The sequence below is a fragment of the Natator depressus genome, unplaced genomic scaffold (genome assembly GCF_965152275.1).
Source record: "Natator depressus isolate rNatDep1 unplaced genomic scaffold, rNatDep2.hap1 scaffold_35, whole genome shotgun sequence".
Lineage (NCBI taxonomy): Eukaryota > Metazoa > Chordata > Testudines > Cheloniidae > Natator > Natator depressus.
The window spans coordinates 93803-154750 of NW_027439787.1; the positions used below are offsets into that span (position 1 = coordinate 93803).

Here is a 60948-nt window from a genome sequence, read left to right on the forward strand (position 1 = left end):
TAAAACGTCCCCAAGGTACAAATTAATTTTACCCTTTGCCCTTGGAATTTCCACTGCCACCACCAAACTTTAACTGGGTTTACTGGGAAACGTAGTTTGGACACGTCTTTCCCCCCAAAATCCTCCCAACCCTTGCACCCCACTTCCTGGGGAAGGTTTGGTAAAAATCCTCACCAATTTGCATAGGTGACCACAGACCCAAACCCTTGATCTTAGAACAATGAAAAAGCATTCAGTTTTCTTACAAGAAGACTTTTAATAGAAGTAAAGGAATCACCTCTGTAAAATCAGGATGGTAGATACCTTACAGGGTGATTAGATTCAAAACAGAGAGAATCCCTCTAGGCAAAACCTTAAGTTACAAAAAAGACACACAGACAGGAATAGTCATTCTATTCAGCACAGTTCTTTTCTCAGCCATTTAAAGAAATCAGAATCTAACACATACCTAGCTAGATTACTTACTAAAAGTTCTAAGACTCCATTCCTGTTCTGTCCCTGGCAAAAGCAGCATACAGACAGAAACAGACCCTTTGTTTTTTCCCCCTCCTCCCAGCTTTTGAAAGTCTCTTGTCTCCTCATTGGTCATTTTGGTCAGGTGCCAGCGAGGTTACCTTTAGCTTCTTAACCCTTTACAGGTGAGAGGATTATTCCTCTGGCCAGGAGGGATTTTAAAGGAGTTTTACCCTTCCCTTTATTTTTATGACATCCCCTATTTGGGTAGTGACTGCTGGTGGCTAAGTGAGGCAGTGGCCTTTGATTTCCTCTTCTCTCCCCGCACTCCCACATCTGAGGTAGTGCCCCCTGTTGGCCAGTTGAGGCACTACTAATTGGAGCAGTGACCTCCCGGTGGTGGCCTGGTGTGGCAGTGCCCTCTTGGTATCTCCCTCCCACAACAGACAGACACACACTGTTGTGGTAGTGGCCACTTCAGGCCGTGGCCTGTTTATCATTCCCCCACCACCATTGCAGCAGTGACTCCTGGTGGCCACGTGAGGCAGGGCCCTGCATGTGTCCCCCCGGCCAGTGCTGCAGTGACCCCTGGGGCCCAGTTTGAGAACTGGTTTTGTGTACCTCACGTGTAGCCCGCGTGTACCTCACGTCTTGGGGCAGTGAAGTGTGGTAGCCAGCTAACACAGGGCACAGTCTGACGTCTGGTGGCCACGTGGGGCAGTGGCCTGTGTGTACCCTCTCCACTGGCGCCGTGACCCCTGCTGTCTTGGTACTAAGATGCAGCCACATCTGGGTTACACAGTGGGGCTGTATATAGGCCAATGGGGATAGGCCCCCACTGTTCCAGGAAGTAGACAAGGTCTAAGATACCAGAGCAACTCCTGCTGCTATTTCAACAGGAAGAGAAGGAGGAGGCTGCAGGATGGTGAAGGAGAGAAAATCAACACTGCAGGAGCAGGAGAAGGTAAAGACCAGGAGAATCCAGAAGCCAAGTCACCAGAGAGGCACAGGGAACCTCTCTGCAACCTCCCCAAAACTCTCATTTGAAGAGGGGTGTGGACTGTGGAATATGTAGCTTTCTCCCCCCAAAAATAAAGAAATAGCTTTGCGCTCTGATGCGCTATGTAAGGTCAGTTCTTTGATGGGGTTAGTGAGGGGTTCGATGCCATTTAACTAACCCACTTTCAAGTCACGTCTTCTACTAATCAAAATTCATTTTGCTGAGTGTCCCCCTGTTGGCAAGTCCTGAATTCTCCGCGCTGACCCGTCCCTTCAAGGCCCTGGGTTTGTGGTACAGGAAGGGCTTGATCACTTTTTATAGTGGGGGAGCTGAAAGCCGGTTAGCTGGACCCCCGTGTGTTCACAAGCAGTGTGAAAAAACACAATTCCCGCTCACACTACTCAGGGGCAGCACAGCTCCGGGGTTCTCAAGGATCACACAATAATGCTCGCTTCAGAGGCGTGCGCACGGGGTGGGCCCAGGCACACCTGAATCAGGGTCGCCCCAAGCGCAAAAAAAAAGGGGGGGGGCGGCCGGACTGCTGGAGATGGGGGGAGAGGGAGTCTGGGGTAGGGGGGCCCCAGCCCAGCCACTCTTCTCCGCCCCCGCTCTCTCCTGCGGGGGAGAAGCTTGGTGGGGCTGCGCCCCGGGCTCGGTCCTGCTGGTCCGAGGCCGCCGGCAGCCAAGCTCCCGCCTCGCCCCGCAGCTCGCTCTGGACTCGCCCCACCTCCGCCCCTGCTCCCGGTCCGGCAGAGAGAGGGGGACGTGGAGAAGAGGCGGGGACAGGGCCTTGAGGAAGGGGGTGGAATCGGGGTATACCTTACAGCTCCCTCCTGTGAAACACTCAGGGCAGGGGGCTGGAAGCACCCCCACGACTCCAGCACACCTCCCCAGCCCTGACCCCTGCAGCCCTCTCCCACACACGCAGCCCGCTGCCCTGACTCCTACAAGCCCCAGCCCTGACTCCTGCACCCTCCTCACACGCCCTGCCCTGACTCCTGCACCCCCCTTCACACACCCAGTCCCCAGTTCTGACTCCTGCACCCCCCTCACATCCCCACCCCCACCCTGAGCACCAGATTGGAGCTCTTGCACCCTCCCCCCACACATATCAACCTGCACCCCTTGCACCGAATGGGAGCTCCCCCAGGTAAGCGCTCCACACCCCCAACCTCCTGCCCCAACCCTGAGCCCCCTCCCTCATTCTACCTCCTGTTCAGACCCTGCACCCCAACCCCCAGCCTTCTCCTTCACACCCAGCCCTGTGCTCAGTGCACCCCACACCCTCAGCTCAGTGCAGAGTGAGACGAAGAGAATGGGCTAGACTAGGGAGAAGGTAGGTACCCACTCTATGTGGGCAGGAGTGGGGGGGATCCTGTTTACCCCCTCCCCAGACCTGCTCTGCTTGCAGTTCACCCCTGGCCCCTTTCTTGCTTCAAGGATCAATCCTAGCTCCTGCCCCACTGTGCTTTTGCCCTCAGCCCCTGCCTTGCTCCAGTCAACAGGGACTAATCCTCCTCCCATGTCCCGCTGTGCTCATCTTGCCCCTGTCCCTTGCCTCACTCCAGCTGCAGACCAATCCTTCCCCCCACACCACATGCCCAACTTTGAGGGTGGATAAAAATAAATGACTTTTTTTAAAAAATCAAATAATCGGATTTTTTTTATTTAAATTGGATTTTTGAGGAAAAAATATCTAAAGATTGTTTTAATTAAGGTACATCAGAGATGCTTAGTTTTGCAGTTCTCAAACTGTGGATTTGCGTCTCCAGAGGTAACGTGCTTATTAACAGCAAAAATGTTTTAAATAAATAAATAATATAGAGAGGTGAGAAATAACAGACCTCAACTCTATTGTCCCTCTGCAAATATGTGGACACAGGGTCAACCCCTTACCTCTCTTTAAAAGTGAAAAGTTTCAAAAAGTTCAATAAATAGAAGATTGTTGGGGGCAGAATAGATCTGGACAAGGAAAAGAAGTCTGGAGATAAACGTGAGAAGTGAGGGACATATGCTTTTTTTAAAACTATTATGTTTGCTGTCGAAGAAAAATATCCAGAATACTTCACGTGGTTGTTTTAGTTAAATAAAGCAATTTAAATATCTGTCTGGGGATGTTCTCTTCCTAATACAGCCTGGCAAGAAAATCCTCCAAATATTAATGATTAACCTGTTGAATTGGAGAGAGTTCACCTCCCAATAACTTCATAAATCTCTGCTTCAGTTACCTTTGGTAAATGAAATAACCAAACACTCATTCATTTTGTGACATAGCTGTAAAACTCATCTGAAAAGTTTTCAAAATAAATCACGGTATAAAAATGTATAGTGTTTCCTTTCTAAAAGTGAAACCTACATCGAACTCTGAGTTGTGAAGAATATGTATTAAGGATATAACAAGCAACAAGAATGCGCTTTTATGTAGAAAACCATGATTAAATGGCGTCTTCCTGACAAGTGATTTAAATCAAATCCACCCTGCCCGCTGTACTCTTGCCCCGGCCTCTTCATTCCCCAGGGGGCCCACAAATATGTTTGGTGCCAGGCCCACAGAAAGTCAATCCTGCCCTGTTCCTAGAATGAACCCTCATTGAGTGGGGCGATCCCCAGGGAGCAGCTCCAACCTCCAACGTGTCTGGCCAGTGGCAGGACATGAGCAGGGCAAGGGAGGGGGGTGGCAGTGACATCACACAGGCCTTTTGCAGGAGCTCAGCCGATTGATCAAAGGTGGTGGGGAGGTGGTGACCTCACAGACAGATGCTGACATCAGCCAGGCAGGACGGGGAGGGGCCAGAGAAACCTCGGCGACCCCTGTGGCTTCACTTCAGCGAGTCTCCTTCTCGAGGTCTCTCCGTGAGGACTGAGAGGGGATCGGGGTCACGTACGTGAGCATCAGGGGGAACCTCTGTAGAGTTTTCTCCTTTCCTTTCATTGATTTATTGATAGAAAACAGACGTCCCTGTTGAGAAGGTAAGAGCCTCCTCAGGTCTGAAACCTCTTCAGTCGGATCCATCTGGTGACAGTTGAATTCTAGGCGTGGAAAACACAAGCTTAAGGAAGCAGAATTTTATTCCGCACCTAAATTCTGTCCCTTAGAATCACTGGGGACATGAGGGTTTGTCCTTTTTATTTCACCTTTTCCTCCATTCCTCCCTCCTTTCTCTTCTTCTCTTGCATCTTTTGTCCTTTCTCCTCTTCCCCTCCCAACACCAGGAGGTTTGTGTGTGTTTGTGAATCCACTGATCTTCCTTCACGTGGGAACAGATGATACCGATAGATTCTCATTGGAACGTATCAAGGAAGACTATGCCAGGCTTGGGAAGAAGCTTTAGGAAATTGAGGCTCAGGTGATCTTCAGTGGGTTTCTGCCTGTTCCTAGAGGTGGGCAACAAAGGTGTGACAAGATTATGACTATCAACAGATGGCTCAGGCAGTGGTGCTGTAAGGAGGGTTTTGGGATGTATGGCCACTGGGAGGCATTCATGGACAGAGGACTGTTCTCTCTGGATGGACTTCATCTGAGTAGGGAAGAAAATAGACTTCTCGGATGGAGACTGGCACAACTGATTAAGAGAGCTTTAAACGAGGAATTTGGGGGAGATGGTTGGAAGATGTCCAGGTAATGTCCACACTGGATTTTAATATTGAGAGGGAAGAAAACAAAGTAATGAAGGATACAGCTGTGAGTAGGAGAATGGACATAAGGAGGAACTGCAGTGTGGATACCAGTCTAATAGGTCATACTGGCGGTAGAATGTCAATGCCTAATCGGGTAAAGAATGTGATTGAGGGCAAACAGCAAAAATTAAGATGTTTGTACACCAATGCGAGGAGCCTAGGTAACAAAATGGAGGAACTAGAGCTACTGGTGCAGGAAGTGAAACCAGATATTGTAGGGATAACAGAAACAGGGTGGAATAGTCGTCATGACTGGACTACGGGTATTGAAGGGTATGTGCTGTTTAGGAAAGACCAAAATAAAGGCAAAGGTGGTGGAGTAGCATTGTCTATCAATGATGAGGTCGATTGTATAGAAATAAGAAGCGATGGAATGGATAAGACAGAGTCTGGGCAAAACTCACATTGGGGAAGAAAACTACTAAAGCCTCCCCTGGGATAGTGCTTGGGGTGGGCTATAGACCGCCGGGATCTAATTTGGATATGGAGAGAGACCTCTTTAATGTTTCTAATGAAGTAAATACTAATGGCAACTGTGTGATAATGGGAAATCTTAACTTCCCAGATCTAGACTGGAGGACGAGTGCTAGTAATAATAATAGGGCTCAGATTTTCCTAGATGCGATAGCTGATGGATTCCTTCATCAAGTAGTTGCTGAACTAACGAGAGGGGATGCCATTTTAGATTTGGTTTTGGTGAGTAGTGAGGACCTCACAGAAGAAATGGTTGTCGGGGACAACCTTGGTTCGAGCAATCCTGAGCTAATTAAGTTCAAACTGAATGGAAGGATAAACAAAAATAGATCTGTGACCAGGGTTTTTGATTTCAAAAGGGCTGACTTTCAAAAATTAAGGAAATTAGTTAGGAAAGTGGATTGGACTGAAGAATTTATGGATCGATAGGCGGAGGAGGCCTGGGATTATTTTAAATCAAAGCAGCAGAAACTATCAGAAGCCTGCATCCCAAGAAAGGGGAAAAAATTCATAGGCAGGAGTTGCAGACCAAGCTGGATGAGCAAGCATCTCAGAGAGGTGATGAAGAAAAAGCAGAAAGCATACAGGGAGTGGAAGATGGGAGGGATCAGCAAGGAAAGCTACCTTATTGAGGTCAGAAGACGTAGGGATAAAGTGAGACAGGCTAAAAGTCAAGGAGAGTTGGTCCTTGCAAAGGGAATTAAAACCAATAGTAAAAGGTTCTATAGCCATATAAATAAGAAGAAAACAAAGAAAGAAGAAGTGGGACCGTTAAACACTGAGGATGGAGTGCAGGTCAAGGATAATCTAGGCATGGCCCAATATCTAAACAAATACTTTGCCTCAGTCTTTAATGAGGCTAATGAGGAGCTTAGGGATAACGGTAGCATGAGAAATGGGAATGAGGCTATGGAGATAGATATTACCGTATCCGAGGTAGAAGCCAAAAACTCAAACAGCTTAATGGGACTAAATCGGGGGCCCAGCTAATCTTCCTCCAAGAATATTAAAGGAATTGGCACAAGAAATTGCAAGCCCATTAGCAAGAATTTTTAATGAATTGGTAAACTCAGGGGTTGTACCATATGACTAGAGAATTGCTAATACAGTTCCTATTTTTAAGAAAGGAAAAAAAGTGATCCGGGTAACTACAGGCCTGTTAGTTTGATATCTGTAGTATGCAAGGTCTTGGAAAAATTTTGAAGGAGAAAGTAGTTAAGGACATTGAGGTCAATGGTAAATGGGACAAAATACAACATGGTTTTACAAAAGGTAGATCATGCCAAACCAACCTGATCGCCCTCTTTGAGACAGAAACAGATTTTTTAGACAAAGGAAACGCAGTGGATCTAATTTACCTAGATTTCAATAAGACATTTGATACGGTGCCACATGGGGAATTATTGGTTAAATTGGAAAAGATGGGGATCAATATGAAAATTGGAAGGTGGATAAGGAAGTGGTTAAAGGGGAGACTACAGTGGGTCATAGTGAAAGGCAAACTGTCAGGCTGGAGGGAGGTTACCAGTGGAGTTCCTCAGGGATCGGTTTTGGGACCAATCTTTTTTAATCTTTTTATTACTGACCTTGGCACAAAAAGTGGGAGTGTACTAATAAAGTTTGTGGATGACACAAAGCTGGGACATATTGCTAATTCAGAGAAGGACCAGGATATCATACAGGAAGATCTGGATGACCTTGTAACCTGGAGTAATAGCAATAGGATGAAATTTAATCGTGAGAAGTGTAAGGTCATGCATTTAGGGATTAATAAGAAGAATTTTAGTTATAAGCTGGGGACACATCAATTGGAAGTAAGAGAGGAGGAGAAGGACCTTGGAGTATTGGTTGACCGCAGGATGACTATGAGCCGCCAATGTGATATGGCCGTGAAAAAGCTAATGCGGTCTTGGGATGCATCAGGCAAGGTATTTCCAGTAGAGATAAGGGGGTGTTAGTACCATTATAAAAGGCATTTTTCACCTGGAATACTGTGTGCAGTTCTGGTCTCCCATGGTGAAGAAGGAAGAAATGAAACTGGAAAAGGTACAGAGAAGGGCTACTAGGATGATCCGAGGAATGGAAAACCTGTCTTATGAAAGGAGACTCAAGGAGCTAGACTTGTTTAGCCTAACCAAAAGAAGGCTGAGGGGAGATAGGATTGCTCTCTATAAATATATCAGAGGGATAAATACCATGGAGGGAGAGGAATTATTTAAGCTCAGTAGCAATGTGGACACAAGAACAAATGGATATAAACTGGCCAGCAGGAAGTTTAGACTTGAAATTAGACAAAGGTTTCGAACCATTATCAGAGGAGTGAAGTTCTGCAACAGCCTTCCAAGGGAAGCAGTGAGGGCAAAAAACCTATCTAGTTTCAAGATTAAGCTCGATAAATTTATGGAGGAGATGGTATGATGGGACAGCATGATTTTGGCAATTAATTGATCTTTGATTCTTCGTGGTAGATGGGGCCTAGTGGCCTTTCATGGGATGTTGCATGGGATGGGATCTGAGTTACTACAGAGAATTCTTTTCTGGGTATCTGGCTGGTGAGTCTTGCCCACATGCTCAGAGTTCAGCTGATCCTCATATTTGGGGTCGGGATGGAAATTTCCCCCAGGGCAGATTGGCAGAAGCCCTGGGGGTTTTTCACCTTCCTCTGCAGCATGGAGCATGGGTCACTTGCTGGAGGATTCTCAGCACCTTGAAGTCTTTAAACCATGATTTGAGGACTTCAATACCTCAGAGAAAGGTGAGAGGTTTATTGCAGGAGTGAGTGTGTGAGATTCTGTGGCCTGCATTGTGCAGGCCAGACTAGATGATCATAATGATCCCTTCTGACCTTCAAGTCTATGAGTCTATGACTGTCATGGCTGGGTCAAGGACAGCCAGACCTACTGGTCAGAGCCAGAGTCCACACTCACAGGACAGGAGTCATGAGTCAGCTGGGTCAGGATACTGGAAGATCAGAAGCAAAAAACAAACTTGCGATCACAACCACAAATCAGATGCCAGGAAATCAAGTCAGGGGAGCGGCAGCAGAAAGAGGCAGCACATGGTCCAGAACAGGGAGCAGCCCTGGTGTTCAGACAGCTTCCTCTTCCTGCTGCTGTCTTAAGCAGGGCCAGGGGGCCAATTAGCTGCTCTCCGACTCCTCCAACAGGACCTCAGGAGTGGAGCCTCAAACTGGGGCTGAACGTCGTGGGTCCTAGGTAAGCAATTTTCAGCAGGCTTCCAGGTGGAGGGTTGGAGCATGGCTGCTTCTGTGAACCCTGCAGACCCGTGGGTCATGACAGTGAGTGATCTCTGCCCACTCAAACTTCCTGCAGGAAACAGTCTCCAGGATCCTGGACACATCCTCTAGGAATAACATGAGGATATCATGATGAGAAATAGGTCTCTGTACCTGGGCTGGGATCCAGGGACAGGGAAACGTCCCAACAAGGATATGTAGCAGGAGCCCCCTGTTTGTAGCAAGAGCCCCAAGTGGCAGGACGAGTGAACGGTTCTTACCTCCAGGAGATGTATGGGATCTTCCATCTGAGTCTCAATGGGACCCATGTTGCTTGGTTTCACAGGATGAGATAACCTGTCCGCACTGCTCCCTGAGTTGGGCTGGCTGCAGGATATATCTGAGAGGCTGGGACAGAGCCTGAAAGACAGATCTGACAATCAGGGTTCTGTCACCCCAGGGGGAGAACAGAGGGTCTGAACCCCAGAGAATAAGCAACTGAACCAACCAATTCCTGTTCTGGATCTAGAGGCGGCTTCAGTTTCCTAGCAGGAGACTGTACAGGAGACCTTGCAGCTGGGGGGCGACGCAGGCACTAACATGGGCATGGAAGTTTGAGGAACAGGGCAGAGGCCTGTGTGGGGCTAGGAGGGCAGGAATTGGAGAAACAAGAGCAGAGGATCAAACATGTTCTTAAGGTGGGTGAGGATGGTCCCCATTTCAAAGCTAGAGAAAGTGAGGCACCAGGTGGGAGAGTGACGTGGCCAGGATCACGTTACCACTCAGTGGCAGGGCTGCACTACAACCTGTTCCCTGCTCTCATCCCTGGACCCTGCTGCCCCTGCTGTATGACCACTCCAGCCATCCTCTCCCAGAGGCCATCCCCACCACTCTCCATTACCGGCTGTTTCCACAATGGAAGCAGGCTTGTAACAGAGTTCACTCACCGATAGGTTCCCCTTCCTGGCAAGGCCTGGTGCCACAGCTTTCTTGCTGGCCTAGCACCCCGGCCAAGAGTTGGTGGGGCACTCTGGCAGTTTTTTGCCTGGGAACTCAGCCCTTCAGCCAGGTGACCATCTTTTAGCCCACTCCTTCCTGGGTCGTGCTCATCCTAAACTAAAAGTCCAAAAATGTCTTTGTCATAAATATAAAGGGAAGGGTAAACCCCTTTAAAATCCCTCCTGGCCAGAGGAAAAATCATCTCACCTGTAAAGGGTTAAGAAGCTAAAGGTAACCTCGCTGGCACCTGACCAAAATGACCAATGAGGAGACAAGAGACTTTCAAAAGCTGGGAGGAGGGAGAGAAACAAAGGGTCTGTGTCTGTCTGTGTGATGCTTTTGCCGGAGACAGAACAGGAGTGGAGTCTTAGAACTTAGTAAGTAATCTAGCTAGGTATGTGTTAGATTATGATTTCTTTATATGGTTGAGAAAATAGCTGTGCTGAATAGAATGACTATTCCTGTCTGTGTGTCTTTTTTCATTGTTCTAAGATCCAAGGGTTTGAGTCTGTGGTCACCTATGCAAATTGGTGAGGATTTTTATCAAACCTGCCCCAGGAAGTGGGGTGTAAGGGTTGGGAGGATTCTGGGGGGAAAGACGTGTCCAAACTCTGTTTTTTCAGGAACCCGGATAAAGTTTGGTGGTGGCAGTGGAAATCCAAGGGCAAAGGGTAAAATTAATTTGTACCTTGGGGAAGTTTTAACCTAAGCTGGTAAAAGTAAGCTTAGGAGGTTTTCATGCAGGTCCCCACATCTGTACCCTAGAGTTCAGAGTGAGGAAGGAACCTTGACATGGTGGCAGAGTGGTGGGATTAACCTGAAATCATTTTGAGATCAATTTGAGATTTTTTGAATGAGAAAAACAGATTTTAAAAAGAAATATTTTTTTCCTTTGGGGCTGCTGGAAAGGAGGTCCCACTGAAAGCAGCTAGTTTTTTCTCTGCTTTGGGGCCAGATCAGAGACAAAAGGGGATTATCTTTGTGAATTGCAGGTTTTCTTTGCCTGGAGGCAGCGTAGTTAACCTCCTGCAGGGAAATTCACAGTCTTCACAAACCTGAGGTTTTTTTCCCCTAAAAGTAAATAGTGGGGTGTTCTATACCCATTTGCCTGGAGACAAATGTGGTAGGCGGTTTTTTTTTTTAGGATTTTGATTTTTTTTACAAGGAGCACAGATTTGAAAAGGATTTTTTTTCCCTTTGGGGCTGCTGGAAAGGAGGTTTCCAATTAGTGGAGGTTTTTTGCCTTGATTTGGGGCCAGAGCAGAGACAAAGGGAATTGTCTTTTTCTGTAGGCTGACAATCACTATTAGAGAATAGGTATCATATTCCAGCACAGCAAAATTTTATCAGCCAAGTTTTGTTTGTTTATTTCTAAATCTCGGGTGTAAAGTTAGTTAAAAACAGAGAGGTTAGGATGACAGACTCCACGGCTCAACAAAAGCTGGAATTAGCCAGATTTCAGGCTGAGGAAAAACAAAAGGAACATGAAAGACAGATAAAACTCATGCGGCTGGAGAAGGAGGTACAGGAGGCTGCCCACAGGAGGGAAATGGAGGCAAGGAAGCATGTGGAGGAGGAGAAGGAGAAAGAGAGGAAGCATGAACTGGAGATGGAGAAGGTAAAGGCTCAGCAGAATATACCAACAAACCCTAGCAATCCTTCTCCAGGTACCACTTCCCATCCCAGAAAGTTCCCCACCAACAAGGCAGGTGATGATACTGAGGCCTTCTTAGAAAACTTCGAAAGGGCCTGCCTTAGGTACAGCATCTCTACCGACCAATACATGGTAGAGCTGAGGCCACAGCTCAGTGGACCCTTAGCTCAGGTGGCGGCTGAAATGCCCAAAGAACCCATGAACAAGTATGAACTGTTTAAATCCAAGGCGAGAGTCAGAATGGGGATAACACCCGAGCATTCTCATTGGAGGTTCAGAGCCCTAAGGTGGAAACCAGATGTGTCATTTACCTGACATGCCGACCACCTTGTGAAACATTGGGATGCCTGGATATCAGGAGCAAGTGTTGAATCTCCAATAAATTTGCCCTTCCTAATGCAAATGGAACAATTCTTAGAGGGTGTTCCTGAGGAAATAGAAAGATCCATCCTAGATGGGAAGACCAAAACTGTAATCGAGGCAGGAGAGATTGGAGCCAGATGGGTGGAGGGGGCAGAGAAGAAGAAAACTGGTTGCAGTTGGAGTGGAGACCAGAAGGGACAACCCCAGACCACACCCTATTACCGGGGGCTGCCCAAGGCCCCACCTACCTCCCAAAGAACCCTCCAGACACCCTATCGTCCCACCACCCCATTCTCCAGCAACCCGCCTCGCCCCAGTGACCTGTCAGCTCTTGTTAAACCCTGGATTTGTGCTGGAAATGGCCCACCTTGATTATCATACACATTGTAAGGAGAGTGGTCTCTTTAGATAAGCTATTACCAGCAGGAGAGTGGGTTTGTGTGGGGGGGGGGCGGGGGTTGAGAAAACCTTGATTTGTGCTGGAAATGGCCCAACTTGATTATCATACATATTGTAAGGAGAGTGATCACTTTAGATAAGCTATTACCAGCAGGAGAGTGGGGTGGGGGGAGGTATTTTTTCATGCTTTGTGTGTATAAAAAGATCTTCTACACTTTCCACAGTATGCATCCGATGAAGTGAGCTGTAGCTCACGAAAGCTTATGCTCAGATAAATTGGTTAGTCTCTAAGGTGCCACAAGTCCTCCTTTTCCTTTTTGCGAATACAGACTAACACGGCTGTTACTCTGAAACCTGTCATTACGCAAGGCACTGCATTTAGCAGTATGGAGTGGAAATCTATCAACTGCATGAAAAAACTTGTACAGATACAGACAGACATCATCTTCCTTTCCAAATGCAAACAAATGGACATCATACCAAAAGGACTGAAGATAAAAAATTCATTACAATCTACATACCACACAGACTATGGTGATAGCTTGTGCCACATGCTCTCAAAGAAACTGCGGAATCACCTGATCAACATCCTCTACAGCAAACAGGGAAAGATTAAGAATGAGCTCTCAAAACTGGATACTCTCATAAAAAACCAACCTTCCACACAAACTTCCTCATGGCTGGACTTTACTAAAACTAGACAAGCCATTTACAACGCACACTTTGCTTCTCTACAAAAGAAAAAGGACACTAAATTTTCTAAACTACTACATGCCACAAGGGGCCACAGCAACGGTTCCCTCAACCCACCCAGCAATATTGTTAACCTATCCAACTATACTCTTAGCCCAGCAGAAGCAGCTGTCCTATCTCGGGGCCTCTCCTTCTGCCCCTCCACCCCCACGAACATGATACAGTTCTGTGGTGACCTAGAATCCTACTTTTGACGTCTCCGACTCAAGGAATATTTCCAACATATCTCTGAACGACATACTAATCCACAGAGACCTCCCCACCAACACTACAAAAAGAAGGATTCTAGGTGGACTCCTCCTGAAGGTCGAAACAGCAGACTGGACTTCTACATAGAGGGCTTCCGCCGACGTGCACGGGCTGAAATTGTGGAAAAGCAGCATCACTTGCCCCAGAACCTCAGCCGTGCGGAACACAATGCCATTCACAGCCTCAGAAACAACTCTGACATCATAATCAAAAAGGCTGACAAAGGAGGTGCTGTTGTCATCATGAATAGGTCGGAATATGAACAAGAGGCTGCTCGGCAGCTCTCCAACACCACTTTCTACAAGCCATTACCCTCTGATCCCACTGAGAGTTACCAAAAGAAACTACAGCATTTGCTCAAGAAACTCCCTGAAAAAGCACAAGATCAAATCCGCACAGACACACCCCTGGAACCCTGACCTGGGATATTCTATCTACTACCCAAGATCCATAAACCTGGAAATCCTGGGCACCACATTATCTCAGGCATTGGCACCCTGACAGCAGGATTGTCTGGCTATGTAGACTCCCTTCTCAGGCCCTACGCTACCAGCACTCCCAGCTACCTTCGAGACACCACTGACTTCCTGAGGAAACTACAATCCATCGGTGATCTTCCTGATAACACCATCCTGGCCACTATGGATGTAGAAGCCCTCTACACTAACATTCCACACAAAGATGGACTACAAGCCATCAAGAACACTATCCCCGATAATGTCACGCCTAACCTGGTGGCTGAACTTTGTGACTTTGTCCTTACCCATAACTATTTTACATTTGGGGACAATGTATACCTTCAGATCAGCGGCACTGCTATGGGTACCCGCATGGCTCCACAGTATGCCAACATTTTTATGGCTGACTCAGAACAACGCTTCCTCAGCTCTCGTCCCCTAACGCCCCTACTCTACTTGCGCTATATTGATGACATCTTCATCATCTGGACCCATGGAAAAGAAGCCCTTGAGGAATTCCACCATGATTTCAACAATTTCCATCCCACCATCAACCTCAGCCTGGTCCAGTCCACACAAGAGATCCACTTCCTGGACACTACAGTGCTAATAAACGATGCTCACATAAACACCTCCCTATACCGGAAACCTACTGACCGCTATTCCTACCTACATGCCTCCAGCTTTCACCCTGACCACACCACACGATCCATTGTCTACAGCCAAGCTCTGCGATACAACCGCATTTGCTCCAACCCCTCAGACAGAGACAAACACCTACAAGATCTCTATCAAGCATTCTTACAACTACAGTACCCACCTACGGAAGGGAAGAAACAGATTGATAGAGCCAGAAGAGTTCCCAGAAGTCACCTACTACAGGACAGGCCTAACAAAGAAAATAACAGAACGCCACTAGCCGTCACCTTCAGCCCCCAACTAAAACCCCTCCAAACCATTATTAAGGATCTACAACCTATCCTGAAGGATGACCCAACACTCTCACAAATCTTGGGAGACAGGCCAGTCCTTGCCTACAGACAGCCCCCCAACCTGAAGCAAATACTCACCAGCAACCACATACCACACAACAGAACCACTAACCCAGGAACCTATCCTTGCAACAAAGCCTGTTGCCAACGGTGCCCACATATCTATTCAGGGGACACCATCACAGGGCCTAATAACATCAGCTACACTATCAGAGGCTCGTTCACCTGCACATCCACCAATGTGATATATGCCATCATGTGCCAGCAATGCCCCTCTGCCATGTACATTGGTCAAACTGGACAGTCTCTACGTAAAAGAATAAATGGACACAAATCAGATGTCAAGAATTAAAACATTCATAAACCAGTTGGAGAACACGTCAATCTCTCTGGTCACGCGATTACAGATATGAAAGTTGCTATATTACAACAAAAAATCTTCAAATCCAGACTCCAGCGAGAAACTGTTGAATTGGAATTCATTTGCAAATTGGATAAAATTAACTTAGGCTTGAATAGAGACTGGGAGTGGCGAAGTCATTATGCAAGGTAATCTATTTCCCCTTGTTTTTTCCTACCCCCCCCCCCCCGACGTTCTTGTTAAACCCTGGATTTGTGCTGGAAATGGCCCATCATGATTATCATACACATTGTAAGGAGAGTGATCACTTTAGATGAGCTATTACCAGCAGGAGAGTGGGGTGGGGGAAGGTATTTTTTCATGCTTTGTGTGTATAAAAAGATCTTCTACACTTTCCACAGTATGCATCCGATGAAGTGAGCTGTAGCTCACGAAAGCTTATGCTCAAATAAATTGGTTAGTCTTTAAGGTGCCACAAGTACTCCTTTTCTTTTTGCGAATACAGACTAACACGGCTGTTACTCTGAATCCCGAGAGAACTGTCCTCTATCCATGAATGCCTCCCAGTGGCCATACATCCCAAAGCCCTCCTTGTAGCACCACTGCCTAAGCCATCTGTTGATAGTCATAATCTTGTCACACCTTTGTTGCCCTTCTCTAGGAACAGGCAGAATCCCACCAAAGATCCCACTGAGCCTCAATTTCCTTAAGCGTCTTCCCCAGCCCAGCATAATCTCCCTTAATACTTTCCAGCGAGAATCTAGCCATATCATTTGTTCCCACATGAAGGATAATTAGGGGATTCTTTCCCGCTCCCTTTAGAATCCTTTTCAACCTCAGGTCTACATCCCGTATCTTAGCACCTGGAAGACAGCACACCCTCCTATTCTCCGGATCAGCTCTGGTTACAGGCCTATCTATTCTTCTCAGTAAAGAGTCCCCAATCACATAGACCTGTCTTTTCCTAGTGACGGTGCTATTCTCCAGTCTATCCCCTGTTCCCTCTGGCTGCAAGTTCTTTCCATTCCTATTCTCCCTTGGAATCCTCTTTAACCCATCCTGTATCCTCCTGGGGCTCATATTTGGTGTAATCTCCATTAACTCTTCCCCTTTTCCTATAGGACTAGCCACTCTTCTCTTCTTCCTTGCCCCTCCACCTTCAGTGAATACCTGCTGAGCCCCTTCTTCATTTTCCAACTCTGCATACCTATTCTTAAGCTCTATTTCTCCTTCACTAGCCTGTCTTTTCCTCTGCCTGGTTCTTTTAGTCACATGCTTCCACTGACCACTTTCCTCACCCAGTCTCCCCTCAGAATTCCCCAGTCCTGCTTCCATCTGCAAGTCTGAGCTTTTCCCTTCAGATACCTCATGTCTTTGCTCCATCATCTGCTCAAACCCCTTCCTAAACTCTACCAGACTTTCCACCTGCATCTCCAAACCTCGGAGCTTTTCCTCCATCAGCTCTAGCAGACGGCACTTCATACAGACAAAGCTCTTACTAGGTGCCCCCTCCAGGATCATGGACATACGGCAGCTTCCACATCCAGTCATCCTCCTTGTGTCTTCCGCTACATGGGTCACTCCCACTGCTGCCTCTGTGTCTGTCATACCCTTCCCACCTAAGTCCTGTTAATCTGGGAAACACAAACCCCACCAAAACCGACCCCCCACAGCAAAACACAAGCCCCACAAGACAAACTCCCCTGACAAACTCCCCCTCAAACCCCCCTGTCTACAGCTCTGTTCGCTAGCTCCTGTGCCACTGCCTGACTCGCCAGACCTGCTCCAGCCCACCTACGCCTGGAGCCAGGAGCCTGGGTCAGTGGCCACTGTCGTCGAACGCAAGGAGGGTGATGGTGGATCTGAGCAGGGCCATGCTGCTCCTAATGGCCCTGGCTCTCTCTCGCGACACCCTGGACACGATCCAGTAGTTAATGTGCTGTGGGAAAAGGAGGCAGCTCAGGATCAATGGGTCGGTGCATGTGTTGTGCTAATGAGCCCCTCCCCATCCCCAGGGGGCTGAGACATTGTGTGTGGGGTGGAATATCTAATTCATTGATTGCAGAGCTTCCGAAGGGGATTGTTGCCCCAGGATGATGGTTGTATCCTGCAGGTCACAACTTGTCACTGTCTCTCTAGATTGGGACAATGCTCGGTGTTGGGGCTGCTCCCATCCTCCCTGAACTCCTGATTCCTGAACAGCTTACCAGGAAAGAGACAGACCCCTTCCCCCTCCCTGGCTCTCAAGTCCTTGGTTGGGTGAAGGGACTGAGTGTGAGCACAATCCCCCCAGGAATCTCAGGGCTGATTGTGTGGGGTCCTCCTGTTTCTCTAGGACCGAGCCTGTGACTCTTCTCTGAGGACCGTCTTCTGGATCTCACAGGAGGGGTTCAGACTCTCGCTCCCCAAGCCAGCCAGGGGCCCTGTGGTTAGTGCTGAACAGAACCAGGCAGACCTCTGGCTTGAAATCCCAGCTCCTTCCTCTGTCCTTTCAGGAGGAAGGGCCTGACACTGCATTGCACTAACTGCCCTGACCAAGGATGGCCCACTGCGGGCCCAGCTAGGAGGACAGACTGGAAAATGGATCTAAGAGTTAAGGTAAAATTGCCCCCACCCCTCTCATCACACTCACCTCCAAGATGTAGTGGAGCCTGTTGGTGCCTGGGGACTCTGCCAGCAGATTCCCCAGCATGGCATCCAGGATGTCTGGCAAGACCCTATGCAGATCCTGCAAAGCAAGGGAGAGTCATGGGTCAGAGTTAGGGAAACTGGGGCTACACCTGCCACAGGATAGGAAGAGAGGTCTGTGGGAAGCAGTGGTGAGACCCCCCAAACACATATCCTGGCCTCTCTCATTCACATCCCACTGCAGGCAATTAGCAAGGATTCGTGGCAGGATGACAACTAGCTCTTCAAGCCATGACTTTAGCATGATCTACCTGGACTTGGGTGGGGTCCTTCTCCATGCTCAGGGTGAACACGGCATGAAGGGCAGCACGAAGGAGGTGGGTCTCCAGCTCTGGCTCCAGGGCGGGTGTCACGGTGCTGGCAAGAGAGAGAGGAGCCGGGATTAGACTGTGCAGTGCAGGGGTGGGACTGGCTCCAGCACGGACGTGAAACTGCAGGGAAATAGGCAGAGGCTGGCGAGAATGCAAACTGAGGCACCAAGCCAGGGAATGATAAGGCCAAGGTGTCCCAGACAGACAGTGGCAGGGCAGGAATAGCGCCTGTTCCCTGGACCCTGTTGCCCCTCCTGTATCTGATCCTGGGAGTCAGACTCTCCCAAAAGCCATTGCACTGTTACTGGAATGAAAAGAACAGCCCAGCCAGGAGCGTGTGAACCTTCCCGCCACCTCTGCCAGAGGACTCACCCTCTGGAGGTGACCTGGGCGTGGGAGGGACAGCGACTCCCAGCCATGGACTTGAGCAGCACTGGGGTGAGGGGAACTGGGCAAGAGAGTCTCGGTACCTGAGGTTGCCCACAGCAATCAGGCAGTTGGCCAGGATGGCGCCGGGTGGAGAGTCATCAGGAAACTCCTCAATGAGCTCCTGTGAAACCCAAAGGAGACAAAGGAGCGTGTGAGATTCGGGCCTCACTGACACTTTCCAATGAGAAGATTACACAGCCAGCACCCCACCCAGCCACCAGGATCCCCCCTCCTGCCTCCCACTCCTCCAATTCCTGCCCACTATTTCTCCCGTCTCTTCTCCCCTATCTTCACCCCAGCAATCCCTGCCCTCAGCTGCCCCTCCAGCACCAGCCATCCCCCAGCTGGCTCCAGCTGCCGGGCGCCGTGTCTTGCTCACCACAATCCTCTCCACCACAGCCACCTTGCAGCAGTGCGGCTCCAGTGTGTCCTGCTCTCTCTGGTGTGCAGCGAGACACATGGGGTAGATGGCATGCAGGAATGTGAGCTGCTGGGCCTCATCCTGAGCCCACCAGGAGTGCGGTTAGGCAGGAGAGAGACAGTTAGCCAGGGACCTCCCTGCCCACACTCCCCCTTCTCAATGATGCCTTCAGCCCCCAGCTCCTTCTAGACTCCATAGCAAAGAGACCCCCCCCAACCACTGTCTTGGGCTCCCTGGGAGGTGCCTCCCCCCCCCCCGCCCTGCCCAATGGAGCACCATGGATCCAAGTGGCAGCATCTTGTGTCAGTGGGGTTCACGTGGCTCAGACCAGACACCTGGGCTGGGGACCTGCCCCCCATAGCGTTGGTCGAGGGCCAGGGCGCAGAGTGTTCACAGCCCCCTCTTCACCCCTCCCTGAGCCCAGCCTGGCTCCTCACCTGGAACAAAGCAGAAGCGTCCATCGGCCTGGCTGCTGCTCGAGTCCCAGGCACTGCTGCTGTGCCATGGGGAGTGGGCCAAGCTGCTGGTGCTGGGACTGGGATCCTCCACCTCCTGCCCTGGGGAGGCTGGAAGGTCCTCAGTGACCAGGCAGGGCGATGCCTCGTGCTGGAAATCAGGGCTGGGCTCCTGGGGCCGATGCTGCCCACACAACAAGCCCCAGAGCCACCCTGCCCGGCTCCGCTCCTGGGCTGGGTCCAGCCTGCCCAGCCACATCCTGGGCCAGCTCCATTTTGGCCTGCCCACTGCCTCTTCCACCTCAGCATCTGCGCCGGGAGCGGGTTTCCTCTGCCAGAAGGCTGGGCACTTCCACCTCCTGGCCCGGCCGGGAGCTCCTTCCCCGCCAGCGGGGACGGAGGGGCCACTCTGCTCCTGGGGAAGATGGCAGCTGCTTCCCTCAGGCTCTGGGGCCACCTGCAGAGCCTTCTTCCTGAACACCCTCAGGAGCCGGGCCACCCTGGACCCGAGCGGGGAGCAGTCGTGAGTCTGGGCTCAAGGCAGCCTCTCACTAACCAGCCTTTTTGGTCCCTCCCCATCCCTGCCCCAGCCAGAGCAGCTCCTTCCCCCCTCCCCCCAAAGGGGTACAGGGAGTGCAAGCTACACACACTGGCAGAAGTTCATTGCATGGTCTGCTCCCAACTTTCCCCCTCGTCATCCCTGGTGCTGCAAGAACTGGGGAGTCTCCTCCTCTCGAGCACTGGGGTCAGTCACAAAGACCATCAGTTACTTTGGACAAGCAGCTCCCTCCTGCCATCACAGGCCACACTCCCATCTCCCCCCTCTGCCCCCATCCAGGCTAGAGCAGGAACAGAACCCAGGAGTCCGGACTTCTCCTGGGAAACCACTTCCCACTTCAAACCATTCCCCACTTCCCTCGGCATAGCAAGGTCAGGGTCTCGTTGTTTCCCCCCATTGGTTTCCATGCTCAGCAGCTCACAGTGTCAGGCCCAGCTCAGAGACTCTCAGCCTGGGGAACAGTCTCCCACAAGGGAAGGGCTGGGAGCCCCATTGCTGGGACCTTTCCAAACACACTGGAGATGGCTCTGGAGAATTCCCTCCCTGGTCTGAGAGCCAGGGACTCCTGGGGGCTGTTTGCAAATCCAATCTCCTTTGGGAGAGATTCTCTCCCCCTCTTTCTGCCTCTCCCCAGACAGACAGGGAACGCCACAGAGGAACCCTAATGCCACTCACTTGCTCTGGTGATGGAGCGATGGATGGAGGATGTTCAGTGTCGTCCCTCACCCATCTCCTCACTCTCCAAGCCCAAGGCAGGCTGGAGAGGGTGGTGGTGACCTGAGGAGTTACCCCGCCCAGCCAGCAGGCAGGGTGATGACACTGGGCAATCGACTGGCTGTGAAAACAAGAGTCTGTCTTATTGCCAAGGGACAGAGAAACTCGGCCTGCAGCAGGGGGTGCAGTACACCGCGCTAGTGTGGAGGTGACAGAGCCGCCAGGATCCTGACATCCCAGCACTTTACACACCTTCCTGGAGCCTCCCAGCCCCCCTGGGCTGTAGGAACTGCGACCCCAACCTGACTGATGAGAAACAGGCCTGGGGAGGGGAAGCTATTGGCTCAGGGTCACACCAAGTGTCAGATCCTGGGATGGGACCCAGCAGTCCTTATTTCCAGGCCCCTTCACGAACCACTGCTGCACACTCTCTCCCACAGCTGGCAATTACCACCAGGCCCTCGTGTCTGCTCCCCCCGCCTTTGAGAGGGAGTGTGCTCTGCTGGAGTGACTGGACCAGGGATTGGGAGCCAGGACTCCTGAGTTCCATTGCTGGGTTTCCTATTGCTTCCATTGCTGGTTGTTTTCCTTTTCCTGTGGGACTTTGGGCACGTTGCTCCCCCTCTATGGCTCTGTCCCCAGCAGTCAAATGGGGTTGAATACTTTCCACGATTGGACAGTGCTGGGAGAATCCCCCAGCAAAAGCTGCTCTGACAGCGCCAAGCAGCATCTGCCCATTAAAGGTCGGAGCGCACTGCCCGGGAGGAGGAGTGTTCGGCTCTGGGGTTTCACTTCAGCCCAGTCCATAGAGAGGGGCCCAGTCATGGAGTTTGGCTCAAGAAGACCAAGTCTCCAATTTCCTAAGGCCTTTTTGAATTCCAGTCCTGTGCTCCAAAGTGCTTGGTGTCATTTGCATATTTTAGAAGCATAACTTTCCACTCCATTTTCCAAATCATTAATGAAAATATTGAATCGTACCAGACCCCGGACTGATCCCTGCCAGACCCACTAGGTGCACCCTCTCCATTGGACAGCCAAACATGGAGAAGGGCTCTTGGAGGATGGCCTTTCAACCAGCTCTGCACCCACATTACACTAATTGCATCTAGACCACATTTCCCTAGTTTGCTTGTGAGAATGTCCTATGGGACTGTGTCAAAAGCCTTAGTAACACCAAGATCGATCACATCTACTCTTTACCCACCTCCACTAGGCCCGTAACCCTACTAAAGGAGGAAATAGGATTGGTTTGGAATGATGTGTTCTTGACAAATCTATGCTCACTAGTCCTAAGAACCGAATTATCCAGCAGGTGCTGACAAACTGATTGTTTAAGAATGTATTCCAAGATCTTTCCAGCTATGGAAGTGAAGCTAGCTAGTCTGTAAGTCCCAGGGTTCTCTTTGTTCCCCTTTTAAAGATAGGTCCTGTCTTGTGACTGGACGGGAAGATGTTCTTTTTCAGGGATCTCAGACGAGAACTGGGGCACAGCACCTGGTTCGTTAAGGCCACAAAACTAGAGGCAGGAACCTCTTCTCTCCTACTGGCAAAGAACCCCAGGTACCTAAAAGGCAGGGACTCACATCCCTGAATGGGCTTTAAAAAAGGCAGTGGTTAAAAAATTTGGCCCTGACCATTTCTTGTTTCCACAGACTAGACATTTTAGCAAACTTTAGAATTCCTTGGTGTTAAACACCGCGAAACTCCCCTTTCTCCTTCCCAGAGGTCTTTAACGCCCTTTAGCTCACTCAGGATCACGACTGCCCAGAGTTGGAGAATTGTCCCTGTTCTCATTGAACAGATGGGGAGGAGCTTGAGGTACAGAGAAGGGAAGTGACCTACCCAAGGGCCTACACAGCAAGGCGGTGGCAGAGCCAGAAAGAGAAGCCACCAGTCCTGACTCCTAACGGACAACAAACCCCCAAGAGGCAGGGATAGAGCCCAGGAATTAAGATGGCGGGAAATTTAATTGAAACCGTTTCTGTCAGAAAATCCCATTCAGACTAAACCAGTTTGTTCCTGGAAATCATAACAAGTGGGATGAGAGTTCTTTGCAAAAAGATTTTGTTGCCAAACAAAAGCATCTCCTCTTCGTCACAGTGTGTTAAATTGTCTCATCGCACACAAAGAGGAAATACTTAGATCTCAAAACTTAGATAAGAAAATACAAAGAAAATAGACTATTTCAGCTATTCTATTCTGTCATAATCTGATCTGAGTAAACGTGATAGGACACCTCATATTATGCACTACTCCTAGCGACACTCTCCAATGGATCCGCATCCTCCACCCACCCTGAGGTAGGTAGGAGTGGACCGTTATTATCCCTACTTGGAAGAGGGAGAAGTTAAGACTGAGAAAGGAGAATTGACTTGTCTTAGGTCATACAGCCAGTCAGTGGCAGAGTTGGGAATAGGACCCAAGTGCCCTGATTTTCAAACTAACCATCGGATCTTCAATTTCATACACTGAATGACCTGAATAAAGTGCTCTCAAATGAGCTCCAGACCAACAAGAGTGCACAGGAATTATTCAGCAAGTATCTGAGGAGAAGTGGAATGTTCAAGAGAATCATGAACTGCTCAGAGACAATTAATGCAGAGAAGCAGCAAAATTCGTCAACCATATGACTGGTTGTGACTTGCTAACTTACTTGGTCTTAAAAGAGAACAACAAGGACCTGAGTCTCCTCCCTGTCAATAACCCCCTGCTCAGCCAATCGGGGTAGAGGCTGAGGACTGGAGGCTGAGAGTTCTCACCAGAGAGCCCAAAGGATGGCCCAGGTCACTGGTGGGGATCACTGCCCGAGCACTATTTCAGCCCCACATTTTTGGGCGGACCTCCCACGACATGAGCTGCAGAGCACTCTCCCGTCACACACACACACATACCCCTTCTGGTGTTGGGAGGGGAAGAGGAGAAAGGACAAAAGATGCAAGAGAAGAAGAGAAAGGAGGGAGGGATGGAGGAAAAGGTGAAATAAAACGGACAAACCCTCATGTCCCCAGTGATTCTAAGGGACAAAATTCTAGGTGCGGAATAAAATTCTGCCTCCTTAAGCTTGTGTTTTCCACGCCTAGAATTCAACTGTCACCAGACGGATCCGACTGAAGAGGTTTCAGCCCTGAGCAGGCTCTTATCTTCTCAACAGGGACATCTGTATTCTCGTCAAATCAATGAAAGGAAAGGAGAAAAGTCGACAGAGGTTCCTCCTGGCGCTCACGGACGTGACCCCTGATCCCCTCTCAGTCCTCACGGAGAGACCTCGAGAAGGAGACTTCCCTGGCCCCTCCCCATCCTGCCTGGCTGATGTCAGCATCTGTCTGTGAGGTCACCACCTCCCCACCACCTTTGACCAATCGGCTGAGCTCCTGCAAAAGGCCTGTGTGATGTCACTGCCACCCCCTCCCTTGCCGTGCTCATGTCCTGTCGCTGGTCAGACACTCTGGAGGTTGGAGCTGCTCCCTGGGGATCGCCCCACTCAATGAGGGTTCATTCTAGGAACAGGGCAGGATTGACTTTCTGTGGGCCTGGCGCCAAACATATTTGTGGGCCCCCCTGGGGAATGAAGAGGCCAGGGCAAGAGTACAGCGGGCAGGGTGGATTTGATTCAAATCACTCATCAGGAAGACTCCATTTAATCATGGTTTTCTACATAAAAGTGCATTCTTGTTGCTTGTTATAACCTTAGTACACATTCTTCACAACTCAGAGTTTGATGTAGGTTTCACTTTTAGAAGGGAAACACTATACATTTTTAAACCGTGATTTATTTGGAAAACTTTTCAGATGAGTTTTACAGCTATGTCACAACATGAATGAGTGTTTGGTTATTTCATTTACCAAAGGTAACTGAAGCAGAGATTTATGAAGTTATTGGGAGGTGAACTCTCTCCAATTCAACAGGTTAATCATTAATATTTGGAGGATTTTCTTGCCAGGCTGTATTAGGAAGAGAACATCCCCAGACAGCTATTTAAATTGCTTTATTTAACTAAAACAACCACGTGAAGTATTCTGGATATTTTTCTTCAACAGCAAACATAATAGTTTAACAAAAAGCATATGTCCCTCATTCTCACATTTATCTCCAGACTTCTTTTCCTTGTCCAGATCTCTTCCGCCCCCAACAATCTTCTATTCATTGAACTCTTTGAAACTTTTCACTTTTAAAGAGAGGTAAGGGGTTGACCCTGTGTCCACATATTTACAGAGGGACAATAGAGTTGAGGTCTGTTATTTCTCACCTCTCTATATTATTTATTTATTTAAAACATTTTTGCTGTTAACAAGCACGTTACCTCTGGAGACACAAATCCACAGTTTGAGAACTGCAAAACTAAGCATCTCTGATGTACCTTAATTAAAACAATCTTTAGATATTTTTTCCTCAAAAATCCAATTTAAATTAAAAGAATCAGATTATTTGATTTTTTAAAAATAGTCATTGATTTTTATCCACCCTCAAAGTTGGGCATGGGGGCGGGGGGAAGGATTGGTCCCCAGCTGGAGTGAGGCAAGGGACAGGGGCAAGATGAGCACAGCAGGACATGGGAGGAGGATTAGTCCCTGTTGACTGGAGCAAGGCAGGGGCTGAGGGCAAAAGCACAGTGGGGCAGGAGCTAGGGTTGGTCCCTGAAGCAAGAAAGGGGCCGGGGGTAAACTGCAAGGACAGCAAGGATGGGAAGGGGGTAAACAGGCTCCCCCGCACTCCTGCCCACATAGGGTGGTTACATACCTTAGCCCTGGTTCTAGCCCATTCCTTTCATCTCGCTCTGCACTGAGCTGAGGGTGGGGGTGCACTGAGCACAGGGCTGGGTGTGAAGGAGAAGGCTGGGGGTTGGGGTGCAGGGTCTGAACAGGAGGTAGAATGAGGGAGGGGGCTCAGGGTTGGGGCAGGAGGTTGGGGTGTGGAGCGCTTACCTGGGGCAGCTCCCCTTCGGTGCCAGGGGTGCAGGTTGATATGTGGGGGGGGAGGGTGCAAGAGCTCCAGTTTGGTGCTGAAGTGGGGGCGGGGATGTGTGGGAGGTGCAGGTGTCAGGACTGGGTGTGTGTGAGGGGGGTGCAGGAGTCAGGGCTGGGTGTGTGAGGGGGGTGCAGGAGTCAGGGCAGAGGGCTGCGTGTGTGGGAGAGGGCTGCAGGGGTCAGGGCTGGAGAGGTGCGCTGGAGTCGTGGGGGTGCTCCCAGGCCCCTGCCCTGAGCAGCTCACAGGAGGGGGCTGGAGAGGGTATACCCCGATTCCACCCCCTTCCTCAAGGCCCTGTCCCCGCCTCTTCTCCACGTCCCCCTCTCTCTGCCCGGCACACCACGGACCGGGGGCAGGGGGCGAAGGTGGGGCGAGTCCGCAGCGAGCTTAGGGGCGAGGCGGGAGTTTGGCTGCCGGTGGCCTCGGAGCAGGGGAGAGCGGGGGCGGAGAAGAGTGGCTGGGCCGGGACCCTCCACCCCAGACTCAAATGCCTTTTGGCCAGAGCTGAGCACCCTTCTTTGCTCCTCCACCCCCAGCAAGGAACTGAGCAGCTGAGGTCCTGCAGCTCCTTTTTCTAGGAGGCTGCTGGGCTCTGACTGGCTGCTTCCATGAGGCTTCTCTAGGCAAGCCTAGAGGAGCCCCCTCTGCTGCTCCTTCCTGGGGCAAGGAGTAGGACTGCAGGGCCACCAGGAGGAGGCCACAAGGGGCCAGGTACACCCCATCACAAACAGGCCTCCAGATTTTGGATGCCAAAGTCCTGGGTTTGTTTGGGTGTCAAAGCCAAACTCCTGGGGTTTGATCTGATAGGCCCTAGAAACACTCCGGGGAGTGAGGGGAGACATTGGGGATCGGTGGAGGGAATGAGGGGAGAAGAGCAAGGATCACTATCATTCCACCCAGCAGAAATGGGGCTTGGGGTGAAGAGAACTGGGCTGTGTGAGAAGAGACAAAAGGCAGGAAAGCTACCGAGCATGTTATGAGAACCTGTCTAGACCAGAAAGTTGATTCACCTCACCCCACTGAGCCTTCTACAGAAATAGTCTTGTCTTTTAATGCTGGGCTGGGGGTCTGCTCTTCCCCAGGGTCCCCCTTCATGTAAGGGGCACTCTTTGCTGTTTGATTCCTGAGCCTTTCGGGTGGAATGAGGTCACATTTTCAATTCTCTGCATCCACTAGGGCTAGAAACTTAACTTTATTTTTCTTAAATGAAAGCCAAAGTTCTCATCTAGCGATTGGACGCCAGGAGCTGGGCTCTTGGAAACCCCAAATACCATGAGACCCATGAAAAAATCACGTGGTGGCAATACGGAGGCTGAGACTTTCAGAGCAGTCATGGGGATTTAGATCCATAATTACCTGAATTGAAGAAATGCTTAGATGAGCAGTTCTCCAATGGATTTTTGCTCTGTCTGCCCATGCAGTCATAGCAATTTCACAGTGGCCACAGCATGAGCAGTTACAATATTGCTCTGACAGCATTGCAGCAGATTGATGAGGGCAGAGGCAGCACAGACCAGATGTCACTCATTGCATGACATTGGTACCCTGCTAGCAAGAAAAGCTACCTGGAGAGGAAATACGCAGGAGGAGCAAGCCTCCAATGCAGTTAATGGGCTGTCCTGGCCAGCTGTAGTCCCTGGGAGGGGAGCTAGGGTTGCAGATACCTTGTAGAGCTCCACTTCTTCTTCAGGCAAGCCCAGCTGGCTCCGTATTGCCCATGAGCTCATCCTACAGACCAATCCAATGGAGACAGCAAGAAAGGAGTAAAATGGGACCAAGGGCTACAGAATGGGGCAGCAGCAACAGGGACCAGAGCTACAGAATTCTGCAGTTTACAATATTTTATTTGGTTGCTTAAGTCTATAAAGAGAAAAATTGTAAATGACTGTCTAACAGTCCCCCCTCCCCCAATAAAATCAATTAATGCATCTAACAGTGTTCAGGGAAGGTCCCATAATCCTGAGGAAATGCCAAATCCTGGGGCAGGTTGCTGGGCCTCTCCTCTGGCCCTGCCCTTCCAGCAGTAGACTTGCTGCATGTTTTCAAGTGTCACAGGAGCCTCTTACCCTGTGAGCAGCTTCTTCTGAGAGGGGTCCAAGGCATTAAACCAGCCAGGGATTTTAAGGCCACTAGGCCGTTATCATCCAGTCCCGTGATTCCCAAACACATTTTTGCTTTAGTTGAACTTATGGCCACAGCAAACTCAACGCGGTGGCTGCTGCTGTGACAGTTAAATTGTCCTGCGAGGGCTGGGGGGAGGGGGGGTCAATGAGCGTTGGGGCTCCTGGGGCTCCTGCTCTGATCGGGGGCAGGCTCCAGTCTAGAGTTTCTGTTGATGTATTTTTTAGAACCGCTTGTGAAGGGCTGCCCAGAGCTTCAGCTGGGTGCGCTTTGGTTGTCGACTGTAAGACCATTTCTTGAGAGTTGATCCTGGGAACCACACGGATACATTTCAGGTCTTACGCTCAGCATCCCCCTGCTAACCTTTGTCCTTTCAATCTCACTTTCCTACTTGTAAATCCTTTTCTTGTCACTGCGGCCCCTAGGGTTGGCTGCAGGAGAAAGTGGCACTTATGTCATTTCAATCAGTGTTTACACGTGCGTTCTCTTCCTCCCAACACACTACTTTGCACCAGAGCCAACCTCACCTCCAGGCTGCTCCCCCTCCCCACCCAAACTCTCTGCTACCTCCCCTGGGGCAGCTGCTTCTGCCTCCCTACCTCTCCTATATGTCCCCTCCTGTCAGCTTCTCAGTGGGGATGGCACAAGTCTCACACGCACCCCCAGTCCCCGCTACTGGCCAAAGGAACCCCTGGCCCACACTTGCTACAACCTCCACACCCCTTTACCCCCCTCCCTACGGACCCAGCTCCCTCCAGGTCCCTCCTCCCCCAATGGCTGCAGTGCCCTCCCCACCACACTGCCCCCACCTGCCTTGCTCCAATCCCTACAGCCCCAGCCCCTCCCGGCTCCAATCACCTCAGCACAAACCTGCTCCCTGTGGTCCCCCATAAGCTCCCCAGCAATGGCTGTGGAAGGTGGGGGGTCCCTCTTGGCAACCGCACACCCACAGCATCTCCCTAAGCAACAACCCCCTCAGACTCTCCAATGCCCCCCCAACCTCCCTTGCAATGGCCATGGTGCTGTCCGGGCTCCCCTCCCCCACCATAGCCTTCAGTGTCCTCATTCCCAGCCCCTCCTCAAGGAGCCTGGTGCTGCTGCCCAGCCCCCTGCCAGTCACTATAGCCCTGGGGCACCTCACAGGAGCCACTGGATCCCAGACCTTGACCCCCCAGAACCTGGCCGTGGCCCTCTGGGCCCCACTAGCTATGGAGTCCTCCCCCAAAGCCCACCAGACAATTCTGTGACCCCCCACACCACAGCCTCCGCATCCCACTTAGTCAGGCTCCTCGATCCCCCCACCGCAAATAGCCTCAGCCCCCCAACTGCTACCACATACTCCCCTTCACTGCAGCCCCCCCTTAACCGCCAGTCTCCTCTCCCCCATTTCCTCCCTCATCACACACCCCTGGGGTGTCCCTTCAGCCCCACCCCCCAGAATTATGCATGGAGCACACCCCTTCTCCCGCCCCCAAAGGCCAGGCCCAGCCTTCTGTCCACAGCCACCCCCCACTCCACTTTGGCTCCCCCGTGTCGGAACCGGACCGTCGCCCCAGGTCCAGGGGGGAGGGCAGCCGGGAGAGGGCTGCCGCAGCCACTTCCGGTGCCTCGGACCCCGTCCCCCGTCCCTTTGATTTCTTCATGACAACATGTTATTAACGTTTCTTGGGAATGTTTTCTGAGTCTAAAGATGTGAGTTTCTTTGTCTTGCAGGAGGATTGTTTTAAAAGCTGATCCTCTTTCTACTGTGAGTCTTTTCATCAGTGTGAGGGATGAATGCTTTCCAGATGGAGAGTCTGTTGGGGAGATGGTTGGTTGGGTTTGGGGGGTTTTTTGGTGAGGGGGGCAGATTGGTAATATTTGAGGTCACACATATATCGATAACTGCATGAGTTACAGACTTCTCCCCCCCCCAGCCCACATTCCATGGATCTTGCCTGAGCCCCCCCTGCCCCCCATCCCAGGGCAGAAGCCTGAAGCCCGAGCCCCACCGCACCTGGGAAGGTTGGAACTCCCACCGCTTGCCTGCTCCTACAGGGCTGATGACTCCGGAAGTGGGAAGGGACCAACCCCTGCAGGCAGCCCCCGGGGAAGAGCCATTGCTTTGCTGCCCCCGACTCCCCCCCAATTCCAGCACAGCAGGGCCGGCTCCAGGCACCAGCGTTCCAAGCAGGTGCTGCGGCGGCCCTGGGAAAAGGGCCATTCCGTGTGCCGTCAGGGCGGCCCTCGTCTTTCCGCGGCAGCGGTAATTCGGCCGCACATTTACTCTGCAGGCTGGTCACAACGGTAGTGGTGGGGTCACAGAGGCAGTTGCCCTCAGCGACCACCAGAGGTCGCTGCAGCAATGAGAGGGGGGATACATGCCAGGCATTGCCGCACCTGGCCACCAGGAGTCACTGCTCCAACAAGAAGGCACCTACAGGGCACTCCCGTGCCTGGTCAGCAGGGGTCACTATCACAGTGCTGGGGGGGAGATACACATAGGGCACTATCCCACCTGGCCAGCAGGGGTCAGTGCCCCAACAGGAGCGATATTCACTATGCACTGCCTCACCTGGGCACCAGGGGGCCCAGCACCCTGACACCGACCCACACATATCCCTGGCGAGCAGGCGTGTGCCTGTGTGTTACTCTGCACTTTAAGGAATGAGGCAAAGGCTAATTTTATTTAAATTTCTGATGAAGAAAGCTCTGAGTTACAACCCTCACCTTGCTGAGCACCTGCCCATAGCCAGAGCAGTGTCCCCGATGACAGCAGAGACCCCAGAACACAGAGACCCAAAGGGGAAGCAGCTTTTAGGGGAAGCAATGACAGACTCTGGGGAGGGGTTCTGGGGAAGCAGAGAAAGACCAACTAACTGCAGAGGGGAAAATCATAATCTATCAGGGAGAAAGAACTGACTCCGCGAGGACAACAAACGAACTCCAGCCAGGCTGGGAGACCAGCAATTCGGGGCTGGAGCAGCTCCAGCTAGAGGCTGGGCGGAGGCAGGGGACCTCAGTCTCTCTGCTGAGCAGGCTGCTTTGGGTGCAAGGAGGGACAAGGAGTCCCCCCGGCCAGGGTCGTGCTGCCCAAGGAGGGGGAGATCTGGGGCAGTCTTTGGAGGAGCTAGTTCAGCAGCCGTGAGCCCGCTGGCTTGTCCAGGCCTGAGCTCTCCAGGAGCACCCTGTGCACAGGTGTACGCACGGGATGGAGGCACCAGTGTAACGCTACAGGGCCTGAGTCTGCTGAGTGCTGCCTGCAAGAGACGGGGCAGAGTCCAGGGCAGATGGGGGCAGGAGATGACAGGGCCAGCACCCATGAGCTGAACCCATCACACCTCTGGCCCGTGACATCACCACCCGTCCCTGCAGCTCTCCACCTGTCCCGCTGTCCATCCAACCCTAAAGCCCCCCATCCGCCCCCACTGTATGCAACATACAGTCCTTCACCCATCTCCTCATGCATCCTGCCGGCCCTCTGGGTGTCCGTGCAGTGCCCAGCACAAGGAGGTGTGGACAGGGCCCGATTAATCTTCTGTGAGCCTGGCACCAAACATATATGTGGGTCCCCATGGTCTACAGACCCCTAATGCCCAGCACTCCCTTTCACAGCTCCCCCCACACAACTGCCCAGCACCCCATATTCCTGAGGAAATTCAGCACCAAACAATTAAAAATTCTGTGCACTATTTGAAAATTCTGCAAATGTTATTTGTCAATAAATGAATGTGGAAGCTCCGGCCTGGCAGTGGGGAGCAGAGGCCACTGGCTGCGTGGAGGTGGGAGATCACCCTGCAGCCTTCCCCCTCCCCTCCCGGGATAGGGACTCGGCCGTGAGGCTGCACCCGACCCTGACACAGCGGAAGGGATAAACCTGCCCCAGAAACACTCTTGGCCACTGCCCCTGCGCCAGGTGTGGGCAGACAGGCTCAGCCTGGCAGGATCGAAGTGTGGAGGGGCTCAGTGTGAGGGGATCTGGGTGGGGTAAGAGGGTTCTGTGTGGAGCAGTCGGGCTGAGGTGGCTCACTGCGGGATCTGGATGCACAGGGGCTTGTTGGGGGGCTCCAGGTGCAAGCGCAGTGGGACTCTGCAGAGGGCTCCAAGTGAAGGTGGTTGGGGCTCAGCAGGAGGTGTGTTGGTGTGGGGAGCTCAGCGCAGGACGGGTCCGGGTGCAGGGGAGGTAGGGCTCATTGGAGTGCGGGTCCAAGTGCAGCAGGCTGGGGCTCTGTGGGGTGGGTGTCCGGGGGGCTTATCGGGGTAGTCCAGGTGCAAGGGAGGTGGGGGCTTGTCAGGGTGAGGGTTTGATGGGCCTGCTTAATGGGGAGCCTCAGCTGCTGCCAAGGGGATGCTGCATGCCGGGCCCCCGCTTCCCCCTGCCCCCGCTTCCTCTGTCCCCTTCTCTTCCCCACCCCGTGCTCCTTCCCTATTGCCCCAGCCCTCCTCATCCCACCCGCTTCCTTCCCTATGGCTTATTTCCCCCCGCTCCCCCCACCCCGCCCTGCCCCAGCACACGCACTCACTGCTGTACAGAGAACAGGATGGCTCCTCCCAGCACGCAGACGGGGAGCCCGACAGGCACTAGAACCCAAAAGGCAGCGTCCACCTGCAAAGTCAGCAGAACTGAGAGCTGGGGGTGTGTCAAGGTTCCTCCCCCACTCTGAACTCTAGGGTACAGATGTGGGGACCTGCATGAAAACCTCCTAAGTTTACTTTCACCAGCTTAGGTTAAAACTTCCCCAAGGTACAAATTAATTTTATCCTTTGACCCTGGATCTCCACTGCCACCACCAAACTCTAACTGGGTTTACTGGGAAACGTAGTTTGGACACGGCTTTACCCCCAAAATCCTCCCAACCCTTGCACCCCACTTCCTCGGGAAGGTTTGGTAAAAATCCTCACCAATTTGCATAGGTGACCACAGACCCAAACCCTTGGATCTGAGAACAATGAAAAAGCAGTCAGTTTTCTTACAAGAAGACTTTTAATAGAAATAAAGGAATCACCTCTGTAAAATCAGGATGGTAGATACCTTACAGGGTGATTAGATTCAAAACATAGAGAATCCCTCTAGGCAAAACCTTAAGTTACAAAAAAGACACACAGACAGGAATAGTCATTCTATTCAGCACAGTTCTTTTCTCAGCCATTTAAAGAAATCAGAATCTAACACATACCTAGCTAGATTACTTACTAAAAGTTCTAAAAAGAAAAGGAGTACACACACACACTTACACACTTCTTTTCCCTTGGTGCCAAACACAACACAAGAAGGAAAAACAAAAGTTATCGTCACACACTGCCGTGATGGCGGGGCTCTTCTTTTCGCATCTCCCACACCCCAGGGCTCTACCCTGAACTCCCTTCCCATGATGTTCTGGGAGTTACAATTAGAAGCACCCCAGTGCACCTGCACCCAAAATCGTCACTCTGCACAGGAGACTCTTGTCCCTTCCACTGGTCTTAACCCCGCAGAGCCCCGGGCCCAGCTAGGATGCACCTTATTATTCTTGAGTACTGGGGCGCTTGTCCTCTCCTTCCTATCCCTCTTGGACTCCATCTGTGAGAGAGGACAGGGAAGTGTTACAGACACAGACACCCTCCCCCAGCTCTCTTTGCGCCCTGGGTTCACACCTGGTTGTCTCCCCAATCCTTGGCATTGTCCAGCATGTCTCCCTCCACAGAAGGCACCTGGCCTCATCTTAGACGCCATCTTCATATCGCTCTTCTCCTTCCCACGCCCCATTCCAGACACTCCATCGCATCCACAGGGCTCCCAAACGGTGTCACCTTCAGCCAAAAACCACACCCCACCCTGAGGGAGCAAAGAGTCTTTGTGACCCCAGCACACACCAGACAGGAAAAGATTCACACTCACACCCAGCCCAGCCAGATTGGGAGCTTGCCCCCCCTTCCCGGCCACGGGGCCACGGGGCTCATGGATGGAGAAGTTTGGGGGGCTGTGGGGGCCCCTGAAGGACTAGCTCAGCGTGCGAATGAGTGACCAGGATATCTGTGGGGGGCGGACTGTGGGGTTGAGGTGTCCGGGGGACCCAAGGGAAGGGAATGGGGGGATTCGAGGTAGAGGAGGGAAGGGTTACCAAGGTGCACTGTGGGAATAGGGGATTCAGAGACCCCAGAGGGGCGGGTGGGGGCGTGTTTGAGGGCCCCACGGTGGCTGGAAAGGGGAACCCGGCAGGTTGGGGGGTAGCCGAGACGGGCGATGAGGAACCTGGCACGCTGGGGGTGGATGGGGGGAGGGGGACGGGAAAGGGGGACCAGCAGTGGGGAAAGGGGGGGGAGTCCGTGGGGCGGGGTGCTGAGGACGGGGGAGGAGCGGGGGGCGGCAGCACATTTCGGGGGACGCTGGGGGCCGAGGGATGAGGAAAAGGGTTGGGGTGACCTGGGGGGAGTTTGGGGAGCGGGGTCTGAGGGATCCCCGGATGGAGGGCGGGGCTGGGGGGGCCCGCGGGGGGCTGGAGGGGTGTCGGGCCAATGGCTGAGGGGGGGGCTGTGGGAGGCGTTGGGGGGCTGAGGGAGCGCGCGGGGGGGGGGGTCGGGGGCGCAGACTCGGGCCGGGGGCGGGGCCGGGCTGATTGTGACGCGGGCGACACGCGGCTGAGGACGGGGGAGGGACCCGCTCCGCCCACGTCACCCTCCGCCCCCCCTTGGGGGCCTCTGACCTTCTCCTCATGGCGTCCTGAGAGCCGCCCTCACTTCCTGTGGCCGCGACTTCCGCTCTGAGCGGGGAGGTCTGACGCCGGAAGCCCGGGCAGACCGTGGCCGGCCCCGCCCCCCTTCCTGCCCCGGCCGCAGCCGGTGTCTGACCCCCAGTGGGGGGGCTGGGGGCGCTCCGAGGCCTCGCCCCCGGTGGCTCCCCCTCCCCCTCCCCGTCCCTGGGGCAGGGGTTTGGGGGCTAGGGGGAGCCGGCTCCGGGGGGGGGTTGTGGGGCGCCGGCTCTGGGTGCTCTGGGGCGGCAGCACCGGGGGAAGAAGAGGGGTGCTCAGCACCCACCAGGGCGACCAGCCATCAGGGGACCGAGGGAGCCCAGCTCGCCCAGGGCGGGTGGGGGCGGGGCAGGGCAGTTTCGGGGGGGGGGAGCCCCGACCCCAGCAGGAGATGCGGCGCTGAAGCCCCGACGCCCCCCTGTGCAGAGCTGGCCTGAGCCCCCTCTCCCGTTCCCCCCCGTGCGTTCCCCCTGTGCGGGGCTGGCCTGAGCCCCCCTCTCCCGTTCCCCCCGTGCGTTCCCCCTGTGCGGGGCTGGCCTGAGCCCCCTCTCCCGTTCCCCCCCGTGCGTTCCCCTGTGCGGGGCTGGCCTGAGCCCCCTCTCTCGTTCCCCCCTGTGCGTTCCCCCTGTGCGGGGCTGGCCTGAGCCCCCTCTCCCGTTCCCCCCCGTGCGTTCCCCCTGTGTGGGGCTGGCCTGAGCCCCTCTCCCGTTCCCCCCTGTTCGTTCCCCCTGTGTGGGGCTGGCTCTCACTCTCAGGCCCTGGAGAAATTCAGCCCCAATCTCCCCACCTTGGTGTCTCCGTTTCCCCCTCGTCACACAGCCCTGACTGGATTGTGCCCAGGAGGCAGGGTCAGTATTAGCCCCAGGCGGGATCTAGGGTACACGGAGGTGAAGTGACTTTCCCAAGGCTAAGCAGGGAGTCTGTGGCAGAGCAGAGACCCAAACCCAGCACCCCGAGCCCCCAGGGCTGTGACTGAACCACTGGGCGACCTTCCTACCCGGAGCCTCCGCTGCGCTTTGAGTGTGTGGGTGGGCCAGGCCCTAGACCGAGACACCAGGCGGGGGCATGGGGAAAGGCACATGGGTGGGAAGCAAGAAGGGGAAACATCAGGAAGGGGAGCAAAAACTTGGAGAAGAAAGAAGAGAGGGGCAGGGGGAGGAGAAAGACTCCCCATGGCTTGTCCCTCCCAGCTGCCACCTTCCCACAGCCATCACTGGCCCACAGCTGCCAAAGAGGCCCCAGGCAGGTACAAAGTGGAGCGAACCTCAGGTCTTTCCACGGGGCTGTTAGTAAAGACACCTGGAGCTGAGTGTAATCATTTTAAAACCCTGTAACTGCTGATCATGTCCTTACCTAGTTCGTTACTATTTTAATGATGGCATTTAGAACCCAATAACAATAATCAGTAGAATATGAAAAGTGCATAAATAGGCTGAAAATTGGCAGTTGGGGGGAGGCAGGAAGGGGGCAGGAAGGAGTGAGTGGGAGACCACCCAGGGGAGGGGAACCAGGGGGAGGGGCAGAAAGGGGTGGGGTGAGTTGGGGCTGGGGCCTTGGGGGAGAGGGCGGAGCCGGGATGGGGCACCCACTGGCAAAACCAAAGGCAACATCTATGCTACACACCAACACTGGACTGGGTGAGGCGTCTGGAGCCATCCTGCACTGGGTACGTGGGAGGCTTGTAGGATCAGACCCTAAAATAGCTTTGGAGGGAAATTCTAACCCCCCCTTCCCGTCCCGACCTGTCACTGGGAGGTGCTGGCACTGACCCAGGCCGCCGAGCACCACAGACAGAGGAGACCAATTTTATCCACAAAAAGAAAAGGAGTCCTTGTGGCACCTTAGAGACTAACCCATTTATTTGAGCAGAAGCTTTCGTGAGCTACAGCTCACTTCATCGGATGCATAAAGTGGAAAATGCAGTGAGGATGTGTGTAGCTAGTGCGCCAAGAGCAGCAGCGTGGCCGTGGCGGCTCGGCCGGTGGCTGGGGCTAGTCGCCTGAGCATGAACCCAGCCGACGCCATGAGACGGCCCCGGGTCACTAGCCTAACCCCCCACACGGCCCACAGCCCCCGCTGTCCCAGCCCTGAGCTCCCCCCTCGCCGCTCTGCCGGTGCCCCTCACTCCCGACCCGCAGCCCCCGCTGTCCCAGCCCTGAGCTCCCCCCTCGCCGCTCTGCCGGTGCCCCTCACTCCCAACCCGCAGCCCCCGCTGTCCCAGCCCTGAGCTCCCCCCTCGCCCCTCTGCCGGTGCCCCTCACTCCCGACCCGCAGCCCCCGCTGTCCCCGCCCTGAGCTCCCCACTCGCCGCTCTGCCGGTGCCCCTCACTCCCGACCCGCAGCCCCCGCTATCCCAGCCCTGAGCTCCCCCCTCGCCGCTCTGCCGGTGCCCCTCACTCCCGACCCGCAGCCCCCGCTGTCCCCGCCCTGAGCTCCCCACTCGCCCCTCTGCTGGTGCCCCTCACTCCCGACCCACATGACCTGCTATCTCAGCCCTGGGCTCCCCCCACACCTCTGCAGTCTATATGTTTTATGGAAATATGCTTATAAGTGTGAATATGATGTAACTGGATTGTGCTTTATGCACAAAAGTCTCTGGTAAGGTCTCATTACAAGGCTTATCATCTCCTGAGTGTGGTCATCCTATCTGTATCATTCTTGTACACGCGTCATTCTTGTGTCTGAGGCTAGAAATATGAAGTATGACTCTGAAGTCCTGTTGTAATTATGGACAGTGTGGGCCGTTGATGATGGTTTGGAAGCTCGATGGCTCCCACTGACTGGGACACTGGGTTGTAAATGGCTCTGTTCACCTGGTGCGGGCTAGCCCCGGAAGAATGGAGACAAGGGGGCTCACAGGACATGTGACATGTCCGGAAGTCGCGGCCACAGGAATTGAGGGCTGCTCTCAGGACGCCATGAGGAGAAGGTCAGAGGCCCCCACGGGGCGGGCGGAGGGTGAGGTGGGCGGAGCGGGTCCCTCTCCCGTCCTCAGCCACGTGTCGCCCGCGCCACAAGCAGCCCGGCCCCGACCCTGCCCTGCTCCAGTCCGAGTCTGCGCCCCCTGATCCCTCCCCCACCCATGCACTCCCTCAGCACCCCCAACACCTCCCATAGTCCCCCCCACACCCTCCTCAGCCATTGGCCCCCGACATCCTCTCCAGCCCCCCCAGGGGCCCCTCCATCCCCCCATCCGCCCCAGCCCCGCCCTCCATCCAGGGGATCCCTCAGACCCCGCTCCCCAAACTCCCCCCTAGTTCACCCCAACCCTTTTCCTCATCCCTCGGCCCCCAGCGTCCCCCGAAATGTGCTGCTGCCCCCAGCTCCTCCCCCGCCTCAGCACCCTGCCCCACGGACTCCCACCCCTTTCCCCATTGCTGGCCCCACTTTCCTGTCACCCCCTACCCCAGTCCATCCCCAATGTGCCAGGTTCCTCATCGCCCGTCTCGGCTACCCCCCAAACTGCCGGGTTCCCCTTTCCAGCCACCGTGGAGCTCTCAAACACGCCCCCAACCCGTCCCCTCTGGGGTCTCTAAATCCCCTATTCCCACAGTGCACCTTGGTAACCCTTCCCTCCTCCACCTCGAATCCCCCATTCCCTTCCCTTGGGTCCCCCTGGACACCTCAACCCCGCAGTCAGCCCCCCACATATATCCTGGTCACTCATTCACACGCTGAGCTAGTCCTTCAGGGGCCCCCACAGCCCACCAAACTTCTCCATCCATGAGCCCCGTGGCCCCGTGGCTGGGAAGGGGGGGCAAGCTCCCAATGTGGCTGGGCTGGGTGTGGGTGTGAATCTTTTCCTGTCTGGTGTGTGCTGGGCTCACAAAGACTCTTTGCTCGCTCAGGGTGGGGTGTGGTTTTTGGCCGAAGGTGACACCGTTTGGGAGCCCTGTTGTTGCGACGGGGTGTCTGCAATGGGGCGTGGGAAGGAGAAGAGCGATATGAAGATGGCGTCTAAGACGAGGCCAGGTGACTTCTGTGGAGGGAGACATGCTGGACAATGCCAAGGATTGGGGAGACAACCAGGTGTGAGCCCAGGGTGCAGAAAGCTGGGGAAGGGTGTCTGTGTCTGTAACACTTCCCTGTCCTCTCTCACAGATGGAGTCCAAGAGAGGTAGGAAGGAGAGGACGAGCGCCCCAGTACTCAAGAATAATAAGGTGTATCCTAGCTGGGCCCGGGGCTCTGTGGGGTTAAGACCAGTGGAAGGGACAAGAGTCTCCTGTGCAGAGTGACGATTTTGGGTGCAGGTGCAGAGGGGGGATTTCTAATTGTATCTGTGATGGCATAATGGGAGGAGGGTTGAAGCCAGAGCCCTCGGGTGCAGGAGGAGCGAGAAGAGGAGCCTCACCACCATTGCTTTTTCTTTCCCTCTTGTGTTGTGTTTAATACCAAGGGGAAAGAAGTCATGAGGACGGAGTCCAGCCCCGAGGTGAAATGGAAAGTGAGCGAGAGCAGTGAGAGCGTGAATCCTGTTGATGCCAGGCAAGACCTGTCCAGCTGGGAGCGAAGCAGCTGTCGCTGTGAGTGAGGTAAGTGTCTGGTTTGGGGAGGGCTCTGGTCACAGCCCCCCTGGCTCCAAGCAGGGACTTCTCATTAGCTGGTGTGGGTTTCCTGCCTAGCTGTGGCTTCAAGGGAGATGATGTTGCCATTTACGGGGGCTGATCATCTCTCTGGCCAGGAGTGGGGTGTGCTCCCCAGGAGAAGGTTGGATCCCTGAGGGTGACTCCCTGTTCTGAGTTTCTTTCCTTCCTCCTAGGTTTCTCTCTCTCTCTCTCTCTCTGTCTTCTCTACTGTGTTGGCCAATTCACACTCAAACTCTCTCTCTCCTTTCAGGAACACCTATCATGTTCAGTTGCCTACATCCTCTTCCTCTGCTCCCCCCTCCCGGTCTCCTCTGGGCCCGGCTGGGTTTGTCTGCCTATGGGCATGGTCTCTGCCCTACTGGGAAGGACGCGTACTGCCTGCCAGGCTACGGGGGTTGCTCCTCCCACTCCCTATCTTCTTAGAGAGTCTGGGGAGACTTCATTGGTGTAACTGGGTCACAGCGTGAGTGGCCAGTCGTGCCTTTTGGGCTGTGGGGTCTGAGACGGAGAGGGGTGGCTCGCTCTCTTTGGGCGACTTTGGGCACAGGAGAAGTGGGGCTGGGATTAGAGATGCCAAGAACCCCCCTAATCACTCTCTAGTTCCATTACTACATCACCCAAAAGCCTCGCTCAGGGTCCACGCCCAGTGCTGGGTTTCTGATTAACCTTTGGTGGGGCCGGTGCCAACATATTTGTGGGCGCCCCATGGGGCGATGGAGCATGGCACGGGGGGGGTCTGTCCTCAGAGCGAGGGGTCAGTCAGGGGCAATATGGCATGGCAGGGGCAGCCCCGCTCCACCCAGAACGAGGGCACTATTTACGAACCAGCAGTTGCCAGATGCACAATGGGCCACCCAGCCCTGTGCTGCCAGCGTGCCCCTTCCCCTCAGGGGTGGGCCCATGCTGTGCCACACAGCCCCCCTGCCCAACACTTGAACATCCCCCCTCCAATTCCCTATGGCCAAAGCCCCCCCCAGTCCCTCTGTGCCCAGCGCGCCCCCTCCAGACCCTGCCAAATATGCACAGTGCCCAGCACAACACCACAACTGTCCAGCACCCCCAACAGAACCCCCACTCCCTAGTGCCCCAACACACACGTTCCCTGCCCCCTCACAGCCCAGCATCCCCCGGCTCCAGGCCCTCTAGTGACCCACTCCCCCAAGCCCTGCCTCCTGGCCCCACTCACTGGCCCTGCTGGGAGGTGAGTGTGTCAGCCGGGCTGAACCGCCAGAGCTGGACCTGGGGCGGGGAATCGCTCTGGCCCCTCGGAAGTGGTGCAATCAGCCAGTCCAGGGCCTGCCCCTGCCGGGCTCCATCAGGACCCATTGCCTGGAGGGGCCCAGCCAAGCCCCTCCCCCCGCACTGCCCTCCAACAACCAGCCGAGACTGGCCAGGCTTCTGCATCAGTCCCAGGCAGCTCAGCTCTGGGGAGACAGGTGGGGCCCGACAGGCCTGCAGCTGGAGGTGCACTGGGGTCCTGCCAGGGGACAGAAAGAAGCTGGCAGGGGGGCCACGGGGTGGAGAGGAGCCCTTGGCCGTCCACGGAGCAGGCTGAGAGGAGTAAATGGTGGGCGGGGGTGGGGACCAGTGGGGTCTCGGGGTGCAGTGCATGCGGAGCAGGCCAGGGCCCCTTCTGAGCATGTGCCCGGCTCCATGGAGCCACTGGTGGTCTTGTTAACCTGGCACTGCCCATGCTTCGAAGGGGCTGTGGCCCAGCCCCTTCCACTTGCCATGTGCCCTCAGGTCCCCCTGCCAGCTGGCTCATCTCCCCTCCCCCCATCCACTGCTCGCTCCTCTCAGCTGGCCAGGCGCGGGGATCCTCTCCTCCCCCTTCCCCCCTACACCCCTACCCCCCGCCACTGCTGGCTCCTCTTCGCCACGGGTGGTGGAAGCTTTACGGCGAAGGCTCTTTTATCGGGCACTAGCTCTCTTAGCTCAGGGCATGGGGCTCCCACTGGTGTCTCTAGACTTCATCCTCTGCCCTGTCTCTCCGAACTCCCCAAGTCTTGTGGAAGCGAGCCTGCTCCTCTCGCAGGTGGCTGACAAAGGAGGCTCCGGCCCGGTGAGGCTCTGGCATTGTGCAGAGCACGGTGCAGCAGGGAGTTATCACTAGGGCCGTAGTTCTTCCTTCCCAGAAACAGGACGTACGTGTGGAAAATGGGGCAGCTCCCCCAGCCCCCCCAGGGCAGCACAAGGTCAGTGTTTGTCAACAGGGATCAGCAGGAACTCCTACCCCTGCATGGGCTGGGATGGATACCTGGCTGTCCTGGGCCCCTAGAAGTGTGAGAGCAAAGGGAAGGTTTGTTTGTGGATTTTCCCCTTCAGGGAACCGAAGGAGCTTTTTCTCTGAGAGCTGCATGGGAGGAAGTGAAGGCTCAACCCTGAGCTGGAGGCTGGCAACGACATTCTGTTCAGGGCTGCTGGGGGGAAGCTCCCTGCAGTGATGCTTAGAGGCTCTCTGCTAAAATCTGGCCTGGAAGGTGTTAGTGTTGTGCTGATTGATTGGCTGTAGGAGCTCTGTTGGGAAGAGTGCCACTCTGTCATAAAAATAAAGGAAAGGGTAAACCCCTTTAAAATCCCTCCTGGCCAGAGGAAAAATCCTCTCACCTGTAAAGGGTTAAGAAGCTAAAGGTAACCTCGCTGGCACCTGACCAAAATGACCAATGAGGAGACAAGAGACTTTCAAAAGTTGGGAGGAGGGAGAAAAACAAAGGGTCTGTGTCTGTCTGTGTGATGCTTTTGCCGGAGACAGAACAGGAATGGAGTCTTAGAACTTAGTAAGTAATCTAGCTAGGTATGTGTTAGATTCTGATTTCTTTAAATGGCTGAGAAAATAGCTGTGCTGAATAGAATGACTATTCCTGTCTGTGTGTCTTTTTGTAACTTAAGGTTTTACCTAGAGGGATTCTGTATGTTTTGAATCTAATTACTCTGTAAGGTATTCACCATCCTGATATTACAGAGGTGATTCTTTTCTTTTTACTTCTATTAAAAGGCTTCTTGTAAGGAAACGGAATGCTTTTTCATTCTTCTAAGATCCAAGGGTTTGAGTCTGTGGTCACCTATGCAAATTGGTGAGGATTTTTACCAAAGCTTCCCCAGGAAGTGGGGTGCAAGGGTTGGGAGGATTTTGGGGGGAAAGACGTGTCCAAACTCTGTTTTTTCAGGAACCCAGATAAAGTTTGGTGGTGGCAGTGGAAATCCAAGTGCAAAGGGTAAAATTAATTTGTACCTTGGGGAAGTTTTAACCTCAGCTGGTAAAAGTAAGCTTAGGAGGTTTTCATGCAGGTCCCCATATCTGTACCCTAGAGTTCAGAGTGGGGAAGGAACCTTGACATGGTGGCAGAGTGGTGGGATTAACCTGAAATTATTTTGAGATCAATTTGAGATTTTTTGAATGAGAAAAACAGATTTTAGAAAGGAAATATTTTTTTTTTCCTTTGGGGCTGCTGGAAAGGAGGTCCAACTGAAAGCAGCTAGTTTTTTCTCTGCTTTGGGGCCAGAGCAGAGACAAAAGGGTATTATCTTTGTGAATTGCAGGTTTTCTTTGCCTGGAGGCAGAGTAGTTAACCTCCTGCAGGGAAATTCACAGTCTTCACAAACCTGAGGTTTTTTTCCCCTAAAAGTAAGTAGTGGGGTGTTCTATACCCATTTGCCTGGAGACAAAAGTGGTAGGTGTGTTGTTTTTTTTTAGGATTTTGATTTTTTTTACAAGGAGCACAGATTTGAAAAGGATTTTTTTTTCTTTTGGGGCTGCTGGAAAGGAGGTTTCCAAGTAGTGGAGGTTTTTTGCTTTGATTTGGGGCCAGAGCAGAGACAAAGGGAATTGTCTTTTTCTGTAGGCTGGCAATCACTATCAGAGAATAGGTATCCTATTCCAGCACAGCAAAATTTTACAGCCAAGTTTTGTTTGTTTATTTCTAAATCTCGGGTGTAAAGTTAGTTAAAAACAGAGAGGATAGGATGACAGACTCCACGGCTCAACAAAAGCTGGAATTAGCCAGATTTCAGGCTGAGGAAAAACAAAAGGAACATGAAAGACAGATAGAACTCATGCGGCTGGAGAAGGAGGTACAGGAGGCTGCCCACAGGAGGGAAATGGAGGCAAGGAAGCATGTGGAGGAGGAGAAGGAAAAAGAGAGGAAGCATGTGGAGGAGAAGAAGGAAAAAGAGAGGAAGCATGAACCGGAGATGGAGAAGGTAAAGGCTCAGAAGAATATACCAACAAACCCTAGCAATCCTTCTCCAGGTACCACTTCCCATCCCAGAAAGTTCCCCACCTACAAGGCAGGTGATGATATGGAGGCCTTCTTAGAAAACTTCGAAAGGGCCTGCCTTGGGTACAGCATCTCTACCGACCAATACATGGTAGAGCTGAGGCCGCAGCTCAGTGGACCCTTAGCTGAGGTGGCGGCTGAAATGCCTAAAGAACACATGAAGAAGTATGAACTGTTTAAATCCAAGGCGAGAGTCAGAATGGGGATAACACCCGAGCATTCTCGTCTGAGGTTCAGAGCCCTAAGGTGGAAACCAGATGTGTCATTTACCCGACATGCCTACCACATTGTGAAACATTGGGATGCCTGGATATCAGGAGCAAGTGTTGAATCTCCAGTAAATTTGCCCTTCCTAATGCTAATGGAACAATTCTTAGAGGGTGTTCCTGAGGAAATAGAAAGATACATCCCAGATGGGAAGCCCAAAACTGTAATCGAGGCAGGAGAGATTGGAGCCAGATGGGTGGAGGTGGCAGAGAAGAAGAAAACAGGTCTTAGTTGGAGTGGAGACCAGAAGGGACAACCCCAGACCACACCCTATTACCGGGGGCCACCCAAGGCCCCACCTACCTCCCAAAGAACCCTCCAGACACCTTATCGTCCCACCACCCCATTCTCCAGCAACCCACCTCGCCCCAGTGACCCGTCAGCTGGACGGTGTTTTAAATGTAACGATCTGGGGCATGTAAAGGCCAACTGCCCCAAGAACCCCAACAGATTACAGTTCATTGCACCGGAATCACACCAGGGATCCACAGGCCCAGATACCTCCCAGATACCCTTGGAGCAGAGGGAAACAGGTGGAGTTCACTCTCTAATCCATTTGGCCTAGCTCCAGGCTCATTCTGTAATCAGCTTGGCTAGGCACCAGGCTGTGCAGCCCAGGGGAAAGCACCCTGTTACAGGCCTGCTCTGCCCACTCCTACTCTTACTGGCCTGGGGTCCTTCTTCCCCATTTCAGACCTGGTTTCCAGAGGGTCCAAGTAACACAAGCCCCACTGCCTGGAACTGGAGATTGCTTGTTCTGGTGACTCTGACATTCAGGCCCTTCATCATTCAGAGGGTGACAGGCGTGGTGAGGGAGCTGGAGAAATCCCACTGCTGAGCGGAAGGAAGTCAAAGGATTGGGATTCTGGGAGATGATGGGTTCGTTTGCCCTGCTGCGGGAAGTGGAGCTGGAGACCGGAGATACCATGTGAACAAGATTACCTGATGCCCTCTTCATGCCCGAGAGGCTGGAGCCTCCTCCCAGAAACGCTCTCAGGAGTGCAGGTTCAAGGACTTGGCTGGGGAGCTCCTTTCTAGGAACAAAACCAGGGTGGTATGATGATGGAGATGTCTGTCCCAGAGCTAGGGAGCCAGGGATGGCGGAAGCTCCCAGCCAGGCTATGCATCAGGGATCCCATTTCTCCCCCAAGAGACCCACGTGCCCCAAAGAGTAAATAGCTCTTACCTCCAAGAGGTCATTGTCCCCATCTTGGGATCAGGCTTTAAGTATTAGGCATAAGTGCACTGTCGCATGCCCTGCTCTCCTGGGCTAACCTTCTCAGCACAGCCCAGGCATGCTCTTTTTGTCAGTGGGCAGAGCACGTCCTGCGCTGATTTCCCTTTGCAGGATCTCTGACAGGTGTTACTGCTACTCCATGAAGATTGCCAGCTGCGTCTGTAGCTCTTCTGCACTTCCTACCGCTTCTCTTGGTTTTCTAGGAGCTTCTGGAGAACCCCCTAGACCTGCTTTGGCTGCTTAACCAGTTCCTGGAACTGAGGTGGAAAATCCAGTGACCAGCTTGGTCCCTCAATAGGCCCGCTTGGAAGGACAGACCTTCCTTCAGCAACCAAGACTTCCATCAGCCCTCACGGATCACAGGGAGAATTAAATCCTGCCGACTATGCAAATCATAAACAAATCTGTTCATCGTTACATGCTCCCTGGTGACCAGGCACAGAATCACAACCCTCTCGCTGGCCTAACATCCCCCATTAATGCTCCCTCAAGCACCATGGCAGTTTCTCAGCCTCTGGCCAGGTCACCACCTATAGTCCACCCTTCCAGGGCCCAGCTTGCCTCACACTAAAAGTCCAAAGAGGTCTTTCCACAGAAAGAAGCCCTTGTGCCCTTGGTGGGGCTCTTGCTCAGCCTGCAGCCCCCTTGCTGTGTTTGGTAACCCTTTCTGGGTGCATGTATGCCCCCTTCTTTGACACTGGTAGCAGCCCAGGGCCCTGTACCCAACAGCTAGGTCTGCTCTTTTCTCTTTGCTGAAGTTTTCCCTGGCTACTTCCTACCTGTCTTCTCAAGTTCCCCTCAGGACTTTTCTTGCTGCTCTGAGCTTCCTACCTTATTCTCATTCCAGTTCATAGCCCAGCTGGGTTTTATCACCGCTGAAGTCTGGCTCTATAGGGAGAGCTACATGGTCCCCCTCAGGTAGGGCTCATTCTGTAATCAGTTTGGATGGGCCCCAAGCTCTGCAGCCCAGGGGAAAGACTCTGTTACAAGCCTTCTCTGCCCAGTCCTGCTGTTACTGGGCTGGGGTCCTTGCTCCCCATTTCAGAGCTGGTTTCCAGAGGGGCTGAGTACACACAGGCTCCACCAGCTACAGCTGGAGTTTTTCTTCTTCTGGGGACTGTGACATTCAGGCCCTTCATCTTTCAGAGGGTGATAGGTGTGATGAGGGGGCTGGAGAAACCCCACTGCTGATCGGAAGGAGATCAAAGAGTCCAGACTCTGGGAGCTGAAGGGTTCGTTTGTTCTGCTTGGGAAAGTGGAGCTGGGGAGCGGAGATGCCATGGGAACAAGACGGCATAATGCTCTCTTCCAGAAACACTCTCAGGAGTCCAGGATCAAGGACGTCTCTGGGGAGCCTCTTGCTAGGGAACAAACAAGTGTGGAACATTGATGGAAACGTCTCTGTCCTGAGGCTGGGATCAAGGGATGGGGGAAGCTATCAGCTAGACAGTGTATCAGGGATCCCATTTCTCCCCCAAGAGACCCCCATGTCCTGAGGAGTCCATGACTCTTACCTCCAGGAAGGAGCAGGGTCTTCCATCTAAGACTCTTTGAGAGCCGGCGTTGCTTGCTTTGATAGGACGAGGTGACCAGTCTGCACTGCTCTGTGACGTGGCTCAGCTCCGGGATGCTCCCATCTGGGAGGCTGTGCCAGATCCCAGGGCCTGGGAGAGAGCTGGGAAGGAGGCTCCTATTTATTTCCCACCCAGAGACCCCACAGAAGGGCCAAGGGGAGAATAAAGGGCAGGAGGTGAAGCTAGCCCTAAGCCTCTGTCCAACCCCCACCTCCTCAAAAGTGGAGCTTTCCGAGCTTCAGTGGGGCTGGGGCTGTGGCCCTGACACAACGGCCTTTCTGCACCGTATGGGGCAGGGAGAGCTCTGCCTGGGAGCAGGGGTAATGGGATGGGGATGGGTGTGAGGGAAAGAGCTCCTGTCCCAGAGGAAGGAATCTGAGAGGGGAGAGAGTGCCAGGGGGCTCCATTTCCCCTTCCACTAGCTCCCCACTGACAGGGACCAGAGCAGTACCTGCAGCAGGGAGTGGGAGTTGCTGGTGGTCTCAGAGGCACAGCCCCTGCAGTGCCTCAGGCACCTGGCGCAAGTGCCGGATGATGTGGACCTGGCGCCTAATATTGGCCGTGACAGCCTCCTGCTGCAAGGGATCGAGAACCTGTCATAGACTCAGACGCCCACGAGGAATCAGGGGGGATTAAGGGCACCTGGAACAGCATTTGCACCCAGCACCTGCCCAACTCTGCGGGATGGATTCACCCTCCTGACCCCCAGAATGGAGTCTTGTTGTGCTTTCGAGTCACCTCCAGTGGCAACCCCCCTCCTTGTAGGGTGAGCTCCTGCCACCGCCCCCTCAGTGCCCCTGACAGCTGTTGCACCTCCAATCCTCAGCCCAAGTTCTCAGAACCGTCTCCTCCACCCCTACCCAGGCAGGGCAGCGAGGGGGCTCTAGCAGGAGGGAGAAGGGATTCTGGCAGCAGTGAAGTGGGATGGGGGGAGGTTGAGACCTGTCCCCAAGTCATCCCGGCCATTCATGCTGAAGCCACAGCATGGCAGCCCTGGGGAATGGGGCAGATCAGCAGCCCCTGCTGACTGAATCCTCCCGTTCTCTCTAGAGCGGGTCCAACCCTGCCAGCAGCAGGACAAGCTTCCCCCGCCCATGTGCCTCACAACTGCCTGGTCTGTCACCATGACCCGTCAGTCCCTGGCCTCCCAGGCTGCCAGTGATGGGAGCAACTCTGGGTGGTGGCTCGGGTGACAGGAGAGGCTCGCAGAGGGCACTTAGGGGACTGTGCTGCTCTTCCCAAGAGCGATAAAACTGTGTCCTAAGAACATAAGTCCATGATGAGGCAATGCTTGTCATTAATTAACCTTGCTAAAGAGCTGGGTTGGAGCTGCTCCAGGGACAAGCTGGCTCCCTCCTGCTCATGGAGGTGAATTCATCTCCCTTCCCAGGAGCACCTCCTCTCACCCTCGTTCCCCACCAGGCTCCTTGCTGCCAGGCCAGCGAATGGCCATAGGATGGGAATGAGGCCTGGGCCCTGCCTCAATCTCCTGAGTCTAATGCCGCTGCTTACCTTGTCCCCCATCAGCTGCTGGCCTTTCCCTAGGAGGGAGTATGTGAGGAGCAGCCCAGCCTGGCTGACATGCAGCAGGGGGTCGTGGATGGCCAGCACTGCCGTGCGGAGGAAGAATCTTCTCTGCTCCTTTGAAAAGAACTTCCTGAAGACCTAAAACCAACCATATGTGAGGCTTCAGCAGATTGCCCAGAACCAGGCTCCAAATTCTGGACTAGAACGGCATCTCCGTCTAGTGGCTCCAGGAGGCAGCCACCCCCACTCCCATGCCCCGGCAGAGCGTCCTTACCTCCCCCACCCTGGCTGTGTTCTTGTAGCCCAGGAGCCTGCTGTCCTGGTGCCAGTCCCAGACCCACAGGTCTTCAGCCTCATGGATGGTCAGGCCCGGGAAAGAGAGACACACACATTTGTCATTCTGGTTGCAGTGTTTGTCTCCTTCTAATCCCATTGGTGGCTGCACAGTGGGCAGAGTCCTCGCTGCATGCCTGGCCCAACACAATTGCAGGGGGTGGTGTAGAACTCCGAAAGAGATAGAGAGAGACTCATCCCCCAGCTGGGGTCAGTCTGAGAGAAATTGGCTGGGGTCCCAGTCTCACTCTTCTAGCGGGTGCCATTTCCCAGCTGAGTTCCTTACCCCTCTGGTGCAGCAGCAGCTGGTAGAGCCAGTAAACCCCCTCCCTGGCCTGCCGGCTGACGTCCTTCGATGGGTCACAGATGAACAGAGCCAGATTTGCCACATGGTGACACATCCTGGGGAATTCGGCTGAGTTCTAATGGAAGGGAGAGGGAGAGGGAGAGGGAGAGGGAACTCCATCAGCATTTTCCTGTCAGCTCCCAGTCCCCGCCCCGGGCCACGACTCTCCTTCCCCTTAGCCCCTCTGCAGGAGATGCTAGAGCATAGGAGCTAGAGCTAGACCCTTAATTTTCTCTCCCTACAAGGGAGCCTGGAGGACAGGGATGTGGGCAGGGCCCTCTATGAGGATTTGCTTCCCTGTCTGCTCCAGGATGACAGGAAGGCATGAATCTGGAGCAGGGTCCCCTTAAAAGCCCACAGTCCTCACTTAACCAGGACAAGAACTTGACTCAAGCCAAGCTCATTTCATAGATTCATAGATTCATAGATATTTAGGTCAGAAGGAACCATTATGATCATCTAGTCTGACCTCCTGCACAACGCAGGCCACAGAATTTCATCCACCACTCCTAAAAAAAACCCCTCACACCTATATCTGTGCTATTGAAGTCCTCAAATCATAGTTTAAAGACTTCAAGGAGCAGAGAATCCTCCAGCAAGTGACCCGTTCCCCATGCTAAAGAGGAAGGCGAAAAACCTCCAGGGCCTCTTCCAATCTGCCCTGGAGGAAAATTCCTTCCTGACCCCAAATATGGTGATCAGCTAAACCCTAAGCACATGGGCAAGATTCATCAGCCAGATACTACAGAAAATTCTTTCCTGAGTAACTCAGATCTCACCCCATCTAACAGCCCGTCACAGGCCATTGGGCCTATTTACCATGAATATTTAATTACCAAAACCATGTTATCCCATCATCCCATCTCCTCCATAAACTTATCGAGTTTAATCTTAAAGCCAGATAGATCTTTTACCCCCACTGCTTCCCTTGGAAGGCTATTCCAAAACTTCACTCCTCTGATGGTTAAAAACCTTCATCTAATTTCTAGTCTAAATTTCCTAGTGGCCAGTTTATATCCATTTGTTCTTGTGTCCACTTTGGTACTGAGCTTAAATAATTCCTCTCCCTCTCTGGTATTTATCCCTCTGATATATTTATAGAGAGCAATCATATCTCCCCTCAGGCTTCTTTTGGTTAGGCTAAACAAGCCAAGCTCCATGAGTCTCCTTTCATAAGACAAGTTTTCCATTCCTCGGATCATCCTAGTAGCCCTTCTCTGTACCTGTTCCACTTTGAATTCATCGTTCTTAAACATGGGAAACCAGAACTGCACACAGTATTCCAGGTGAGGTCTCACCAGTGCCTTGTATAACGGTACCTAAACCTCCTTATCCCTACTGGAAATACCTCTCCTGATGCATCCCAAGACTGCATTAGCTTTTTTCACAGCCATATCACATTGGCGGCTCATAGTAATCCTATCATCAGCCAATACTCCAAGGTCCTTTTCCTTCTCCATTACTTTTAATTGATGCGTCCCTAGCTTATAACTAAAATTCTTGTTATTAATCCCTAAATGCATGACCTTGCACTTCTCACTATTAAATTTCATCCTATTACTATTACTCCAGTTTACAAGGTCATCCAGATCTTCCTGTAGAGTATCCCTGTCCTTCTCTAAATTGGCAATACCTCCCAGCTTTGTATCATCCGCAAACTTTATTAGCATGCTCCCACTTTTTGTGCCAAGGTCAGTAATAAAAAGATTAAATAAAATTGGTCCCAAAACCGATCCTTGAGGAACTCCACTGGTAACCTCCCTCCAGCCCGACAGTTCACCTTTCAGTAGGACCCATTGTAGTCTCCCCTTTAACCAATTCATTATCCACCTTTCAATTTTCCTATTGATCCCCATCTTATCCAATTTAACTAATAATTCCCTATGTGGCACGGTATCAAATGCCTTACTAAAATCTAGGTAAATTAGATCCACTGCGTTTCCTTTGTCGAAAAAATCTGTTACTTTCTCAAAGAAGGAGATCAGGTTGGTTTGGCACAATCTACCTTTTGTAAAACCATGTTGTATTTTGTCCCATTTACCATTGACTTCAATGTCCTTAACTACCTTCTCCTTCAAAATTTTTTCCAAGACCTTGCCTACTACAGATGTCAAACTAACAGGCCTATAATTACCCGGATCACTTTTTTTCCCTTTCTTAAAAATAGGAACTATGTTAGCAATTCTCCAGTCATATGGTACAACCCCTGAGTTTACAGATTCATTAAAAATTCTTGCTAATGGGCTTGCAATTTCTTGTGCCAATCCCTTTAATATTCTTGGAGGAAGATTATCTGGGCCCCCCGATTTAGTCCCATTAAGCTGTTTGAGTTTTGCTTCTACCTCAAATATGGTGATATCTACCTCCATATCCTCATTCCCATTTGTCATGTTACCATTATCCCTAAGATCCTCATTAGTCTTATTAAAGACTGAGGCAAAGCATTTGTTTAGATATTGGGCCATGCCTAGAATATCCTTGACCTCCACTCCATCCTCAGTGTTTAGCAGTCCCACTTCTTCTTTCTTTGTTTTCTTCTTATTTATATGACTATAGAACCTTTTTGAAGGGTTCATGTTTAGTCCATCCACCTGGAAACAGTCAGGGCACACCCTGACCGTTGTGTAGGAGCAACACATTGCTCCATCCAAGGACGAGGACCAGATATGAACCCTGGGAAGTTAATTAAAGGACAGTAATCGTGGGAAGCTTCCTTGGCCTGGCCTCAAGGCCTGAGAATTAGGATTGTAGTAGATAGAGGCTGGAAAATAAGAATATTAATCAAAGTGATGTATTCCTTTGTTGTGTCTTTTTGCGGTGGAAGTAGGTAATGCGCAGGGGGGGAAAAATATAATAAAAGGGAAGGTGGAAAGCTGAGAGGCAGCAGCCCTTTTCAGCTAACCAGCTTGCTTGCTTGGATAAATCTGTGTTCTGTCTCATCATTGAACCGCCACAACTGGCGCCCAAACGTGGGGCCCTCAGCACTCACTTCGCCCGGCAAGGGTTTCAGACGCGTCACTCATCCGCTTCGCGGATCCCGGTGAGTATTTTTCGTTGTGGTAAGTATGGGAAGCTCCCTCTCTGCTTTGCAAGTGCAACACCGCAATGAGCTACAGTATCTGCTGCGTAAGGCTCAGCATGACTGCCCCGCTCGAGAACTCACTCTCCTGCTACAGGAGGTGAGTGCCCAGTGCCCGTGGTACCCTGAAGCCGGAACCCTTAAGCTAGCGGACTGGGAGCGGTTGGGCCAGACATTGCACAAAGAGCCTCGGGCGTCCGTGCAGACTTTACATGCCTGGCAGCTCTGCTGCGACGCGACACAGCGTGTCGCCTCGGACAGGCCCTCCCTCGCGAGGCTGGTGATCTCGCCACGCCCGTCCGCTCCTGCAGCCATCCCCGCTCCTGACAATGCGACACAGTGTGTCGCCTCGGAAAGACCCTCTCCCGCGCCAACAGAGGGGCTGCCGATCCCACCACCCCCGTCCGCTCCTGCAACCATCCCTCCCCCTGCTTCGCCCCCAGTGCCTCTATTACCACCGCCTCCCTGGCCTTCCCCACCGGAGCCGGTGTGTGATCGCCCTCCGCCCGTGGGGCCCCATGCTCCAGGGCCCCCCGGGGGGTCGTCTGCATCTGCTCAAGGGCTTTCGCTGGTGCAACAAATGGTTCACGCAGCGAAGACTCGCTCAAATATTACAGCAGTGGAGCTGGCTGATCTGGTCTCAGTTTGTCCGGTGACCTGGCAGAACGATGGCCAGGGCAACCAGGTTGCAAACTGGGTCAGTTTGCCTTACTCGGTGATCAGAGAGGTAAAGAAAGCGATTCGCGAGTTCGGCCTGACTAGCACGTATGTGCGGGGTCTCATTGAAGGGCTAGGTACTGGGTACACCCTGGTCCCTGAAGATTGGAAGGCGCTATTGCGCATGATGCTGACACCCAGTCAGTACGTTATTTGGCTTAGTGAGTATCGGCAGATGGCGGAACGCCAAGCCCAGGTTTATAGAGAGCAAGGTATCATTTATGAGCAATTGGCAGGGGAGGGCCAGTTTGCTACTGTTCAGATGCAGTCTCAACTCCCTCAGGCCGTCTTCCCCCTTATTTCCACCTGCGCCCAGCATGCTTTCCGGAAGGTCCCGGATTCGGGCAAGCCTACTAAAAGCTTTGTTAGTATTCGTCAGGGTGCATCAGAGTCCTTTCTGGATTTTACCAACAGATTGCAGGAGGCTATCCTCTGACAGGTGGATAACCCTGCGGCAGCTCAGGAGATCCTGTTAAAAATGGCGGTTGAAAATGCGAACGAGGATTGCCGCCGTGCTCTCCAGGCTGCACAAGCCTCTGGCATTTTAGAGCTCTCAGACATGCTACGGGCGTGCCAAAACATCGGCACACAAGCCCATAAAGCTGGAGTTCTGGCTGCCGCCCTGAAAAGAACCGGGAAAGAGGGGAAGCGTTGTTACCGCTGTGGCAAGGAGGGTCACTTCCAGCGGGAGTGCCGCTCATCAAAGGCACCCGCCTGACCCTCAAAAAAGTGCCCCAAGTGTCGGAAGGGCTATCACTGGGCTAATCAGTGTCGTAGCGGGTCAGGAAACCGCACGACGGGTCCCCCCCCGAACCCAGGGCCAAACGGGGGTGTTTCCCACTCAGACAACCGTTCCTCTGCCTTAAAATCCATAGACTCTATGAGGGCGGCGACTGCTGGAAGTTCAGGGCTTGATTTGATCATGCAGGAGGACACTGATTTTCGGCTGCCAGGGGAGGTCTGCGCCATACCTACCCAGGTGACGGGACCTCTCCCTGCCAGCTTTGTGGGTCTCGTTCTCCCTCGCTCTCATGCTGGGAAACAGGGCTTTTTTGTCATCCCCGGGGTCATTGATGCCGATTACACCGGCATTATTAAGGTTCAGGTGTGGACTCATCTTCCACAGTCGCTCCCGCGTGGACGATCAATTGCACAATTGATTTTAGTCCCCTATCAGGTGCCAGCTGCCGAGGATCGAACTCGGGGCGGAGGCGGCTTTGGATCAACGTTGTCTCACTCGCCGTCTCACAGCGCGTCCTCTCCACTTGTTGCTCTGACAATGTCAGACCGCCCCTCGAAACCTCAGTTAACACTTCTCTTAAATGATGTTCCTTTCACAGGGCTGGTGGACACTGGAGCTGACGTTACGGTGATTCGTGATCCGGAGTGGCCGGTTAGTTGGCCTACGGTTCCTTCTAAAGAGTTGTGGGGGATCGGGGGTAGTAAACCCGGGCGACAGAGTTTGTCTTGGGTCACAGTCTCTAAACCGGGAGGCCGTACCCTTGCTACTATCCGCCCTTTTGTGCTCCCTGTCCACCTCAATATTTGGGGCCGTGATTTACTTACAAAGCTGGACACCACCCTCGATATTAATATCTGATGGCTCAAAATCCTCCCTCACCCACATTGCCCTCCGCATTGCCCTTGGTATGGCAATCCTTAGAGCCCATATGGATTGACCAGTGGCCCCTCCCTCTAGAAAAGCTAAAGGCGCTTCAATCGCTTGTGCAGCAGCATTTGCTGGCACAGCGCTTGGAACGCTCTACTAGTCCCTGGAACGCCCCGGTGTTCGTTATTAAGAAAAAATCTGGTGCATGGCGGCTGTTGCATGACTTAAGGGAAATAAATAAATGCATCCAACCTATGGGCCCCTTGCAATATGGATTACCAAATCCAAATTTAATTCCTCAAACCGATCAGCTCTGTGTGTTAGATTTAAAAGATTGTTTTTTCACCATCCCCCTTTGCCCACAAGATCATGAAAAATTCGCGTTTACGGTGCCACAATATAATAATCAACAACCCTCTCAAAGATATCAGTGGAAGGTCTTGCCCCAGGGAATGCAAAATAGTCCAACCTTGTGTCAGCTTTTTGTGGATCGGGCCCTCGCCCCTTTTCGTGCCCGGTACCCTACGCTAAAGGTCTACCATTATATGGATGACATTTTGCTTAGTGGTCCCCAGGTCACGGAACAACAGATTGAATCTTTGTCTCAGATTCTCGGCCAAAATGGCCTGTTAGTGGCACCAGAAAAAATCCAACGCTCTTATCCCTACCACTACCTCGGATATAAGGTTTTACAAACCTATGCTGCTCCGGTTCGTCCGGCACTAACTCTACCTCAACCCCTAATGCTTGTTAAATTACAACAGAATTTGGGTCATTTAAATTGGATTCGGCCCTATTTTCGTCTCCCCACCTCAATGCTGCAGCCGTTGTTCGAGCTCCTACGCGGAGCCCGGGCACCGGGTGCAGTTATTGCCATCACTGAAGAGCACATTGCCTGCATTCGACAGATTAATGCAGCATTGAGTCAGCAGTTTGTGGACAGACTCCCTGAGGTCCGTCCCCTACGGTTGGTTCTTCTTGCCACCCCTCATACGCCCACTGCAGCTCTGTTTGTACCCCGTACGGATACAGCCATCTCTATCATAGAGTGGCTGTACCTCTCCTCCACTCCTCCTCGGAATATTTATCCATATTTAGATGCCCTGTCCGATCTTGTTCGTAAAGCCCGCCACTGTGCAGTGCAACTCACTGGCACTGATTTAGTTACCATTGTGTTCCCCTTGTCCCATAGTGAATTTGATTCCTTGTCCCACACCTCCTTGGCCTGGCAGGTTGCTCTTTGTGATTATGTGGGAGAGATCTCTTATAATCCCCCGAAAGATCCTCGGTTGGTGATCACACAAAAGGTGCCACTGATTGTTTATCGTCTTAGCCGCTCTCAACCCATTGGTTCAGCTGTCACTCTTTTTACTGATGGCTCCCCACGTCGAGGTGTAGTCACCTATCAATTGGGTGACCCCCCTCGTTGGCATTCTTGTTTTACGCTGCCCCAGCGTTCCGCGCAGCGTTCAGAACTGGCTGCTGTTATTTTAGCCTTTCAACTTTTTGCTGATTGTCCCTTTAATTTAATCGTGGACACCCATTATGTTTATCAGGTAATTGATCATTTACCCCTTGCCCTTATTACCCCTCAGGTCGATGCGGACCTCCTTCGCCTGTTTTTGTCCTTACAGTATTTTCTCACCACTCGTAATTTCCCTTATTTTGTTGCTCATATTCGCAGTCACACCCCTCTGCCTGGGACACTCACTGAGGGCAATGCGCGCACCGATCGCGCGTTACGTGGTCAGGTAAATTCCCTTTTTTCTGACCCCATTGAAAGCCATGCCTTTTTTCATCAGTCTGCCTCTGTCTTGGCCCGGCAGTTTCACATTCCTGCTGATCATGCACGTTCCATTGTTCGTTCCTGCCCCCACCGTGCCGCTGCTGCCCCTGCCTTTTCTTATGCCGTTAACCCCAGAGGTGCCGCAGCGAACCAGCTGTGGCAAATGGATGTCACTCACGTGCCACAATTCCGCCCCTATTCGTTTTTACATGTTTCCATTGATACCTATTCGGGGTTTCTGTGGGCAACCCCACAGCGTGGGGAAGCCACTGCTAAAGTTATTCACCATTTGCTAGCCTGTTTTTCTGTTATGGGTCGCCCAAGCCAGATTAAAATGGATAATGCCCCAGCTTACTGCTCCACAGCCCTCTCCACTTTTTGTGCCCGATGGGACGTCCGTCTTAAACACGGGATCCCTTATAATTCCACAGGCCAAGCCATTGTTGAACGTGCCAATCGCACGCTCAAAACCTTGCTTGATAAACAATTAAAACAAGGGGAGCTGCGTCTCCGAACCTTAGGAGACATTCAACAACAAATGCATATTCTTTTGTTTACCTTAAATAACTTAACGCTGAACGCAGATCAGCAGACCCCCGCGGATCGCCATTTTCACAAATCTGAGGTACTGGAAAGACCGCGTGTCTTTTACCGTCAGCTGCCCGATCCGCAGTGGCTGGGCCCAGTACCTCTAATCACTTGGGGTCGGGGATATGCTGCTGTGTCTCTCCCTGCAGGACCATTGTGGGTTCCGGCCCGGTGTGTGCGACCGGCACTGAAACAGCATGGCGTGGCACCAGGGGCTGTCGAACCCCATACCAGAGTTTCAACTGACCTTGGAGGAGACCGCGGCACCTCCCGGGTCGACAACAGCGGGACGGAAACGGAGGAGGCGTAGCGTCCCAAGCCGGCCCGTGACATGGGGAGCAGTAAAAGCATTGGTCGCCGCGGCTCAACGAAGACTGGCAGCAGATCAACAGCCAGAGACTCCTGAGACTTTTTTTGTGGCGATTCTCGCCCAAATCACTGCTAATTCTGTGATGATTGTATGCCTTTTGTGCCTGCTATTTCCTGTAGGGGTTGGCTCGGGAGAGCTTCCCCCGTTATGAGCCCGAATGACATATAACCTATGGGAAAGATTGGCTTCAATAGCAAATGTTACCCACTTTTGTTTGTCTGATTCTGTAGCAGCCGGAGATTTGTTAGGTACATGCCTCATTCCAGTATGTCATCACCCTGAGAAGATAGGGAATGAGACGATGCTCGCTGCTTATGCGAATCTCTCTTCCCAGTACTCTGGCATGGCTAATTGGGGCCCGGCCAACTATACTCTGCCTCACACGGCTATATCCCTCCACACGCCGTACCCGGCCGGGGCCAACAATGTCACCTGTGCGCGTGTGGTTAACTGCACTAGTACAAAGGTGCCCTTGGGCTGTCGGCAAATTCCTCAACCCCTTTTAAATTGTTCCCACGCTGTGAATGTCTCATACAATTATGGCCATATCATCCTACCATCAGGGTGGTTTTTTACCTGTGGCTCACGCACCTTTAGTTATATTCCCGCAAATTTAAGTGATGGCACCCTTTGCTGTCTTAGTAGAATGACGCTTAGATTGCCTTTTGCCAGCCAAAGGCACAGTAAAAGAAGTGTACCCCTTTCAGACAATTGTGTTGCAGATGTTGAGCTTTTTAGTCGCGCTGAGTATACTGCTTTAGCGGCCTCCATTGTTGGGGTCCCCGGGCTTGCCACTTATACAGCCAGAACCCTAAATGCCCTGGCGTGCTTTGCAGCGAAGGCAATTAATGCAACATCCCAGGCAATTGCCCTACTTAATGCAGAGCAACACGAATTAAGGGATGCAATCTTGGATAACAGAGCAGCCATTGATTTTCTGCTCTTAAAACATCACCTAGGCTGTTCCACGTTTCGGCATATGTGTTGTTTTAATTTAACTGATAATAGTCGTTCCATAGAAACTAGACTGGCCGAATTGGCCAATCTTATGGCACACATACGTCAAGATCTGGGGTTTGAGGGCTTTTGGAATTGGCTTACAGGTTGGCTGCCATCTCTAGGATGGCTGCGACAACTTTTTGGTTATGCTGTGTTTGTGATCATTGGGCTTGTTTTTTGCTGCTGCTGTGTACAATGTTCTCCCTCTTTGTTAAGACTTTGTAGAGATTCGCCCTGGCAGGCTCCCCGAGTTATGTCACTGTCTGTCTGGGAATTAAATAGCTTGCAGAAGCAAATTGACGGCTATCATGAGATGGCCGGGTATAATTAAATAAAAAATGGGGGGATGAAGGGTTCATGTTTAGTTATTCTACCTGGAAACAGTCAGAGCACACTCTGGCTGTTTTGTAGAGGCAATGCACACATTACTTCTATCCAAGGACAAGAACTAGATATGAACCATGAAAAGTTGATTATAAGACGGTGATCGTGGGAAGCTTTCTTAGCCTGGGCTCAAGGTCTGAGAACCAGGATTGTAGTAGATAAAAGTTAGTAAGTAAGAATATTAATCAACGTCATGCATTCCTTTGTTGTATCTTTTTGCAGTAGAAGTATGTAATGCATAAGGGGGAGGAATATAATAAAAGGAGAAGGTTGAAAGCTGGGGGGGCTACAGCCCATTTCAGCTGACCAGCCTGCTTGCTTGGAAAAAGCTGTGTTCTGTCTCATCACTGAACCGCCACAACGGGCAGCAACTTGGGAGAGGCAGACCCCGCTCTGTGAGGATTTGCTATCTGAAGTCCAGGAGATGGGGACGGGTGGGTGGGATGTAGCAAATGCTGACAGCATAGCAAACGGGAGGATCGAGGTGCCAGTGTCTGCTACTGGTAGCAAATGGTGCCAGGGAGCAGTCTTGGGACGAGCCTCGTAGGAGCCCATCCCTAGTGCTGCTCAGCAGATCAGAGATTGAACGTCCTGGGTCAGACGCCAGCACTGCTGCCTTTATTGCCCTGGTTTTCAACCTATTTGCCATTGTGGGCCGTATACAGTATGACCTGTATGGCCCGGGGATGTCACATGGGTCGCCGTCGTGTGTAGACTGGGCCACAAGCAGCCCCTGGGCTGCGGGTTGAGAACTTCTGCTTTAATGTGATCCAGGAACTGGGCTGAGCCGCTGTGGCTCCCCCGTGGGGTGTGAGCAGGGAGTGCCCTTCCCTAGCGCCCCTCTGTGCCCGGCCGGGGGGAGGTTCCCCGGGCGGGGGCTGGAACCAGCCCCGCGGGCAGCCCCCGGCTCTGCCAACACAAGCTCCTGAGCTGCAGACTCCAGGTGAGGGGAGAGACGTTTGGGAAAGAGCTGGGGCTGGGCAGGAAAGTGACTCTGCACCAATGGCCCCTCCTCACCCCAGCTCTGCTCCCTGGCAGGGGTCTGCCAGTCCCAAAGCTGCTGCCCTCCCTGACACCCCCAGGCTCTTACCCAACCCCTCCTTCCTGGGCAGGAGAGTGACTGCTGCGCCAGATTTTTAATCAGGGATGTGGGGAACCCAGGATATCTGCAGCATGACAAGGTGAAGGAGAGAGGATGTGGGAGGGATGGCCCGGAGTTGGGGAGCTGCGGGGTTATGGGAGAGCCAGGAAGTAACAAAGGAGGTGATGTCGTCATCATGAACAGATCGGATTATGAACAGGAGGCCACTAGACAACAAACACATTTTACAGGCCACTATCCTCTGATCCCACTGAGGAGTACCAAAAGAAACTACACCATCTGCTCAAGAAACTCCCTAAAGATACACAGGAACAAATCCACACAGACACACCCCTAGAGCCCCGACCAGGCGTATTCTATCCTCTTCCCAAGATCCATAACCCTGGAAATCCTGGACGCCCCATCATCTCAGGCATTGGCACCCTGACAGCAGGATTGTCTGGCTATGTAGACTCCCTCCTCAGGCCCTACGCTACCAGCACTCCCAGCTATCTTCGAGACACCACTGACTTCCTGAGGAAACTACAATCCATCGGTGATCTTCCTGAAAACACCATCCTGGCCACTATGGATGTAGAAGCCTCTACACCATCATTCCACACAAAGATGGACGACAAGCCGTCAGGAACACTATCCCCGACAATGTCACGGCAAACCTGGTGGCTGAACTTTGTAACTTTGTCGTCACCCATAACTATTTCACATTTGGGGACAATTTGTACCTTCAAATCAGCAGCACTGCTATGGGTACCCGCATGGCCCCACAGGATGCCAACATTTTTATGTCTGACTTAGAACAACGCTTCCTCAGCTCTCATCCCCTAATGCACCTACTCTACTTGCGCTTCATTGATGATATCATCATATGGACCCACAGGAAGGAGGCCCTTGAAGAATTCCACCAGGACTTCAACAATTTCCATCCCACCATTAACCTCAGCCTGGACCAGTCCACACAAGAGATCCACTTCCTGGACACTACCATGCAAGTAAGTGATGGACACATAAACACCACCCTTCTTACTAGAAACTTACTGACCGCAATGCTTACCTACATGCCTCCGGCTTTCATCCAGAATACAGCGCATGATCCATCATCTACAACCAAACCCTAAGATACAACAACATTTGCTCCAATCCCTCAGACAGGGACAGACACCTTCAGGATCTCTTTCAAGCATTCTTAAAACTACAATACCCACCTGGGGAAGTGAGGAAACAGATTGACAGAGTCAGACAGGTACCCAGAAATCACCTACTACAGGACAGGCCCAACAAGGAAAATAACAGAATGCCACCAGCCATCACCTTCAGCCTCCAGCTAAAACCTCTCCCAGTGCGTCATCAAGGATCTACAACCTATCCTGGAAGACGATCCCTCACTCTCAAAAACCTTGGCCAGTCCTCGCTTACAGACAGCCCTACAACTTGAGGCAAATATTCACCAGCAACTACACACCACACCAGAGAAACACTAATCCAAGAACCATCCCCTGCAACAAACCCCGTTGCCAACTCTGTCCCTATATCAACTCAAGTGACATCATCGCAGGACCTAACCACATCAGCCACACCATCAGGGGCTCATTCACCTAATGTCATATATGCCATCATGTGCCAGCAATGCCCCTCTGCCATGTACATTGGCCAAACCGGACAGTCTCTATGCAAAAGAATAAATGGAGACAAATCTGACATCAAGAATGGGAACTTTCACAAACCGGTGG

General features: G+C 52.5%; 1 protein-coding gene and 4 long non-coding RNA genes across 6 annotated transcripts in view; 3 read left to right on the top strand and 2 right to left on the bottom strand.

The window, feature by feature from the left end:
- The window catches only part of LOC141980407 (uncharacterized), a 10144-nt gene extending 8512 nt beyond the window's left edge, over positions 1-1632 (top strand). Inside the window, exon 5 of one of the 2 annotated variants that reach the window (XR_012637541.1) lies at positions 1353-1632. This is a non-coding gene — a long non-coding RNA (uncharacterized LOC141980407). The remainder of the gene's footprint in view (positions 1-1352) is intronic. The other variant, XR_012637542.1, reaches the window with a different exon arrangement.
- Positions 1633-16856: 15224 nt separating this feature from the next.
- On the bottom strand, positions 16857-19514 carry LOC141980408 (maestro heat-like repeat-containing protein family member 7). The gene is made up of 6 exons (XM_074941641.1): positions 19355-19514; positions 18876-18998; positions 18538-18617; positions 18008-18113; positions 17701-17796; positions 16857-17007 (listed from the first exon to the last, which is right to left on the bottom strand). Exons 1-6 carry the CDS (start codon positions 19376-19378, stop codon positions 16888-16890), a joined length of 549 nt encoding a protein of 182 aa, XP_074797742.1. The 5' UTR covers positions 19379-19514; the 3' UTR covers positions 16857-16887.
- Positions 19515-36931: 17417 nt separating this feature from the next.
- Positions 36932-39273, top strand: LOC141980421 (uncharacterized). Its single transcript, XR_012637552.1, has 3 exons — positions 36932-37368; positions 38288-38468; positions 38837-39273. It is a non-coding gene; the product is annotated as an uncharacterized LOC141980421 (long non-coding RNA).
- A 5717-nt stretch (positions 39274-44990) lies between these two features.
- Positions 44991-48671, bottom strand: LOC141980424 (uncharacterized). Its single transcript, XR_012637556.1, has 4 exons — positions 48528-48671; positions 47894-48046; positions 46322-46482; positions 44991-46168 (listed from the first exon to the last, which is right to left on the bottom strand). It is a non-coding gene; the product is annotated as an uncharacterized LOC141980424 (long non-coding RNA).
- A 5059-nt stretch (positions 48672-53730) lies between these two features.
- On the top strand, positions 53731-56969 carry LOC141980425 (uncharacterized). The gene is made up of 3 exons (XR_012637557.1): positions 53731-53776; positions 55677-55743; positions 56516-56969. It is a non-coding gene; the product is annotated as an uncharacterized LOC141980425 (long non-coding RNA).
- Positions 56970-60948: the final 3979 nt, after the last annotated feature.

Coding starts and splice junctions, on each gene's coding strand:
- LOC141980408 (XM_074941641.1), bottom strand. CDS start 19,378: ATGGACGCTTCTGCTTTGTTCCAG. Junction 17,797..18,007: donor AGGACCCCACCCAAGTCCAG/GTAGATCATGCT, acceptor CTTGCTTTGCAG/GATCTGCATAGGGTCTTGCC. Junction 17,008..17,700: donor GGCTCCACTACATCTTGGAG/GTGAGTGTGATG, acceptor CTTTTCCCACAG/CACATTAACTACTGGATCGT.